The sequence below is a fragment of the Saccostrea cucullata genome, unplaced genomic scaffold (genome assembly GCF_032062105.1).
Source record: "Saccostrea cucullata isolate Sc308-1 unplaced genomic scaffold, CSIRO_AGI_Scuc_v1 ctg734, whole genome shotgun sequence".
Taxonomy (NCBI): domain Eukaryota; kingdom Metazoa; phylum Mollusca; class Bivalvia; order Ostreida; family Ostreidae; genus Saccostrea; species Saccostrea cuccullata.
In genome coordinates, this window is record NW_026928122.1 from 117501 (window position 1) to 169352 (window position 51852).

Sequence of the window (51852 nt, forward strand, 5' to 3'; positions counted from 1 at the left end):
TAGCGTTTTAAAGGAATTTCACAGAAAATTCTATTTTTAGTAACCATGGCAACATCGTTCATTGAAATCAAAAACTGATGCACTATTCTATGTATCTTACTGTAGTCTACTTGTGTGCCAAGTTAAATTGAAATCAGACCAAAACTGTAGAAGGAGTAGCGTTTTAAAGGAATTTCACAGAAAATTCTATTTTTAGTAACCATGGCAACACCGTTCACCGAAATCAAAAACCGATGCACTATTCTATGTATCTTACTGTAGTCTACTCGTGTGCCAAGGTATATTGAAATCAGACCAAAACTGTAGAAGGAGTAGCGTTTTAAAGGAATTTCACAGAAAATTCTATTTTTAGTAACCATGGCAACACCTATCATCGAAATCAAAAACTGATGCACTATTCTATGTATCTTAGTGTAGTCTACTTGTGTGCCAAGTTATACTGAAATCAGACCAAAACTGTAGAAGGAGTAGTGTTTTAAAGGAATTTCACAGAAAATTCTATTTTTAGTAACTATGGCAACACCATTCATCGAAATCAAAAACCGATGCACTATTCTATGTATCTTAGTGTAGTCTACTTGTGTGCCAAGTTATATTGAAATCAGACCAAAACTGTAGAAGGAGTAGCGTTTTAAAGGAATTTCACAGAAAATTCTATTTTTAGTAACCATGGCAACACCGTTCATCGAAATCAAAAATCGATGCACTATTCTATGTATCTTAGTGTAGTCTACTTGTGTGCCAAGTAATATTGAAATCAGACTAAAATTGTAGGAGGAGTAGCGTTTTGAAATATTGTTTACAGACAGACGGACAGACAGACAGACGGACCGACAGACAGACAGACAGACAGACGGACGCCGGATGCATTACTATCGCATAAGCTCTTCTGGTCTCTGACCAGTAGAGCTAAAAATTATATGATTTTTCTGAGTTTTAATATTTTTTTTTCTTTTTTAAAATACATCTTTTGATTTCTCTAAGTGGTCATTATTGTAAAATATACTTTTTCATGTGATATTAAGAAAACCAATCAGTTTAACGAGTCACATAGTAAGAAAAATATACAAATAAAGCCTTTTTTAGGAGGTCGATTACGATTAATATTGAGCTAGATAATCACTTTTAACTGTTGTTTAAAATCACACATAAAGAATGTGCAGTTGTATATCTATACTAGGGAGTACAATTGTTTGCTGTAGGTACACATGTACTGTAGAGTTGATTCACGAAGCGTTGAGGATGATATTAATCATCTTCGAACGAATGACAAAGTTGTTAAAAGAAGTTGAATGTCCCCAAAGGAGTTGATGAAATTACGATTTAGTCGTGTAGAGATCTGCGGTAAGGCTCGGGCACTGCCTCCAATAAACCTAAAAGATATTATCAAATTTAAATGAAGAAAACAGTACAACCCACACAAAAAACCCATCACATTACACACCAATATTTCACTTGTCAAATGAATATGCCATTGCAAGCCAGTATACAATAGCATGACAAGCATTGTTAATAGCACATACATCGCAACACATACTACTCATAAATAAAATTATGCTAATAATTCAACCCTCGTTTACGGATTCTCAGTGAGATTTTTTCCCCTATAATCGTGTTTAATTTTTACTTTCCTGTCCTTCAGTTTAAGTTAATGTGAGTAAAGACAGAGTTTATAATTATTATATAATACGTAAAGGTACTCAGAAAAAAAACAAAACATTAAGTACACATGGACTGCAGGAGAAAAAAATTATTATACATCCCGCTTTAACAAAGCAAGGTTATGTAGTGATTGGGGAGAAAAATAATGAGTAGTACTCATGGACTGCAAGAGAAAAAAAAATATCATACATCCCGCTTTAAAAAGCAAGGTTATACAGTGATTGGGGTGTTCTTCCATCCATCTGTCCATCCGTCCGTTACGTCTATAGGTCCATTCCTTCTCAATAACTACTTATACAATAAAATTTTAACAGAATCTTTACAACAGAATGCTATTGTGACCTCCTAATTTAATTTGATGAAACATATATGTAAAACCCCAAATACAAGTCCAAAAAGAAAAGAAAGGCGTTCTATTGCACTATGTAATAAAGAATGAATGAAAGTTTCATAGATATAGGTGAAATTGCAGGTGAGAGATGGGTACCCTTTATTGCATAAGACTAACAGTGTCCATGTTTTGCTACGTTAAACCCAAATATCGGCCCAATCAGAACCTTAATAAGATGTTACAATGGCATTTTATTTGTTTAACCAATTTTGGAAAGTCTCATTTTTTCACTGGTACAAAAGAAATTGCAAATAAGGCATGGGTACCGCAAATATTATAAAAAGAATGACAGAGCCCATGCAGGTTTTGCTATGGGACAAACCAAGTATCCGTCCGATCAAATCAAAAAAAAAACCAAACAAACAAACTAACTAACAAACAATCAAAGTACTCAGAAGTACAGAGAGCCGGGCTCATTTACAGAGTAGAATGAATTTCTTACATGAATCACGTTTATATTCTGATGAAAAAATTATTTTAAAACTATCAATATAAATGATAAGACACTGACAGTGAGTTTTTCAATCCTAATACCACGGTCCGATTTTGTCAGAATCAGAATTAATCTGGTACCGCAGCTGAATGTAAACAAACAGGCCAGTCTGGTTCCCTCTCCTGCTTTACCTCGTATGTGTAGAGAACTACGGTAACACTGATTATCAAAAATCCTTACGCTAATGAACTATGTTCTTTGACTTATGAAGTTTTCAAAGTCATTACTACTGTTTATTTTATATAGATAAAACTTTGTTTTATTTTTGTTGCTTTATTTAGCGTTTGTATTATCTCAAAAGCGGTTGAGAGTAAGAACTATATTTTTGCACGTAACTTTAAAATGGCGACTATGGGGTCAACATCCTGCCTTGAACAGGATCACATAAGCCGGCAATTGCTCTTTGAGCAATAAGCCCGGCTAAAAAAACAACAAACAAACAAAAAAAATAGGAGTTGCACAATGACACTTTGTGATAATGATTCTGTGACAGTTTCATTAAATTCACCGAGTTGTATGGAAGGTGTTGCGCATTAGAAATACAGATTCCTAACGTAATAGAAATAATAGAAAGAGAGCAGTGTCCATATTTTGCTATGACAAACTCTCAAGAACATGAAATACACCATGCACAATGGTTATATGTAAAAAAGGAATCTATGTAAGGATTCTATGCAGGTCTCAATTAATGTTATTCAGTAGTATAGAAGCATTTCTGAATTCAGATAAGAGATGGACCCCCCCACCCCCCTTGTTAAGAAAGAATGACAGTGCTATGGCAAACCCCAATTACTTATCCAATCAGATGAAGGAGGTGCACAATGATATTTTGCAACACGTTTTTAGTGAAAGTCTCCTTAAATTTTATTCATTGATACAGCGAGAGTATCGATAAGAGATGGGTACCTCAATAAAATAAAAAGAAAAGCAGTGTCCAGGTTTTGCTTGCTATGGGAAACTTAAATATCTTTTCATCAAATGTAGTTGACAGGTTTGTCATATTGAATCCGTAGGTTTAAAATCATTTTCTCTCTAATGAAATGTAAATCTTCAGGTGAAATGAATTAATAAGGTGGGGATGTACTGCAGTTCTAACAAGAGCACAGCTAAGTGGTTTTCAACCTTTTCTTGTAATGTTAAGGAACTACAGAATTATTGTGCTATGTATGAAATCTAAAAAAAATCCCATTGTCTTCTCTTTACAATACTGAGTATTTGAAATTGTATTTTATACGAAAGACATTTTATCAAGGCTTATTAATTTTTAAGAGATTTGCTTGTGCAAGAGATTTTGAAAAGCATAAACTTTTCAAGTATACGAAATCCTTTAAACATGTATATGCAAGGGATATATCATCTTGTAAATTTTGAATTTACTGGGGGGAGGTAAATGCAAGTAAATTTTGATTTACCTCCCCTAGTAAATTCAGAATTTACCACATGAGGTCTCTTATGTACAAAATTCCTGATTTAATCCAATTTTCAAGATAAATTGGTTTGTTTTTATGTGTAAAAAGTTTATTTTTCCATATTGGTAAAGCTAGAAATTCATCTGACGCAGATGGGATATTCCATGATATTAGGTATTTCTATGATAAAATTTTATACAAAAATAATATCTTGTGTGAATACCTCATTATGAAGACTATTTTTAATAAATTTTCAAAAACATATGAGTGTGAAAAGGCAAAGTATATTAATATAAGACACAGTACTACTGTACTATTAAAAGGAAACAGGTATACACAAATAGATAAAATAAAATCATCTGTTTTTTATAAAATTTTCATCGAAAAAAAATTTTTGAGACCAATAACGGAAAATTACTGGAGTGAATTGTTTGATACTCCCAGGTATCTATGGGCTTCCATATATCATGTGAAAATCTCGAAAATGTCTGATAAGCATATAGCAGAATTTAATTATAAATTATTTCATAAACTATTAAACAATAACCTGAGTGTGAGCAAGTGGAATCCAAATGTGCAAAAATTTTGTGCTTACTGTGGAGATATTGAAAATATAATACACCTTTTATTTAACTGTAATGACTCAAATTTTATATGGCATAGAATAAGTACCATTTTAGGTTTCAAAATAAGTTGGAAGCATATTGTAATAGGTTTTTATGAAAACACAGATTTTACCAACGGCATGAATACATTGATATCTTACATTGCCTTAAAAATTTTTAAATATAAGATGAAGTGTAGATTGACAGATACAACTTGTAACAAAGATTCCCTGTTTAATATTGTTAAATCATCTTTAAATACATATCAGTATATTGCAGAATTTTCATATAACAATGTACAGATTCACAAATTGCTGAAAAAAGTTTCTATTAATTTGTAAATGTAAATATATGTTACCAGCAGGTCCACAAAACCAGTTGTGGAGTCTGCGTGTTAGCATGAGGGCATTATGGACTCTTGAAAGTGTAGAAGGTGGCCTATCATGCTAACATAGGAGCATACTGTATTCTTTATAATTCCATTATACAAGCTAGCGTCTCCTATCTATTATTATCATCATTATTAGTATAATTATCATTTTTATTATTGTCTTAAATTTATTATATCTTTTTTTTTTCTTCTTTCTATGTGAAAAGAATCATCAAATATCAATGTATGAAGTTTATCTGTGTGTTATTTATAGCTTTTCTTTTTTCTTTATTAAATATGAAAAGAATCATCAAATGTCAATGTGTAATGTAGTTTATCTGTGTTATTTATAACTTTTCTTTTTTCTTTATTCTATGAATGTCAATGTGTAATGTAGTTTATCTGTGTGTTATTTATATCATTGTTTGTTATCAATAAAAGAGAAAAAAAAAAAAGAATTTACCACATGATAGATATCAATACAACCCGTTGACCTGTACTATATCTTTCTCCATAATTACATGATGCAAAATGTGAGCGATAATATTTTGATATAGACCATACTTTAGGAAATGTACAAAAATTTTTTAAAGAAAACACTATTTACGAATGCCACGGGTGTAGATATATTTGATATGCAAGTTACGCGGCCAACCTTATGTTAAACAAGTTATGTGATAGCCTAAGTTTTGAATTTTTATCATATATTCGTGGCACAAGTTTTTTTTTTTACCAATGCCACACTGCTACATGTCATTGTTTATAATAATATTTATAAATAGACAATAATTGAGTCTGTGGTTTAAAATTCAAAACAACATACAACAATTCACGAGCGTCATCAATTTGACCATTTCGTATAGATGTACACAGGCTGCAAAGTTCAGTCCGACACTTCGTTAGATTCATTTTGACGTCATGAATAAGGATATCCTATTTTCATCAAATACCAATTGTTTTCAACTCCTTGTAGTGTCTCTATTATTGCATATATCGATGAAAATCGCATAAAAATGGACCGGTACTTCTTTTAAATCAATTTAAATTGATAATTGATAAATAATAAATAAATTTCAATTGTTAGCTAGAACATTTCATGCATATTTGACGTCATTTCAAACTTAATGCTCCAAGAAAACCACTTTGTTTAAAAAAAACCGTTAATTTAAATCAAGTTTTGGTTTGTTTTGAGATTAAAATAATCATTTTAATCCGAAAACTCTACTTGAATGTTTCAAAGCTACTACAGGTTGTATGCAATACCTTCGACCTTTAAAGACCGCAATATTTACAAAATGTTCCAAAAACAAAAATCAAACTATTCAGACATTGATTTTAATGAGAAGTATTTCATTAATTAAGTACATGTATATCTAGGACCAATTACTTTGAAAAACATCCTTGTTCATGAACTTCTTGGTTTAATATACATTTGGAGAGAGACGGAGAGAGAGATAGAAATTTTCACTGGGGAAACTTTCTGTTGAGCATACCACCTTAATATAATAACCAAAATCCTCTGCTTGCACAGCCACTAGTCAATGTATACTAGCATGCATGCATATTTTGTTAACAAGATACACTCATGAAAGTACATCCTTACTTAAGTGTTGAATAATGTAATTCTAAAGTGTTTTAATTTGTGCAATCAAGACTGGCATACAAGTTGTCTCAAGGAGCAGTTATGGAAATTCCTGGTTTTAAATTCGAAACATGTACATTTCACTTTTCATCCAAAAGTTAAAATATCAAAAACATTTTCTTTTCTAACAATGAAATCCATTTACAATACATGTATACTGATAGATTTAACAGAAATAAAAAACAAACAAACGCAATCTTGTAATTAATTAAGTTTTATATAAGTATATATATATATACTTTTATTTGTGCTTTTTACAATTTTTTTAATAAAATATTTAGAATGTATTTGGAGAATAGCAATAAGTACAAATATAAGTACATATTTGATTATTTGAAATCCCATTGCAAAGAGCGATATACTAGTCAGGGGCATGAAACTCACAACTACAATGTATCATTTCCTTCACAAAGTAAAGACTACAGACTATCGTAAAGAGTACTTGTATATGTATTACATTATCAATCTTTTTCAGGAATTTCCATTTCCTTAAAAGTCTTATTCAAATAGTATCACTGTCTCTTAGAGAGTTAAGGAAATAGTTGATTTTGTTCAGATACACATATAGATGGTCCATAGATTAGTGGTCGATTTTCTCCCTAGATTGTGTCACTAGTAGAGCTCCCAAATACAGCTAAATATGACTACACGCTGTATATGACGAGAGTATATATCAAAACTGGAGATTATTTTAATTTGTTGTAGAAACCTATAGAATGGATACTAAAAATTTGCTAGGGTTCGAGTACAATATTAGCTTTCAAAAATTCAAGAGCCCAGCGCAAATTATATATAAATATATTATTTTCTCTCCATAACATGAAAAAACAAATTTGCAGCTAGAGTCTTTCAATTAATTATGAATCTTGCTGCAAAAAAAATTACCAAAAATGTCACATTAATATACATTAACATGCTAAGCCGACAAGTGCTCTCTGTTTTGAATTTCGAAATTTGCACAGCAAAAAATCTGGCATTTTTAAAAAGCTTTTATATTGGAGAATGTCTTCAGTTATATTCAAATAAAATCCACAACCTTGGTTTATACTTATATCAACAGTCTTGACATAATATTTGACTTAAATTTGAAACTTTTAAGCAATTTTCTACTTTTGTTGTAATTATGAATCAACAGAGTGAATATTTATTTGAAGAGTAAATTGTGCCATTGGAAAACAAAATTACTAAATATATGTTTATGAACCTCTCATAAAATATGTACCTGCTATGTTAAACTCACAAGTTGGTTGTATTTTATTTATCATTTAGGACACTGCCATTGATCCATGCACTTAAAGTCTGTATATCTGTTGTCAATTTCAGATATATTACATTGTTAAACCGTATTAGAATACCTGATCTTTTGTTTACACTTTTTTGACATATATCATTAAAAATTCAACTAGTGCTAATTGTAACGGGGACCGTTACAGATGTTCCCCAAACGCTCCCCAAATCCCTTTTATAGTCATATTCCCTGAAAGCGTAATTAAATAAGACAAACTTTATGCATTTGAGACTTTAACACCGTTTACCAGAAGTGTGCCATGTTCATTAAAATTTTATCACTGCACACTTGCGCATTGAATGTATGTGCGTAATGACCATATCATATTGTCTAAACAATCTATATATTTTAATATGCTAAATATTAAAGTATTTAATCCAAAAGTATAAAAAAAACGCTCATTCAAGTGCATTTTTGATTTTACCCAATTCACGTGCACGCACGTGCATACATGAGCATGGTGACCATACCTTCTTGTAGAAGTCCATTACATCTATCTATGTTCTAAATCCCACCCCGTTTGGTTGAAAACCAAGGGAGTTATAGCTGTTTAAAGTTTCAGCCAATCAGATTGCAGCGTTTGTACACGCACGTGTATGCATGTGCATGGTGACCATATCTTCTTGTAGAAGTCCATTATATATATCTATGTTCCAAATCCCATCCTGTTTGGTTGAAAACCAAGGGAGTTATAGCTATTTAAATTTTCAGCCAATCAGATTGCAGCGCACGTGCATGCACGTGATTTCATGATAATTCCTATATATCATTTTGTAGGATATCCTAATGCATGGCTATGTTCAAAGTTTCAAAGGATTTCGTCAAAAAACAAGAAAGATATTGAGACTTAAGTTCAGTGGTTTCAATAAGATTTTCAATAGAAGGAAAAATAGATGGAATAGCAGGAAACCAGTCTCGGCGAGGGGTCTGGGGGGCCGCTTTAGGCCCCCAGCAGGTCCAGGGCAGAGCCCTGGTAGGGGGCCCAGGGGGGCGAAGCCCCCCGGCCGAAAACGAAAATCAGCATTTTGGACTCATTTTTCTTACCTCTAAGGCCATTAAAAAAGTACCATTTTTTCACATTCCTGTCACTATCAATTATCAAATTTTACCTAAAAAGCCAACTAGAAAACAAATTTTTACCTTTTCACAGATTTGTTTGACAGATTTATGAAAGACTAAATTTTTTTCTTCTGAAACTAAGTGTCTATAAAAACATATAGACAACATGTATGAAATTCTAGGTAAAACATTATACTGGAAATTCTACATATTTAGTCCTTTTCACATAAATTGGTCAGGACTTTTATTCAAAATTCAAAAAAAAGATTATTAAGTTAAAAATTTAAGATTTTTAAAACACTTTGGTGATGAACAGTACCCCCCAAAAATGGAAAAATTCTGCAATATTGAGACTTTTCATAAAATAATCTTGACGATTTTGTACAGATTGTCAGAACAAAAATATTAAGAAAATGGAATTTGATACAAAATACTAGTACATTAAAACCTTTCCAAATGTGAAAATAATATACTTTTCCTGTATTTCAAGAGATCTTGCACGAATAAATGAGAATGAAATTTCACGTTTTCAGTTTGAGGAAATTTTGTAAGAATTTCTACGTCTGAGTCAAGATTAAAATATTAAGACTTTTATTCGTAATGATTACGTCTTGGCTTAACATTTGAGATTTTGTGGAAATCCTGTAAGAATTCATACATTTTTTCGTAAGGTCTTAATCACCGGGGAACCCCTCACTTAATATTGAGGCTGCCGCACAATCAATTTTCAATAGAAAATTATAAAACACAAACAAATCTTTTCGGAAGGGACCATTTTTTATGCCTCTTAACGTATGTGATCTCAAACGCATGTGTTACAGCAGCAGCACGTTTCTCCACGACTTCGCTCAAATATTCGTTGTCCGCGATGCCATTACATGACACTATCGATCTAATCAAACTTCCTTGAAAAAAGAGCGCACTCAAGGGAAGCTACTCTAAATCATGGAAATAGTTGCGGTAATGATTTCACGTATCAGCACCGGCAAAATTCTTATGACGGAAATTTCATAGCCGGCAAAATTTCTCGTACAGGAGGTTAATTTTGCCGGTTGCCGGCTCTTATTGAAAACACTGAAGTTTCAGCCAATCAGAGCGTAGCGCACGTGCATGCGCGTGAGATCTTCCCATATTGACCACGTCATCTTGTTTATACTACTAATACATCCTTACATTATGAATTTCAAAACATTTCATCAAAAAATAGAAAAGTTACGGCACTATACATTATATTTGTTATTCACATGTTGCACGTGCGCGCTCTTGCAAGCACGTGCGCGCAAAATGACCTTCGTTCCGCAAATCTACATAACATGTCTACTGACCCTAAAAACATTTCACCTTAGTTGGATGTGTAGTTTACGAGATCATTCGCGGACAAAAAAGTGCCCAGGAAGAAGAAAAATAATAATAATAAGAAACAGAGTAAAAATTACAGATGTTCCCCAAACGCTCCCCAACTCCCTTTTGGTGCCATATTCCCTGTTATCTCTATTAAATAAGAAATATTTTATGGAATTTAGACTTAATCAAGGTCTTCCAAGAAATATACAAAATATATTAAAACTAGTGCTAATTGTAACGGGGACCGTTACAGATGTTCCCCAAACACTCCCCAACTCCCTTTTGGTGCCATATTCCCTGGAAGCTTCATTAAATAAAACAAACTCGATGCATTTGAAACTTAAAAACGTTTACCCAGAAGTGTACAAAGTTCATTCAAATTTTAGCATTGTACGCGTGCGCATGTGAATGCATGTGCGTAATGACCATATCATCTTGTCTACACAATCTATATATTTTAATATACTTAATATTAAAGTATTTAATCCAAAAGTATTAAAAAGATACGCTCATTCAAGTGTTTTTTTTTTGATTTTGCTCATTTCACGTGCACGCACGTGCAGACATGAGCATGGTGACCATACCTTCTTGTTACATCTATCTATGTTCTAAATCCCACCCCGTTTGGTTGAAAACCAAGGGAGTTATAGCTGTTTAAAGTTTCAGCCAATCAGAATGCAGCGCACGTACATGCACGTGTATGCATGTGCATGGTGACCATATTTTCTTGTAGTAGTCCAGTATATCTATCTATGTTCCAAATACCATCCTGTTTGGTTGAAAATCAAGGGAGTTATAGCTATTTAAAGTTTAAGCCAATCAGATTGCCGCGCACGTGCATGCACGTGTTTTCATGATAATTGCTATATATCATGTTGTAGGATATCCTAATGCATGGCTATTTTCAAAATTTCAAAGGATTTCGTCAAAAAACGAGAAAGATATTGAGACTTTAGTTTTAGCCAATCAGAGCAAAGCGCACGTGCATGCGCGTGAGATTTTGCTATTTTGACCATGTCATATTGTCTATGCTACTAATATATCCTTATATTATAAGTTTCAAAGCATTTCATCAAAAATTTAAAAAGTTACGCCTATATCAAGTAAATCAGTCATTCCACATGTTGCACGTGCACGCTCTTGCAAGCACGTGCGCGCAAAATGACCTTCATTCCGCAAATCTACATAACATGTGTACTGACCCTAAAAACATTTCACCTTAGTCAGATGTATAGTTTACGAGATCATTCCCGGACAAAAAAGTACCCAGGAAGAAGAAGAAAAATAAAAATAATAATAATAATAAGAAACAGAGTAAAAACAATATGTTCCCCAACTTCGTTTGGGGAACATAAAAATAGGCATTGCACGCGTGTTCATGTGCGTAACGACCATATTATCTTGTCTACACTATCTAAAATTTTAATAATATCAAAGCATTTAATCCAAAAGTATTAAAAAATGCACTCATTCGAGTGTATTTTTTATTTTACTCATTTCACGTGCACGCACGTGCAAGCACGTGCATAATGACTACACCTTCTTGTAGGAGTCCCTTATATTTATCCAAGTTCTAAATCCCATCCTGTTTGGTTGAAAAACAAGAGATTTATAGCCATTTGAAGTTTCAGCCAATCAGATTGCAGCACACGTGCATGCGCGTAATTTCTTGAAATTTTTCTATATCATATTTTAGGATATCGTAATGCATGACTATGTTTTAAATTTCAAAGCATTTCGTCAAAAAACAAAGGAGATATAGCCATTTAAAGTTTTAGCCAATCAGATTACAGCACGCGCGCATGCGCATGCTTTTATTAAAATTTTAATATATCATGCTGTAGATCTTCATAATGTAGGACCATGTTCAAAATTTCAAAAGATTATGACAAGAAACAAGAAAGATATTGAGACTTTAGTTTCAGCCAATCAGAGCAAAGCGCACGTGCATGCGCGTGAGATCTTGCTATTTTGACCATGCCATCTTGTTTATACTACTAATGTATCCTTACATTATGAGTTTCAAAGCATTTTATCAAAAAATAGAAAAGTTCCGACTATATCTATTATATTGGTTATTTCAAGTGTTGCACGTGCGCGCTCTTGCAAGCACGTGCGCGCAAAATGACCTTGATTCCGCAAATCTGCATAACATGTCTACTTACCCTAAAAAGGTTTTACCTACCTCGGACGAACAGTTTACAAGATCATTCCCGGACAAAAAAGTACCCAGGAAGAAGAAGAAAAATAATAATAATAATAATAACTAGTGCTAATTGTAACGGGAACCGTTACAGATGTTCCCCAAACGCTCCCCAAATCCCTTTTGATGCCATATTCCCTGTAAACTTCATTAATAAGACAACATCTGTGCATTTTTTACTTTTACAACGTTTTCCCAAAAGGATACCAATTATATTCAAATTTTAACATTGCACGCGTGCCCATGTGAATGCACGTGCGTAATGATCATATAATCTTGTCTACACTTTCTATATATTTAAATATACTTTATATCAAGCATTTAGTCCAAAAGTATTTAAAAAATCACTCATTTAAGTGTATATTTAATTTCACTCATTCCAAATGCACGCACGTGCGTGTACGTGCATGATGACCATACCCTCTTGTAGGAGGCCTTTATATCTATCTATGTTCTAAATCCCATCTTGTTTGGTTGAAAACCAAGGGAATTATAGCCATTTCAAGTTTCGGCCAATCAAATTGCAGCACACGTGCATCCACGTGATTTCAAGAATCTTTTTCTAAATCATATTGTAGAATGTCCTAATGCATGACTATGTTTTAAATTTCAAAGCATTTCGTCAAAAAACAAAGGAGATATAGCCATTTAAAGTTTCAGCCAATCAGATTGCAGCACACGTGCATGCGCGTGATTTCTTGAAATTTTTGTATTTCATATTGCAGGATATCCTAATGCGTGACTATGTTTTAAATTTCAAAGCATTTCGTCAAAAAACAAAGGAGATATAGCCATTTAAAGTTTCAGCCAATCGGATTGCATTGCACGTGCATGCGCGTGATTTCATGAAATTGTTCCATACCATATTGTAGGGTATCCTAATTCATGACAATTTCTTAAATTTCAAAGCATTTCGTCAAAAGACAAAAGAGTTATTGAGTTTTTTGTTTCAGCCAATCAGAGCAAAGCGCACGTGCATGCGCGTGAGTTCGTGCTAATTTGACAGTGTCATTATATTAACACTATTAATATATCCTCATGTAATGAGTTTCAAAGCATTTCATCAAAAAATGTAAAAGTTATAGCTATATTAAGTATATCAGTCAATTCACTCATTTCACGCGCACGCACGTGCAGGCGTATGCGCGCAAAATGACCTTCGTTCCGCACACCTACACTACACACCTATTAACCCTAAAAAGGTTTTAGCTCAGTTGGGTGAACAGTTTCTGAGAACACTCGCGGACAAAAAAGTACCGGAGAACAAATAAGAAAAAAAATAATAATAATAATAATAATAAGAAACAGAGTAAAAACAATATGTTCCCAAACTCCGTTTGGGGAACATAATAATAATAATAAGAAACAGAGTAAAAACAATATGTTCCCCAACTTCGTTTGGGGAACATAAATATAAGATTTTGGGCTTTATGCATATACACTGTAGTGGCCTTGATCATTTTTCCTACATTATAATAAGTTTGTACCTTTATGAACAATTATTTCTGGAATCATTAAAAATAATACTGTTTTTCATCTTACAGGAAAATAACTTTTTAATTAAACTCCTTATAATCAATTTATAGGCAAATATATGTGGTAATAAATATAATTGTTGCTGACTCATGCAAAAATTTATGTTGGTTAATTTATCTTATACCAGCATTTTAATGAACTGTTGTAAAGATTTTCATTAAAAAAATGAAATTCTTCAAATAATAACTCCTTTAATGATCAAATCAATTATTTCCGACAAATAAACAAGACTTTTGACCACTAACTAAGAGAATTCTTCCTGTTACCATCCCTCATTCAATGAAGTCTGCAGATTGATGAGTGGCTGTTATTGCATCAGATAATTTGCTAACAGACAGCAAAATGATCTCTGATTTCTTGAGGGTTTTACTTTTTCTTTCCTGAGGAATGGAAAGATATATCCTATAATGGGTGTAGGGTATACATTTTCATTTCCTCATAACTATATATAGAGGGCAGCATTTTATTTCTAGAAATTTGCTTTACAATTCTTACATTATATGTATTTATTTCCATTTCCATATTTTACACATCATTTTCGATATTTATTTTTGTACATTTCTAATATTTTTGTAGGGTACCTTTCTTGAAATTTAATTTTAATCAAGTAAATAAACATAAATTTCTTCATAGGATATAAATATTATATTTAATTCAAACCACATTTTTTAATAAAAATATTACAATACACTGTACATAAATGCATCAAGTCAAGTTTAAAAATTTTGCATAATTTAAATGATCATGCAATGTTTACCAAATTCAATGTTCCCCTGAACATTGTTGGTGACTGCACCAAATTTATGTAAGACATTAATTATTTATTCTTTCATTTTTTATGTGGGGAAAAAGTTAACAGTCTGTTTTCATTTTCAGAAAAGTACTTTATGCAAAATATTGGAGAACTTTTAGGTGTTGGAAATCAAAAGTTGAATATTTTTATACAAAATTCCAGATGTGATATGCAGCCATAAAGAGAACAGGCCTTATATTAATGAAAGCATTTATAACAATTATTCTAAGAAAATGTGATAGAAATTTTCAGAAGGTGTTGAGGACAAATTTTATAAAAGAAGCTAATTGGGGGAGGGGGGGGGGGCTTTTACTTTAACATGATCTTATGCTGAAAATTTGATTTCCATCTCTTTTGCAGACGATTTTGTTTCCATCTCTACTCTAAAATGGTTATTTATGTCAACTTATTATTGCCTAAATAAAATCACTGCAAGAATCACATATACATGTCTATTCTCTTCTTTTGCGTCTAGACTTTTACAGTACATACATGTAGGTAATTTTTATGCCAGTTCAAGGGAAGCTAAAGCAATAATATAAAGGTTTTTACGTCCAACTGTTTGCTTAATGTGCGAAATATTCAATAAACACCTAATGACCTCTATTATAGATTGCACCGATATAAAAGTACTAAAAGATAAAATTCCATATCAAATCAACTCCTAAAACAGTCATGAATGAAAGAGATTGTCTGAACATTTCACCAAAGATTCTTAATTTATTTGAAAGTATTAACAGTACATACATATCTATTTTATTTTGCTGTGGCTGTCCTCAAGGCAAACACCCTCTGCTTTCTGTACCCATTTTAAGCAATTAGTGTATACGCTAATCACTTTAATTATGTTTTATATCCAGTTTATAACATTAAGTAATGCTAAATGTAAGATACATTTGTCCTTGCTTAATTAAATAGAATAAGTAACAATACAACCTAGAGTCTAGCACCTTCTACAAACTTAAGTGCAAAACAATCTTGTTTTCATCAATTAGTACATTTATCAAAACATCCACCTCCAACTGATTTGGAGAGGAATCTCCAATAGGAGATCAAGGATTCAATCTCAAGTGTGGGAGCAAATTTGAAAATATTTTACAGATGCAAAAAAAAAAAGATCCCCACCTGACTTAAACAGTGGTATTTTGGTATCTAAAGTATTCATTCAAAATGTTTTCTTTTCGGTAATTCGTAAATTACTTGAAAAATAATTTTTGCCCTTTTAGACAGATGATACATGCCTGGATTGGTATATATTGTTTGACCAATTTTGGTTGTAAATGTTGTGACAAATAAATACATGTAACTAAAATATTAAGAATTTGTTAACTTTTTATGACATTTTGCGACCAACCTTATTTTATTTATATAATTTTTTGTCACTTAAAATCCCATTTTTATGAAATTTTGAATTAAAATACTGTATACAGGGTTATTTTCGCCCCGTCTTAATTTCACCCTTTCACACTTGAAAACAATTTTGTCCCATTTTAAATTCACCCTGTCATAGTTTTGTTTAAAAAATTATACTGTATTCTTTGAATTTGCCCTGTTTTAAATTCGCCCAATTGGAAGTAGGGCAAAAGGGGCGAAATTAAAATGGGGCGAAAATTTCCCTGTATACAGTAAATTCTATACTATGAAGCTTATTATTTTTTCTCACATTGATGTAATTCAGGATATTATTTTCAGGACTTTTGATAAAAAATTGGTTTGTATTATCTGTCCTTCTGTACTAAATGCATGTATCTCTGTGCAATTCTCCCCTTTTTTTGGTGTGTGTGTGTGTGAGGGTGGGTGTGTGTGTGTGTGGTGGTAGGGAGGAGGAGACTTTTTCACCCCACCCCATTTTAAATCTGTTTATGATCTTACCTCTGTCTTGAAGCACCTTCCTACTGAACAACTTTCCATAGTATCTCTAGAAAAGAGAATAACACTGTAAGGGAGAAAACTCCAATAAAATATATTGAGTATGTCATATGTAAAATACTGTATCAATTCATCATTTTTGTTTACTTTATTTAATTCTAAATTAAAGCTGTTCACGATTTGAAAAAGGAATGTGTCCGCCATTTCTATTCAAATTCTCGCTATATCTGAAGACCCCTATATATAGGCCTTGCCTACAAATGTACATATGTATATATACCTCAAAACTTTTATTACTACAGTATATAAAACATGCTTGTACTGAAATTCAAAGGGCTTTGTTTAAATATAAACATCATTCATTATATCTGATCCCACTACACTGTATATTTTAAAGCCATAAGGAATGGGAATCACTTTGCTGCAATTCATTATATATGTGTGTTCATTAGAAACATGTTTTACTGCAAAGAAATGATTCATGAAAACTCAGTTGTGTCAACAATAGCAATCTGAACTACCCTGCTTGTCTTAACATTTAAACATCTTATGGAAATTATCAAGTGTTATGTTTGTGGACATGTCAACTTCTTGACACAGGCCTAAACATTATGCTTCATTTAATAAGAGAATCATTTTGACTTTGACCAAATGTTTGCAAAACTGTCTTTCTCTTACCATTTACCACCTATATAAACCTAAGTGGTTTAAATATGAAGATTATAGAAAGAAAGATACCCAAGTTAACACTATATGTATATAAACAGACAGACACACAAGGGATTCAGTGATTACTGTAAAATCACTCATTTTGTTAGGGGGTTAATTTTTATAGTTGTTTTTTTTTTTTGTGGTATGAAGAAACCCAAGAATTTAATGTATTTTTGAATGTAATTTTTCACAGATATTACTACTTAAAATTCTTCATCCTTGAAATTTTAATCCCCGAGAACCCATATTTTTTCATCGGACCACAAAATATTTGATCCCAAGAAAATATGTGATTTTACAGTACTTATTTTAGGTTTTTTTATGTTCTTGGCTTCTAAAATTAGGACAGCCAATTCCTGAACCCCAAACCACCTTTTTGCAATGAGATGCCTGACTTAAGATGTGGGTTATCAACTCATGACTAATACCAAATTAGAATTTTATCAACAAATAATTGTCAAATATTGTGATTTCAAATTTCAATATTACTGTTAAATATCTGCAATTGTTTCAATTACTTTTGGCACTATAGGTGGAAAGGTACCCATGTATTAAAGAACTGCGCATAAATCTACTTCAACACACTTATAAGCCTAAATATTTGAAGTCAATGCACTTCTTAGAAAACTAAACCTTGAATCAATAGCATAGGTCTAAAATAATCATAATGGTGAATATTTTCATCTTGGACTTATTTTATATCAACATTTAATTGATCATGATAATGACAGAAACTTTTGGCTACTTTACCTATGAAAAACTGAATGTTTATTATTGATTCCAAGAGTTATTAACAAAAACCATCCTATGAAAAGTAAGTAAATAAAAAGATAAATTTTTAATATCCTTGTTTTCCAAATATTCTTCTTTATATAAGAGAGATCAATTATTACTTAATAAGAGTATATTACATGAAGTGCATAATGAAAAGCAGCTGGGATTGGCATATGTGTGAGTATCAATATTTTCAAAAACCCCGCCCCCATGTATGCAACATAATGGCATTTGCAGCCCTCCATGTTTTGCTCTGGAAAATCCAAAATATATGTCAAATCAAAAAGTAAAATAGAAGGTGCACAATGGCAATACGTAATTAAGATTCTGTGAAAGTTTCATTAAATTTCCTTCAGTGGTATGAGAGGAGTTGCAGATAAGAGATGGGTACCCCAAAGCATAACAGACAGACGAACGGACATACCAATCACTATATACCCACTTTTCAAGCGGGGGGTATAATAAAGATAAATTTTTAATATCTTTGTTTTCCAAATATTCCTTTTAATATAAGAGAGATCAATTATTACTTAATAAGAGTATATTACATGAAGTGCATAATAAAAAGCAGCTGGGCTTGGCATTTGTGTGAATAGCAATATTTTCAAAAACAAAATTTATCCCCCATGTGGTGTAATGGTTAGAGTGGTTGATCTACAGACATGAAGTAAGAAGTTGATCCATACATCAGGTATGAATCCCACTGGGAGACATGCAGACCTGTCCTTGGGATGAGACAGTATAAACTGATGTCCTGTGTTTTGATAGTTGCTGGCAAGAAAAAATCTTCCTCTGCTTAATGGCCCTGAGTATCAGGTACATATACTAAGGTCTAAATTTGCAGCCCTCCACTGGCAAGAGGTGGAATCCTAATATGAGGGAAAAAATCTCAAAAGGGTCTTAAAACAAACAAATAAAATCAAAATTACCTGGCCTGTGTCACACAGACAGGTAACAATAGTGTGTCCTGGACCCATGATCTCAGCTACCTGCTTTGCAGCTGCTATGTTTAGTCCCGTGGAAGCACCTACAAAAAAGCCCTCCTCATGGAGAAGTCTGAAGGTCTGAAACAAAAAGCATTCTGAAAGCATTAAGAAAATTGCACAATTTTTTTTTCAGACTTTTAAAGTTTATGTCTTGGAATCTTATGGTTGAGCTTTGACTACCTCTTGTGGCTTTAAATCTGATTCTAGGATACATTATTTGATTTGTAACTACTCTATGGTCAGAAGCCTGAAATATCATGTTAAATTTATCTTTCCATTTACCCATTCCACTGCATGGACATCTTTGATTGCTAATGCGTCATCAATAGGAGCATCCTTCAAATTTTGAGTGACCCGGCCTTGACCTATGCCCTCTGTAATGGAATCACCAGGGGTTCTTTCTAACTTTCCATTTTTTATATAGTTGTACAGAACACTTCCCTGAAAGAGAAATTATCACATAACTATCACTCAATGTTACATCACAATAATGTTTGTTTTTATGAAAACAAATTCTAACTAAATATCCAGGTTCCTATTGGGCTATACACTGCAGGGAGATCTCCCTGCTATTTGACCTGTTTTCCCCCTTTCTTTCATCTGCATCCACTGTGGGATAACAACTAAACAAGAAATTAAATTTCACTCTAGGACAATTCAGAAACAAAATACATGTACTTATGTAAGCTTTAAAGACATTTTAGTTAAATTATGTACATCATTGAAGTTTCCTTGGGAGGCTGCTAATTCATTGTACAGTAAAGGTTATGCATGTTTACAATGATTTACATGCTAATAATGGATTTCTCGTGATATTAAGAATTAATTATTAAAACAGAAGCAGACCAAAGAATACAGCTACATTTTTATTGTAGGTGACAATCATTAAATAGTACGAACTTATTTCAATCATATCTCTTACTGCTTTCAGATAGAACTTCACCATACTTCAATAACTCTTTGAAAGCACTGAGATAATTGAATTTCACAGGACAAATGTGAATTAAAAAAAAATTCAAATGAAAAAGAACATACGGTAATCTTTTAAAAGTTCCTTATCTGATGTTTGGTCCAATGTCCAAAAAAATCTAATTTATGGAAAGTCAGATACAGATGAACTTATTTTTTTTATTTGTTGGATTTTACTCAATCAGAAAGCTTGGGAATCATTCAATTATTATATAAAAGCATTTACTACATTGATATTTAATGTTAATATTTCTAACTTTACTATATAAAGTAAAGGTCAGCTTTCAATCAAATATATGGGATTATGACACATTTTAAAGCTCAATATCACAAAATTGAACTCACAAACACAAGTTTGAATCATGTTCATAATGAAGATAACATTTACAGAAACAAGCTACGCATTAAATAAGAAAAGAATTTGTGATTTTTAAAAAAATGTCTTTAGAATAACTCATGATGCCATCATGAATAACTAATAACTAATTATTTTATCCACCAGCAAGTAGTGGGGTATCCACATATGAGTGAAAAATTCTTGATAGGGACATTATAAACAACAAACAAACAAATAAAATTAATTGTTTATTATTGATTAAAATGGTTTTCAAAAACCATCCTTTCATTTTTAAGTATATAAAAAGATAATTCATAATATTCCTTCTTTTGAAAATCGTCTTCATTATATAAAAGATATTCAGCATAATTCTAATAAAATCACTTGGGATTGGCTTTACATGCAAATACAATACAGTTGAAATTCTGTGTCTCAAGCACTGGTACATGTATGTTTACATCGTATTCAATCAGATGAATAGACATGTTTGGTTGTGTTAAATGCTTTTTTTCCCTTCAAAAACATTATTATTCTCTTTTATCTTCTAATCGTTTTTTAAAAGAAATAGCAAATGAACCCTATACAGTGCTATTTTAATTCAGAATACATGTATATTATTGTACAAAATTGTTCTCTTTTGGTAATAACTTAACACTGGTGGATATTTCTTATTCTAAATCATTGTTAATATCAACAGCATGGATTTTGAAGAACTAGGGATTTAAAATGCCTACAGATACCCCAAATCTGGAAAAGTTCTGCTGAATCTATCTGAGTGTCATCTATTTAGGTCAGTTATTTTGAGTTGTATAATATTATGACTTCCAATACTAGTACAATTGCCTTACAATATGTATGTTAAAAATGACATATTATGTAAGTTTGCACTACATTAAGCTGATAGTTAACAATTAGGCTTTCAAATGAATGCCCATCCTCAATTTACTAAAGAAACTCAAAAATGTTGGCTGACTCCTACCACATTGCATGGGGCTTTGCTCTTTGTATATACATGAATTTCAGCACTAAAATTTTTTTTAATCTTGTGGTTAAGATATCATTTGATGATGTGAGATGAAAAAAAATTATGCTTTGTTTGAATCAATTTTTTCCAGGGTCCATAAGTGCAGTTGTCCTTTCTTGAGCTGCTCTACATTTTCTTACTGAAATTCTTTAATATTGGCAATTTTATGCACTATAACTGATATTAATTAGCAATGTGAGTTTATATGCATGCATTTACAATAGTAAAGTACATCATCGTTAGCAAATTTATTGTCTTCTTGTAGTCAACCATTCACAGGCTTTGGGTTGACATTAACAGCTCAGAATGAAAAAAAAATAATTAAAATGGCATTTCATTGCAATTAAGTTCACTTTCAAAGTTTTGATTGGTCAAGGATGCTTATACTCAGACAATAGAAAATATACCTCGGAAAATACAGTATTTCATATTTATCATAAAAATTTTTGATACTTTACAAAACTGTTCCAGTGTAATTAAATTCTAACAAAATATCAGATTATTCCTTGGCTATGAAATATTTGTAATAAATATTTGGAGAAAGAGAGAGTTGTATGCCCCTTTTATTCCATTTAAATCTGTTATCCTTAGACTACAAAAGAAAATGCCCCATATGAGCTACACATCTTACCTACATAATCTTATAGTGTGGTTTCGTTAAAAAATTTGATCCCATATTGTAGCCCCATTCTAACTCTAACAGATCTTTCAACCCACACTAACTGTGAATGTTTAAGTATCTCAGTATGACTGAAATCCTCTTGATGCATTTCAAAACTCCCCCATACACATAAATTATGTAAAACTGGATCCATGACTTTAGCCCTATGACTTTAGCCCTACCCTAACCCCTAAGGTCCATAATCTGAAGAAAAAAATGAATTCACAAACTTTGGAAATAATTGCATATTAATAATTCTATTATATTAAAAACACACACATAAGTTTTATCTTTTCTTTTTTTTGTCCATTGACTCTTGAAAAGAAGATTTTAAAAGACACTGACCCTGCCCTGCCCCTGGAAGTTGATTTGAACAACAATGGAGATTGCTTGCAAAGTTTAATAATAATTTAACTTTGCTATTCTTGAAATAAAGATTTCTTTCCTGATACCAAAGTCAATCTAAAAGTTATAACACAAATGCTATTGCACAAATGTATAATAACAAATGTAGCAATAATGCATACTATTTTGCAGCAGTAATGAGTATGTAGCAGTATACATAAAGACTGCTTTGAAGATGTAGCAGTAATGTTATATGCTTCCTTATTATCTTGAATTTATTTTCTTAACGTCAGAGAATGTAAAATTACCTGAGGATCAGCCAGAAACACCTGGACATTTTTGTTTTTATCTTTGAGGTAGGTGCCCACTCCTGCTAAAGTCCCACCTGTTCCAGTTCCAAATACAACAGCATTCACTTTCCCATCTGAGGGTTATAATCAAAAACATATGACTTAACAATTTCCACCATCAATGTCCAGTTTTCTTCATACATAGGAATTGCTGTGAAATTATTAATTTTTGTTGGAGGTTTAAGTTTTATTGTTTTTGTGGTAAATGAAGAGACCCAAAGAATTCAAGTCCTTAGCAGCATGTAAAATTTTCAAATTAAATATCAACAACTTTGCTCTTCTTTATCCATGTTATCAAATCCCATACACCATGTAGCTGACCCCCCCCCCCCTTTTCAATAGGACTTGTCAGGTAATTTTAAAACTGTTGTAAAAAATTCTATCTTTGTAAGTGCTGGATCTTCCTTTTTTTGCAGACACTATAGTGTTTGATTACAAAATTACAAGTTTCCTACTAAATCTCTGGCCTAGTGATTTCTGATGATAAACTTACTGGTTTCCTGCCAAATCTCTGGCCCTGTGGTTTCAATGTGTGCCCTTTTATTAGCTGTGTTGTCAAACTGGTTTGTCCATACTGCATTTTCTAAACTCTGTGCATACCTAGCTGCCTGAAAACAAATATAGTAAAACCTCATTATCTTGAACTCAATCGGACCAAGAAAAAAAAACATGATACATTATATCCAAAGGTTCAAGATTTTCAGGGTATAAAATTATAGAATTTTACTTATGGATATAAGGGCTCTCATTCATTTTCAACAAAAAATACTTGTAATAATGTTCAAAGACAAAAAGTATTGAGTAGAAATTGCTCTAAAATTACTCAGTGGAGAAAATACATGCAAACATGTAAAGTGTTCAATTAATTTACATTGTATTTTAATAGGTCTACCAATGTGTTAAGAATACTTAAATTAATCTAAGTTGTTCTACAGCATATACTTATGTAGCATCTTCTTGTAAATTTATTTAAATTATACAAATTAAACCTTTCCAAAAGTAAATCCTTATTTAAGCAGGCCTGCCCTGGAGGACATTACAAAAAAAAACCTGAATATAATTTCATAAAAGCCTTATAAATTTTTACAAAAACCCAGCTCCATTGCTGTACTTATCATTTAACTGAATAGAAATAAACCTTCAGAAGTAAGACAGATTAACAAACTCTCTAACCTTGGACAGTACAACAATGGACTTGTAAGAAATTTTTATAATTTCCAACATGATTTTTATGCCATTTTTGTTCTCTCCAATGCCAATATCATATGAATTTTGTAATTTCCAAAGCTAATTTTCTAGGATATTCCCTCAAGACATCCTATTAGTTGCAGTTAGAAATACGAAATAAATAAAAATTAATGTAGAAGGTACTTTTTTTCCCAAGAATATAGATAACAGATGAAGTCATTTAGTGCAAATTAGATTTTGAAATTATATTTTCAAGCTTTAAACATTATGACAAACAATATCTATTTTGAAAACACAATTAGAAAATTGATTTTGAAAATGTTTTGCTGTTTTGCAGCATGTGATAATGACATCCCACTACTAATTTGTTTTATTAACGTATCACACCATCTTCACGTGAATTGTTGGGTATTCCAACAATGACTACATGTAGTTTTATCTGTAATTTTTATTTTATTTCAAATAAAAATAGAGCTTATTTGGGTCAAATTGAGAAAATAAAAGTAAACAATCTAACTTGTCATGGCTGTCACCAGTTAAGCCAAAGAACATATGTTATGTATTGTATCACCTTACGGCGCACGGATGATAACGTCAAAGTGTCTAAAACAGCGTCATGTTCAATCTTTGCGCTAAAAATAAAGTTGGATAAGTCACTTAAATTAAGTAATTTCATTGTTGCACATACTTTTGTCTCCATAATCAGTTGAAGAACCAATCTGGCACAAACGTGTGATCTTCTACAGATTTATTAGTAAGTTACGGACAATTATATTCCTACCATCATTCTACTAATAGACAATCTTATATTGACGGTCAACAATGACAGCGTCTTTTGCTATTGCAATGGCAGTTTGACCATATGTTTTGTACTACATGGGGACTCGATCAAGAACAACTTCACTAATAAAACTCCTATTTCATTTCTATACTAAAGATCTGGTAATTTTTTTAAAAAAATTTTCCTTCTTTATTCATTTAAAGTCTCTAAAGGTGTTATTACACCATCTAAATCAAATTGAACTGCTCTCAGGTGCACCGTAACATCATCAAATGTCACTATTTTTCGTGTATTGTGTTTACCACTTTCCAATTTCGAATGCTCAGGAAACTGCCAAAAATTAACCAAATGCCTTGATATTTTTAAAAAGATGACAAAATAAATTGTGGAATCAAATAACCAATAATTTTTACCCCAATCTTATCTATTAAAATCTTTTATTTCGGATCAATACTCATGTATTCTTTAAAACCTTCATTTTTTGACCGTGCGCCGTGAGACCGTACCCTGTGCACATTCAAACATTATAAAATCTTTATTTTTGTCTATCTTTTATCAAAAAAATTATGATGCACTTCAATATGATAAATAAACATTTACTGAAAATTTCAGCTTAGTGCACCCATTATTTTTTGAGAAAAAGGCTTTGTCCATGATTTTACCAGACAACCCTCATATATGTACAAAAATATCATTTCTAAGAAAATAGAAAGAAGTATTTTTAATAACTGCTTATTTTTACAATTTTTGGTATTTATTTAGACAAAGAAAAGACAAGTTGCTCCAATACAAAAAGTTCAGCATAGTGAAACTGAGCACATATGAGTTAAGTACACTGATGATACAAAAATAATTAGTCTTAATAAAATAAATAATGAAGTACTGTAAGTAAAATACAGAACACACATATGTCCTAGAATAGAATTTATTTGAGTCAAACATCATCGGAAAACCAATGGAGATGAGTAAAAGACAAGATCACCAATGAGTACTATACAGGGTTATTTTCGCCCCATTTTATTTTCGCCCTTTCACCCTTGCAAACAATTTTGCCCTGCTTTAAATTTGCCCAGTCACAGTTTTGTTCAAGGAATTATACTGTATTCTTTGAATTCGCCTCTTTTTAAATTTGCCCAAGCGAGGTTAGGGGGGAAGGGGTAAAAATAAAATGGGGGAGGGGGGGATTTCCCTGTATACAGTATCTGATAATCTGTATTAGGTTTGAATGTAAAACTTAGTTCTGATGATAGAATATGTACAGACCTACGATTCTACTGCTCATGAAGCACATCACAAAAGCAAAGGTGAAAAATCAACTGAATGTTTTATTTTTATGTTTTCTGTGGACATGCATTCAAAATAATTGTTTTGCATGGAAAATATTCTGTCTATCGAAAAATTGTTTGTGATTACAGAATACTGAGTATATTCTTCTTTATTTTACAGTCATCCAGGGCACTTGTTGCAGTGACCATAATAAGCACTACCATAACAACATTAAGCAGGAGACAAAAGAGACTTTTACATTCAACAAAATATTCAGAATGCATTTTAAGGCCTTTTAGGCATAGCAAAAGTACTATTCAAATGAATGTCTAAAGATGATATGGTTTTATAACATTTTTTTAAAAAGAATGTTGTAAGATACTTTTAAGCATTTTTAAACAGAACCATTTTTTGTGTTTGCAAAACTTTACAATTAACAAAATTTTCGTCTTAGCTATAAGTTCTTTTGTAAAATGGGCCCCAAAATTATCAGGATTTATCCAAGGTTTTACTATCCCTGTCCTGGTACCATTGTTTTACTAATCTGGTGATTGTAATTATCAGGATCTATCCAAGGTTTTACTATCCCTGTCCAAAGACCACTGTTTTACTAACCTGGTGATTTTAATTATCAGGATCTGTCCAAGGTTTGACTATCCCTGTCTTAGGACCATTGTTTTACTAACCTGGTGATTTTAATTATCAGGATCATTCCAAGGTTTGACTATCCCTGTCTTAGGACCATTGTTTTACTACCCTGGTTATTATCATTATCAGGATCAGTCCAAGGTTTTACTATCCCTGTCTTAGGACCATTGTTTTAATTGGGTCAGAACACTAACTTGGTGATTGTAATCATAAGGATCTGTCCACAATATTACTATCCCTGTCCTGGAACCATTGTTTTAGTGTGGTCAGAACACTAACCTGGTGATTGTAATTATCAGCATCTATCCAAGGTTTTACTATCCCTGTCCTAGGATCATTGTATTACTAACCTGGTGATTGTAATTATCAGGATCTATCCAAGGTTTTACTATCCCTGTCCTAGGATCATTGTATTACTAACCTGGTGATTGTAATTATCAGGATCTATCCAAGGTTTTACTATCCCTGTCCTAGGATCATTGTATTACTAACCTGGTGATTGTAATTATCAGCATCTATCCAAGGTTTTACTATCCCTGTCCTAGGATCATTGTATTACTAACCTGGTGATTATAATTATCAGGATATATCCAAGGTTTTACTATCCCTGTCCTAGGATCATTGTATTACTAACCTGGTGATTGTAATTATCAGCATCTATCCAAGGTTTTACTATCCCTGTCCTAGGATCATTGTATTACTAACCTGGTGATTGTAATTATCAGGATCTATCCAAGGTTTTACTATCCCTGTCCTAGGATCATTGTATTACTAACCTGGTGATTGTAATTATCAGCATCTATCCAAGGTTTTACTATCCCTGTCCTAGGATCATTGTATTACTAACCTGGTGATTGTAATTATCAGGATCTATCCAAGGTTTTACTATCCCTGTCCTAGGATCATTGTATTACTAACCTGGTGATTGTAATTATCAGGATATATCCAAGGTTTTACTATCCCTGTCCTAGGATCATTGTATTACTAACCTGGTGATTGTAATTATCAGGATCTATCCAAGGTTTTACTATCCCTGTCCTAGGATCATTGTATTACTAACCTGGTGATTGTAATTATCAGCATCTATCCAAGGTTTTACTATCCCTGTCCTAGGATCATTGTATTACTAACCTGGTGATTGTAATTATCAGCATCTATCCAAGGTTTTACTATCCCTGTCCTAGGATCATTGTATTACTAACCTGGTGATTGTAATTATCAGGATCTATCCAAGGTTTTACTATCCCTGTCCTAGGATCATTGTATTACTAACCTGGTTATTGTAATTATCAGGATCTATCCAAGGTTTTACTATCCCTGTCTTAGGACCATTGTTTTACTAACCTGGTGATTGTAATTATCAGGATCAGTCCAAGGTTTTACAGGACAGGGATGAACCTCAGCTCCTAGTGTCTGAAGACATTCAATCTTTTCCTGTGTAATGAAAAAGAAAATCTATAAAAATACAGTAAAATTCACTTGTAACGAAGTCACTGGGACCTTTGAAATTACTTCACTATTTCAAATTTATATAGCTGGGAATCCAAGATAACTTCACTTTATCCATGAATTCACAATATATGTGTTTGTACTAAATGAGTTTTACTGTTACAGTAATACCTCTGTTTTAACTTGCAAGTCATTACAGGCTTTTTGAATTGAGGAACAGGTCATTTGACTGGCAGAGTTACTGGCCAGTGTGTGTTATACATCTATGTACAATAAAATAGTCATATTCATTAAGAAATTGCAATTCATCACAAAATTGCAAAATAATACTGAAATACTGTATAAGCAGAATTTTTAGCGTGGTGCTGAGATCCCTAAAATGGAATATCGCTAAAAATTGATTGCGTTTTAATTGTAAATCCTTCTATAGTGAGCTTTTTAAAAATGTGTTAATTACTTCAAAATAAAAATAAAATACCCATTCTTGAGTTTGTGCCTCGCTAAAATTTCCACTTATACAGTACCATTGATATTTGTTGAGGTGATTTGAAAATCCCCACCTTTTATTCTCTATGTACTTTACCCTGGATATCTCAAATCCTTAGATATCTCTCAGTTTTTTTCTTGGGTCCATTGAGTTTTAGATAAGGTTTGATTGTATTTACAATTCCAATTGTTTTCTCTTTGTTTCCTCCTTGCAACTGCAAGTTTGAAATGAATTGACTTCTTGATATTTACAACTGAATGTAAATTTTGGTGAGTGAAAGGTCAAAACAAAATATATACGTGTAGGGCTGCACAATAATATCAATATTCCAGTATACTGAAATTCATTGACATGGAAATATAGTATTCTAATACATGTATGTATACTGTTATGTCGGCAAAATGCTTGGGATTTCTTGAGTAATTATTTCATTGAAAATTTAAGATTAATCAACATGAACTTTTTTTTTATGTGGCATATTTATAACAGTTTTTACATGCAGTTTGCTGATAAATGGAGATTAATTAAATATATAATGAAAAATCATTTTAATTGTCATTGAAAATATTGCAATACATTTAGAATGATTGCAGTATACATGTATTTCAGTACAAAATTCACGGTCAAACCCAGATCTACTTATATGCACTTGTCAATCCCCAAAGATCTCATTTGTATCTGTCAGTAGGGGGGCACTATGAAAATTAATAGAATGTCTTGTGTATTTCAGTTTATTAGACAGAATGTTTGTCATATTTATTAAAATTTTCATTCCAAATATAAATGAAGATATCTGCATTAGGAATCACCTGTTGTGCGTAAATTATATGCCACATTTCCAGTTGTCATTAATACTGTCCCTGGCATACCCAACAAACTACACAGTGATTCCTTAATTACAACTCATCAAAACCTTAATTAGATGTTATTCTACACTTGAAAAGAACTCCGGGAACTGCAGCTACATCAATATCTTATTATACCAAGTTTAATAAACCATACATGTTCTTTACTAAGTTGATCTACTTGTTGATAAAAGGACTTTCTATGTCTGTCTTATATATGAGTTTAAGTATACAATATAACTTAGATTACACGATTTTATGGTTTGAAAATGAACCATATATAACTTGGTATATATATCATTTCCAACACGATTTATCACTGGGGGTATAGTACATGTCCTTTAATATCTTTCATTGTATAAATTATACATTACATTTAGTACATGTGTATCATCGTATTCAACAAATTCGTACTGAGGAATCATCAAATTTCAAAAATTGTACTTCATTTCACTTAGTCAATCACTTAATCGATCGACTTGTTGATATTAAAAATGAATTTCAATCTGTCTTATAAGCACAGGTACAGTACTATATAATTATAAGTTTCCATGATTATCTGGGTATATCCCTCTGATTATTTTTAGATTGGTAGGAGAAGAAAGTAGAGCAGAAAAAAATTACAAGTTCCTTAATTTGCAGACTTGAATAAAATAATAATGTGAAGATGTACTAAATTGAGCCTCAAACTTGTTAAGGAGTATGTTCCCTTGCAAATATCACCATTAGAAGTCTTGAATTCCCCTACTTTCACTTTCATAGGTTATTGCAGACAGACGCATTTTGCCGGAAAACAAATCTGACATGCCACCTCAAGATTTTAACCAAGGAAAGATAACTTGATGTGCTTTACTTTGAGGGGTCACTCACTGCCTTACTTCGCGTCTGCTCTAGAGTCGCAAAATAAGGAGTCAATCTTTACGCTGTGGGTTCGAATCCCACTGTGGGACATGGAGACCATTCCTTCAGATGAGACCGTATAAACCGAGGTCCCGTGTTGCCCTGCTCATTGGCCCTGAGTGCCGAGTATTGGACAAAATTTGCAGCTCTCCACTGGCAAGTAGTGGCATCTCCATACAAGTGCAAAATTCTCGAGAGGGACGTTAAACAAAATATAATATCAATCAATCACTGCTAAATGAAAATTAGGGACATCACTATGAAAAGAAACATCAAAATTTTCACCTATGGGGAAAAAACAATTAGTGGACTGTACCCATCTGCTTTGGAATTGAACCATGTATAAACCTGGGGTATATCATTTCTGACAAATTCATAACTGTGCGTATACATGTACATTAATATCTTTATATGTAAAATACTTTTTCTTTACTTTGCATTGGTTGTTGGGCAAGAAGATTTACTGTGTAATATACTTTTTCTTCCCTTTGATTGGTTGTTGTGCACGAATATTAACTGTGTAAGGATCACTTCTAGGTATATATATGCTTTGACCTATAGGGCCGATATTGGTTTTAGTCTTTAGAAAAAGCTTATCGATATCCGTTCCGGTCAATGACTTTAGGCCACATGCGTGTAGTTTTTTGTTTCTCATGAATCGCTTTAGTTCTAGTCAATACCTTTAACGTGTAGAGATGAACGAAACAGTTTTACAGTCATTATCTTAGCAGCTTGATTTATGGATGCATTTTTAGTTTATTTGTGTAAAAAAATGCAAATTATGAAAATGGTTGATTGTTTGTTGTTACTTGTTTGACGTCCCTCTTAAGAATTTTTCACTCATATGAAGACTCCACGACTCTCCGGTGGAGAGCCGCAAATTTTGATCTATACTCGACACTCAGGGCCATTGAGCCGTGAGGACTTTTTTTCGTGCCAGCATCTAAGTACTGCATCACAGGACCTTAGTTTAAACGGTCTCATCCAAATGACCGGTCTCCACGTCGCACAGTGGGATTCGAATCCGCGACGTAAGGATCAACTCCTTACTCCGCGATTCTAGAGCAGACGCTCTAATCACTGCGCCATGTGGGCGACTAATTATGAAAATAAAATTACTATGAAAATGAAATCCAAGAATTTGAAATTAGTTGTTACTCCTGAAAAAAAAAACCTTATCAGGGTATAGATCAATTGACTTCAAGGTATTCAGCACGCCCCTGTCGTACCTAGAGGGAACCTTGTTCTGTTTTATGTGTGTAGTGTTAAAAGATTTTGTATAAACGAACACTGAAAAAGTTTGGGATCCTGCTGTCAGGTTCCACGACGCAACATGAGCACAGCACCCAACAGTCCTAGCACCTACTTTACAATCGCAATACCAGCCAGATATAGGGTTTCCCTCTGTTTGCCTTTTTTCAATCCAACAATTGTGTTTTTTGGAAGATACATGGCAAGACTGTATTTTAACATGTACAAGATTTGAAAGGTTTTCATTTTGATTCACAGAAATTTCGTAATTACCTTGTACGCTTACATGTTCATTTACGTAATTGATTGCCTGTTTCAACTGGTATATACCAAAAGTGATGTCTCTTAAGTTTTGTTCTGATAGGACAGGAAAGTCTATTTTGACATCTGAATCTTCTGCATCAAGCTTAACCCACTTTTCTTTCTTTGTAATACGAATATTTGATACTTTTTCCATTACATGATTGGGTTTAGATTTCAGTGAGAGCATTTGTTGTGCAAGCTTTTCGTCTTGTGGTTTATCAGAAACAAGAGGTGGTCTATAGGCATTTGTTAAAGCTGCGACAATTCTGACATAGTCTCCGATGAATGGTATTTGTGTATTTGTTACTACATTGGAGAGAAACTTCCAACGTTTCAATCTACCGTTGGCAGACTCTACCACCCAACAAAGTTTTGTTACAAGTCTTGAACTATTTGCCTCTTCTGTTGTATGTTGTTTGATAGATTTGTTAAGAAATGCTGGCATTTCACATTGATAACCGAAATCTGTAATTGTTTTCCACAGCATCACGAAAACCACGGTCAAGAATAAATATGTCTTCTTCATTTAGCCAATCGACGATGCCCTCTGCATTGGATTTTAACATACTTGTCAAAATATATGGGCACGCTATTTTTGCCATCTGCAAAGAATGGCCCAAAAACACTTACAATATAACCATCTGTACTTGTGATCATCATAGGTTTTATAAGTGGGCGACCTTTATGTACTGAGAAACATCTTCGTTGTTGGGTATAAGAACTACTTTTTTCAATATAAATGTAGGTGCCGTCCATTACAAGAATAGCTGTATCGTCTACCCAGTCAGAAAACAGCTCTTTTGCAAAAACTGTAGTATGATTTTCTATAATCTCGGAACGTGAAATATGAGAAAAACCTAAAAATGAAGGTACGAAGTCCTGAAGAAATGCTTTTCTTGCAGAAGCAACAATGTGAGAAACTTGCATTTCAGTAAAACCAAACAAAGTTGCAAGAATAGAATGAGACATGCCTGTACGCAATTTTGTACGTATAAGAGACCAGTAGCCTCTCGAGTAGAACGAACTGTAGATGGCGAGAAAGACAAAAGACAACTAACAAGATCTTCAAACTGATCATACGTAAGACCAGTTAGATTAAAATAATCATCATTACATAGATTTAGGCTCTTCCTAAAATCAAGCTTTTTTGAGAAACCTTGCAATATTCTTTCCCTCATATCACTCAGTAATTCTGTAATTTCATTTTGGTTGATTTCTGAGGAAACCTTTCTGAGTTTAGCGGTATCAAGCACATGCCAAACACGCAAGTGGTCATCTTTTAAATGAGATATACAGCATTTGACCCTAGCTGGTACCAATACACCTTGCTGAATGAAAATGTCTGCGCGTGCTGAATGTGGGATAATTCGCAAACCCTTTGATTCTTTGCGACAAATGATGCACATCGCCTTAGTTTTACCAAAGAAATAACGGGAAGAGTGAAGCTAGCAGAGGTAGATGGATTTTTACCAAAGATTTTATCAGTTTTATTAACTGTGTGGTCATCTGGCCCTCCTTCAGTATTAACAGACACATCCTTTGTATCAGTATCCTTACCTGATGCTTGGGTAATGGCAACGGGGCATACTACCTTAAATGACCCTACCCCACTCTTTTCTAATCGGTAAACCTTCCTTCTGCATTTTTGGCATAAAATATCGCCAACGCTCACATTTTTCCTGAGTAATGAACTACATCTACTCTGCAGTATCTCTCCCACAACAGTACCATTTCCCAGAGAAGTTCTACAAAGGCAAACGCAGCAATTTTTGCTCGGCATGACTTTTCCTTCGTTACACCTGTATCGAGTAACACAAAGTGAATGATTCGTGTCCTCGAACAAAGTGTGCTTACACTGAGGTATAGTTCCGGTTGACTGCGTTAAGTTAAGGAGAATTTATGATTTGCAGTTCCAGAAAAGTCTTTATTTCAACAACAAACATGCATTTAAGGAAGAGAATAGAAGAAAAATACAAAAACCTGTATAAAAAAAGAAATAAAATGGTGTTTATACAAGTGAATAATTTAAAAAAAATAAGTGTTCCAACTGGTGGATTCGAACCAGGACACAAAAAAGGTTTATTGCGACTGTCCACGGTCTAACTTACTGAGCTATACTAACTATACAGGAATGGGTCATAAATATTAACCAGTATGAACGATATGAGTTTTCGCATTTTTTGTAGGTTTTTTGTCAATTTCAACCCTAGGGCAGGGGTGCCCCTAAAAAAATCTTGTTTTAAATCATAGATTAGATCAATATCTTTCAAAATTACATGATTTAATTTAGGGGCAGGCCTGCCCTGAAGGACTTCTACGTCAAAATTCACCCAAAATTTAGTGCTTTAACGGACAAAATGCTGTTTTGGCCAACTTTGGAGGTTTATTTTAAAGTTGCAATTAAATTATAAATTTTAGATTCGAAATGCAGATTTTAAAAATTTAGACAAATATACGGTAGAAAAGAACTAAAGAAGATTGATTTTTAAATGTGATTTTTTCCGGAAAATCATTCTCTCCTATAGGTCAAATCTTTTGTTATCCCGAATACATCCTTTCTTAGCTTTGAGTGGTTGTTGGGCATGAATATTAACTGTGTAATACATTTTCTTTACTTTTGATCGGTTGTTGGCCATGAAGATGACACATTTGTAACTGTAGGTAATGATATAGAACTTAAATATCTTTAACTGTGCAATACTGGTACTTTTCCTTGCCTTTGATTGGTTATTTGGCATGAAGATGACACATTTGTAATGTGGGTATAAAACTTCAAAATCTTTATAACTATGTAATATTTTTCCTTGCCTTTGATTGGTTATTGGGCATGAAGATGACACACTTGTAGCCTTTCGCCAGACACATGTGAGCCAGTCCTATCCCAGTATTCCCTGCTGTTCCCTCCACAACGGTCCCTCCTGGTCTCAATAAGCCTTCAACACAAAATAGAGACCTATGCATTCATTATACAGTGAAATACAGGGAAATTTGTCTAATCCGGTCACCATCGGTTCCCAAAAAATTGGCCTGATTATAGACAATATTCCAGATTTAAGACAATATTGTAAACATCTGAATTTAATTTTACTGAAAAGGACTTATAATTTCCATTGCATTAGACAAGTTTTTTTGAATATACAACATTCAGATTAGACAAGTTTCATTGCAAAACATTAATTACGTTTAATTCTGTAGATTATTCATTAGCAATGGAAAATTTGAAACGACGCATTAGGTGAGTACTAATATTGTGTACTGGCTCTTAGGCATCAAATTGCGAGAAATATAATTTACAAGTGGACTGTCGATCGAAATATTTTTCATGAATTTATAGGCACCATAAAAATAACATTAAGTAATTTTGTTTTGTGAATGGTGCTTCTCACAAAATTATGCGTTCATTAATTCTTCATCATTTGACTAAAAAAATGTAGGGCTTTTATATTTGACATGTGCATTACCTGAGACAAGATGCTTTATAAGATTGCTATGATTTTTGAACCCTTGACCTTGATCTTCATTTTTGCCCTGATTTTCAAAAAAACTGCCTGTGGTTATTACTTTGGAATGACATATGATAAGGCATTCAATTACACACCAATTACTCCCAAAAATCTTTTTTAAAATTCCTTAAATTTATATTTTTTATGTTTCAAAACATGAAATGTACACCCCATTGTTTAAATTTTTCACAGCCATATTATTTTTTTTCATTAACCTATCTATAGGCCTCTTTTTGATTTCACTTTAGCTCAAGCTGCTTGATGTTCTACCCAAGAAAACACACAAAAAATGCAAATCAAATAATTTTCAAAGTTGATTAGAAAAAAAAAAGGAAAACAGCAAATGTAAATATCATTGCAAAAATTAGACTTGTCATATTTGAATGCATAAGCATGAAATGCACTTGCTAACATGTTACAACCAACCTTTTTCTTCTGCATCCTTGATGAGAAAGTACGCAGCTCTATCTTTAACTGATCCCCCTCCATTACAAAACTCGGCTTTTGCTAAAATCTCACAACCTGAAAATTAATTTAAAGAATATAAAGTAAAACTTGTCTAATCCAAACATTACTAGAAAATTGCCAGAATAGAAAACATTACTGATATGACATTTTAAAATTTTTTTTACTAAAGTGGACTTTAAGTTAAAATTGTATTACATGCGTACCAAGTAAGCAAGATTTCAGATAAACAAAATCCTGAATAAAAAAGTTTCACTGTATATATTCAAAATGTTGCATTACATTTTTTAAGTTCTAAGAATCTCATTGATATATGTGAACATTATTTGTTGGACTTTGAAAATGGTTGAATTAATCAATGCAAAATTAAAAAATATTCTATTACAGTTTTGCATTTGGTACAATGCAAATAATACTGATTGAAGTATCAGTACATTTCTTATCAGCTGGTTTACATAAGTGCATCATATGCAGAAGTAGTACTAGTGCTTACTTTCAGAGATTCTTTGCATTTGGGTTTGGAAATACATGTCAGGGCTCTCACACCACTTTTTGGTACTGGGGCCGGGGCCATTCAAATTGGGAAAATTATCGTCATTTTGGGAAAAGTTGGAAAACCAAAATTAATTTTAAAAATCCTCAAATTTTGCTTTTCTAGCATTTTGTCATCATGTTAACTCTGGTTTTGAATAAACAGTTTAACAGAGCAAACATGGGTACGTAGGCTATTTATGAAAGTACATTTAATTAGCTTTGTCCTTACTATCTTTGAGTGTTGATATTGTGGTTATATGTCTTTCCAAGTGACAGTCGCTAGTCACATATTCCCGAATTTCCTCGATCACACAGACAACTTTGCTTACAATACAGCGCAAGACTGAACATCCCGAAGCGTGGGTATTTTTCTAGGTGCAGCTTACCAATGTCTAAATGAAATGTCTATTTTTGAAACCTCAATGATGTTTTTTGTCGAAACTACATGACAAGATACTCTGCACTCATAATTAGTACACATTTTTGTAAAAACAATAACCTGGTTCCACAAACCAGTTTACGAATGCATTTGGCGCAAACTAATAAATATTAGTACAGTTTCACTTTCATTTGCAAGTGTGCTTTGTTTGGTTTCATTTTTTGCGATTAAGATTCATGGACTTTTATTTTTTAATTAATATTTTGCTATGGAAATTGGGAAATTTACACCTTTCTTTTGGGAAAAAGGTACCTTTTTTGCATTGGGAACGGGGCCGAATATCAGCCCCAGATTTAGAGAATCGAGAGCCCTGCATGTATTTGTTAAAGTCAAATTGTTCATTGTTTTGTATGATGACAAGGAAATAAAATTACAAACCAGTTTCATCACTAAGTTTGTTAATTCTCACTAGAGGTGTTCTGAAAAAGAAAAGATACACATATATTAAACACTGCCATGATACAATTAATGAAAAAAAAAATCTGTTATCTAGCTGTTACCTAGCTACTATCAACTCTCACCTTCCCACCATTCCAAGTAAACCATTTCTAATGGTGTCCTATAAAAATAAAAAGGCAAACAACTGATTGAAAAAAAAAGCTAAAGGAGAAAAAAATCAAATACATTTAATTGATTTGCGAGAGTATAGAGTAGGCCTAATTTAATGTTTGAATCTTGTTTATTTCTGGACAAATAATGTTTGTTAGGACAGACAAACAGACATTTCCCATCACACAAAGAGGGGGATATATAAGATTTATCATCCTCACAATGTCAAGGTTTTGTGATTTCGAAACTTCACACATGTCAAGGGTTTGTGTGGAGTTCGGAAATCACTAAACTTTGACATTGTGAGGGTATTGGAGATATAAATAAACTTGCCATGTATTTACAGGTAACAAGACTATTGACTGCAATATGAGGGATATATATGTCATTTCCCTCCAGAATCCTTCTCATTTCTATTTTTTTTTTAAAATGAGACTAATCTCAAGTTGTCACCTTTTCAAAGTTAAACTCATCTCAAAGAATATTTTCATTGCAAAATCCAACTAGTCTGATCTAGGTTTAGTTTACACTCAATCTATCCAAATAGGCTATGCTGAGCAAATATTTAACAAGAGAGATAACATATGATTAGGTCACAGAAGTTTTCGATCAGGTTATGCAGTCCTTTAAGTTTAAGTATCATGTCTTCTAGTTATGACTGTTAATGACAGTTAAGTTACCTTCCCCAGGGAATGTTCTGGAAAAATTCTGTTTGCTAGATTTATGAAAAACAGGCTTAATAGCTTTTGAAATTTTTTTATGAATTGCACGCTTCAGTTTTGTCAGAAAATATTCAGTTTAACATTTCATCAGATTTGTTTCCTTTCTAAACAAAATATGATCAAAAGGAGTGAAAAATAAATAAATAAATAAATATATATGTATTTTAAAAAATGCAAGCAAGATAAGGCGTTGGGTACCTCAAATTGCAAGCCAGGGGTGTTCACACTGTACAAAATGGTATCAAGGACTGCAGGAGCGGATCCAAATACCTGTACAAGTGACTCACGATTTAGGCTTGCTTATGTTATGTTGTCATTAAAAACATATATATCTTATGTGGATATTTTTCTCCATAAAAATGCTTGCCTTACAAATACATTTCATTATTTTAAGTAAATGCGTAGACCTACAAGCAGCTGACAAGTAAACAAAACTGAAAACTGGGTCAAAGCACGTTAAAAACTTTTGCATACCGTCGAATACTGTGCAAAATTATTTCGTCTCCTTGCCCATCGCACAGGAAAAGATAAGATTAGTGATCGCTTTCCGACCGACATTCCATCAAAAAACTAAATAATGGAAATGATACGGTTACTTGACAAGTCAAATGTGCCCACCTGTGACCTGAGAACGACGATATATTTATGGTTTTTGTATTCCGATCCCGATCATTTTTTATGATTTCTCATATTTGTTAAACTTCTGTAAACGCATCATATTTTTAATATTTATTATGTTATATTACCAATATTTATAGATAACTATTTAACATATTTAATACAGTGCAGTCACAAAGTTTTTGAAAGAGGGGGTGCTTGGGAGGGAGTATGCGCCCTTCCCCCGAGCTAGTCTAGTGATAGCTGCAATAATGTAGCCCTCTCCTCTTTTTTTTTTGGGGGGGGGGGAGGGGAGAAAACATCAGATAAAAAAAAATCGGAGAGGGCTACATTATTGCAGCTAGTCTAGTGAGGTCTTGAATTGATTTCTCCAAGCAACAAATAGACAAAATAAGACGACAGTAATTCTCACATATAAAACAAGATGTGTTTGTGAAACACTGATGCCCCCGTATGACAGCTTATAGAAAGGAATTACGTGTTTCAAATGCAAGTCAAACTCTAAGTTCAAGGTCGAAAGGTCAAAATTGTTGGTATTCAAAGGTAGGTTTTGTCATAATAAATCAATGAAATATTAACGCCATAGTACTAACTGCTCAAAAGTTATGCCCAAGTTTAAAAGTTTTTTTTTCATTTAAAAAAAATTAAAGTTGGTCAAACTCTAAGGTCAAGGTCAAAAGGTAAAAAAAAATATATCCACTGAAAGGTCATGCCACAATGAATAAACAAGCTAAGTATGAAAACTCTAGAACTTACTGTTCAAAAGTTACGATCAAGGTTACAGTTTGGATTTTTTTTTTTTTTTTGTAAAAGAGGGTCAAACTTCACCTTCGGCTGGGGCTGCACTAGGCGCGTCTCCCGGGTGGCTGATAGTGGATCCCTCACTTAGTAATAGGTGTACCGGATAGACTGAAGAAGGTGCTGTAGACCAAGAATGCAGCATAAGGGAAAGACACACTGACAGAAAACCACTGGCCCTTCAAGAATGGGGTTGGGCAGGAGTCCGACTACCTCTTCCCGAAAAAAAATTACAGTTACAGAAACAATTAATGGACATAAAAGAGCAACAAAGAAGACCGGATTAAGCAAGATGAAGAACTGGATAAGGGAGGAGTAGCCATAATGATCAACCAGCTGGCAATGAAATAACCCATGGAATGAGCACCCTTCAACAAGAGAATAATAACAGCAAGATTCTATACAAGATACCGTAGAGTGCCGGTGATCCAAAGATAAATTATGTTAAGAAAATAATATGAAAAAGAAAGAGGAAAAGGAGGAGAAGAACCAATTGTATCTGGAGCTACGGGAGACCTTGGATGGATGCAACACGAACGACATCATCATTATCATGGGAGACCTCAATGCCAAAGTAGGAAGTAATAATAACGAATTTGAAAGAAACAATGGGTATACATGGACTGGGAACACAAAACGAGAACGCAGAAAGGCTGTGTAAAATTTGTCAGACCATCGGGGTAAGAATCACAAGAATATTTTTCCCCCTTAAAGACATACACAAAGCAACATGATGTCTGGTACTGGAACAGCGAAAAACCAGATTGATCACCTTTTCAATAGATTGATTTGATTGATTGTTGTTTAACGTCCCTCTCGAGAATTTTCCCACTCATATGGAGACGCCACCACTTGCCGGCGGAGAGATGCAAATTTTGTCCTATAATCGGCACTCAGGGTTATTGAACAGGGAGGGATCTTTTTCGTGCCAGCATCTACTGCGACTCGGGACCTCGGTTTATACGGTCTCATCCGAAGGACGGTCTCCACGTCCCACAGTGGGATTCGAACCCGCGACGTAAGGATTACAAGTCCTTACTCAACGACTCTAGAGCAGACGCTCTTACCACTGCGCTACGCGAGGACCCTTCTCAATAAATGGAGATCAGTTCTGTACAAGATATAGGAGGTCCAGAGGAGAGCGGATGCCAACAGCGACTACTACATGTACCTGGTGAAAACCCGAATCAGGCTACTCCTCGGCACACATAAGGATGAGAGCAACTTGAAACTAAGACTTGATGTAGAGCGCCTAAAAAAGTAAAAACAAAGTTCAATAACAGCTTGAGGAAGAAAGTCACCATTACAAGATATACAGGATGAGGTAGAAGAGCTAGACATCTCAGTTGAGCCACCTATAACACAGGAAACAAGGGCTGCACTAAAGACGCTTCGGAATGGGAAGGTCCCTTGTACAGATCAAATAACAGTAGAAATGCTAAAGGCAGACCTGAATCATACTAGTCAGGACCTGCAGTTTACCTTTGACCAAATATAGAAGGAGGAGAAGGTGCCCAAAGATTGAACCAAAGGACTAATCTGCAAAAATCCCAAGAGAGACAGCTTACAGGACTACAATTGGAGGGGGTGACATTGCTGCCCCCTAGCCAGCAAAGCACTAAGCAGAATCCTCATTAACAGAACACAGGCTGGAGTTGACCAAACTCTTAGGAAAGAGCAGGCAGGGTTCTAGAAAGGGAGAGGGACTGGTAATCAGATATTTATCCTCAGGAACATCTTGGAGCAAGTCAACGAGTGAAATGCTACCGCGTACATCTATTTTGTGGACTTTCGACTCGGTGCAATGAGACAGTCTTTAGGTCATCATAGAGAAATACATGCATGTATGTAATAACAAAAAAAAAATGAATAGGATGGTCAAGCCCTTTATGATGATTTTAGTGCTACTAGTAAGTTACTGATGACAACAAGACAATAAACCATGGGACTTCACCACTATGCTTGAAGACACTGACTTCGCGGAAGACATTGCCCTACTGTCATCAGCAATGATCCATTTTTACATGTAGTCCAAGAAAACAAAACTAGAAGAAAACTCAGCAAAAGTTGGGACCAAGAAGTGCAAAGTGATGAAGATAAACAGCAAAAGTGAAGCCAGCTTGAAAGTCGGAGACAGTGAAGTCAGCGAGGTGGACACCTCTACTTACATCGGGGCTAATGTTACCAAGGATGGAGGAGGTACTGCTGACATCAAAAAGAGGATAGCACTGACCGGTGCATCCTTCAGGAGGATAGCCAACATCTGGAACACAACAGACAACAGACATTAGTAGAAAGATAAGTTTCCTTCTTCAAGAGCTTGGTCGTCTATGTATTGTTATACTGATGTGAGACTTGGAAGCTTACCAAGACAGAGGAAAAGAAGGATGAAATCTTTCAGACCAAGTGCCTCGGAAGGATTCTTATGATCAGATGGCAACAGCATGTCTCTAACAAGACAGTTCTGGAGATGGCAGAAGTAGAAAGCATCAGTGGCAACTTGAGGAGGAGGAGTTGAGAAAGGATCCAACAGATGTGTTGTGACCCTCGGGTGGACACCTAAGGGGAGAAGGAAGCGAAGCCACCCCAAGACAACACGATGACGGAGAGTTGAGGTAGAGCGAAATAATGTAGGCTGGAACTCTTGGAACAAGACACGCCATACAGCCTTAGACTTCTCCAATGGAAGAAAGATGTGCAGGCCTTGTGTGCCTACTGGTACGGAGAGAATTAAAGGTTAAGGTAAAGGTTAAACTCTAAGGTCAATGTCAAGAGGTCAAATTTGTGGTATTCTTAGAAAGGTCGTCAAGAATACACTTGTGGAATATGAAATTCATAGTCCCAACCACTAAAAAATTTCGGACAAGGTAAAAGTTCTGCGGACAGAAAGAAAGAAAGACGGTCGGGTCAAAAACTATATACCCCCAAACCTTCGATTACAGGAGCTAAAATATGAATATTTTTCTTCCAAATATTTTATATTTTCGGTTTCTGTTTGTTTATTATTATTTTTTTTTTTTTTGGGGGGGGGGGTCCTTAGTGTTTGAATGATATTATCAATGTCAATGTAAAAATCTGTGATATGTGAACCCTCCTTGCCCACGCAAAGTTTGCACTTGTGTTTGGTTTAATTTATTTTGATTTTTTAAAAGTATTTTTGTCATTGTTTATCATGTGTGAATAAGGAGGCCATTTTAACCAAACTTTCACACATTATAGCATCTTAGTCAGATGTGGCCTTACCATACTTGCGTTTTTGTCCCCCGCTTGAAAAGTGGGGGATATTAATTTGGGTTTGTCCGTCCGTCCGTCCGTCCGTCCGTCCGTCCGTCTGTCCGTCCGTCCGTCCGTCCGTCTTTCTGTCTGTCTGTAACGCTTTCGTTTCCACACGATATCTCGAGAACCCTTTGAACTTTTGCAATGATATTTAGCATAGCAACTCCCTATGGACTAAAGAAGACCCCTATTGATTTTGAGGTCAAAAGGTCAAAGGTCAAGGTCATAAATAAGCAAATTCTGTCTGTTAAAACACTTTTGTTTCCACGCGATATCTGTAGAACCATTTGAGCTATTGCAATGAAATTTTATATAACAACTCCCTGTGGCCTAATGAAGACCCCTATTGATTTTGAGGTCAAAAGGTCAAAGTTCAAGGTCGTAAATTTACACATTCTGTCTGTGTGTAATACTATCATTTCCGGGCGATATTTCAAGAAGATTTTGAGCTTATGCAATGTAATTTTATACCAAAACTCCCTAGGACGTCTCTCGCCCCTCTCAAAGTGCCCCGCCCCGTTTGTTTTATTAGTATTTAGGCTGTTTAAGATTAATTCTATGTTTAACGTCACCCGCGCGCGTAGGTTTTGGGGAAAATCGTCTTTGAAAAAAACAAACAATTCGGAATTCCGTATTTCCGTTCCGGTTTGGTTCTACAATTAGCGACTCAATTCTGCATCCCGTAGTGACAGAAAATGTGCTTTGATACCTCAGTAGATGGTGTTTGTGTTTATTAAATGAAAAGGAGTGAATTAAACAGTATGGGATCATAAATGTAAGTAAAAAAATTGATGTTTTTATGATTGAAGTTAATGACAAAGTCTAGTTTGTTGATTTTTTTTGTCAGTCTTCGAATCATATGTACCATGTGTACAGACTGTGACAATGACAGACTCAGTTCGTGATTATTTTGGCTGAACTTTTCATCGTATTTTGGAGAGAATAGCAGAGCTTTTAACTGAGTGCAAGATGTGTAAAAAAAAATTATATACAGTGAGATGCATCATTTAAATTTTATCAAATACTTTCATATTAAATATTTGTAAAAATTTAAAGGAACAGTAATGAGTAAGATTGATTTCTTCATAATTCAAGTACGTACCTAGTATAAATACCTACATGTTTTTGGAAAGATAATACTAGTTTTTGCCATTTGAGCAGGGAGAAGCTTACAGAAGATAAGCCTTTCAAGTGAAGGAGAGTAAGGAAAGTGGTTGGGTATTTTAAGAAGTGAAGAACCATGTACTGTGTGTGGAATTGAAGGTATTTAGAATAAACTACATGTAATACACTTTCAAATCTAAATTCTAATAGATCTAGTACTGTGAGAAAAAAATACAACATAATTCAATTTCAAGATATTTCAATATAAGAATGTATTAAATATTGTCATCATAATCTTTATTGTAGATATTGATCAACTATTCCCACAAGAAGAAGCATTTCCTTACAGGGTACCATGGATGTGAGGCAATATAAATCCAAAGGACAAGCAACTTTCCTGCACATTCAGTCTACATTGTTTGCTCACAACAGGACTCAAACCAATTAACATTCTAAGGAAAAACTCTGCTAGGGAAATTAAACTTAGGTGTCACATCCAATACTCTTATTACTCAATTCTAGTTAATGTACTGAAATGATTTATTTGAATAAATTCACAATTGTTTGAAATTTTTGTTTGTTTATTTTTTTCCTCCCTCCCTCGTAGGTTTTGAACTATGGATGTGACGTTAAACGTAGAATTAACTTTGAACAGCCTTATAGTATTACATGTCGCTATTTTTAGCGCAGGGGCATGAGGAGAGTTATTGCGTATAAAACAGGTTCTCGGCGGACTTTATGTTTTTATTACATCTATTAGAACTGTTTAATAAAGGCTAAATAAATCAAACACCATGGATTGTGTAAAATTTTGAGAATACCGAACATGAAAACATGAATGTGACTTCAGTTCTGCATATACTTCTCTACGCATATAGCGATTCCGTGGTCTAGTGGTTATGTCTCTCGCTTCATATGCGAGAGGTCCCGGGATCGAATCTCGGTCGATTCTTTCTTTTTTTTGTCCCCCGCTTGAAAAGTGGGGGATATTAATTTGGGTTTGTCCGTCCGTCCGTCCGTCCGTCTTTCTGTCTGTCTGTAACGCTTTCGTTTCCACACGATATCTCGAGAACCCTTTGAGCTTTTGCAATGATATTTAGCATAGCAACTCCCTATGGACTAAAGAAGACCCCTATTGATTTTGAGGTCAAAAGGTCAAAGGTCAAGGTCATAAATAAGCAAATTCTGTCTGTTAAAACACTTTCGTTTCCACACGATATCTCTAGAACCATTTGAGCTATTGCAATGAAATTTTACATAACAACTCCTTGTGGCCTAAAGAAGACCCCTATTGATTTTGAGGTCAAAAGGTCAAAGTTCAAGGTCGTAAATTTATACATTCTGTCTGTGTGTAACACTATCATTTCCGGGCGATATTTCAAGAAGATTTTGAGCTGATGCAATGTAATTTTATACCAAAACTCCCTAGGACGTCTCTCGCCCCTCTCAAAGTGCCCCGCCCCGTTTGTTTTATTAGTATTTATAGTATTACATGTCGCTATTTTTAGCGCAGGGGCATGAGGAGAGTTATTGCGTATAAAACAGGTTCTCGGCGGACTTTATGTTCTTATTACATCTATTAGAACTGTTTAATAAAGGCTAAATAAATCAAACACCATGGATTGTGTAAAATTTTGAGAATACCGAACATGAATATATACATGTATGTGACTTCAGTTCTGCATATACTTCACAGCGTGTAAAGCGACTCCGTGGTCTAGTGGTTATGTCTCTCGCTTCAAATGTGAGAGGTCCCGGGATCGAGTCTCGGTCGGACCGTTCTTTTTTTTTTCTTTTTTTTTCTTTTTTAAATACTTCTTTTTTTTTTTTACTAAATGATAGTATTCAGCATGTGAAATGAAAAATTTATGAGGTTATAAAATCATCATTACAGTGTGATAAATATTCCATATGAAAAAATCTTCTATACACATAATAAAGAATAAGCAATCAAATCTTTATATGCATATTGACATACATGTATTTTATTTCCTTCAGTATACATGTATACATTTAATAATTCTACAAATTCAGTCAGGGGGAGCCGACTTTTTCCCTAAGCGGGGGACACGAATTCTCTGAATTAGCTTTTGTCCGTCCGTCCGTCCGTCCGTCCGTCCGTCTGTCCGTCCGTCCGTCCGTCTGTCTGTCTGTAACGCTTTCGTTTCCACACGATATCTCGAGAACCCTTTTAGCTTTTGCAATGAAATTTAGCATAGCAACTCCCTATGGACTAAAGAAGACCCCTATTGATTTTGAGGTCAAAAGATCAAAGGTCAAGGTCATAAATAAGCAAATTCTGTCTGTTAAAACACTTTCGTTTCCACACGATATCTCTAGAACCATTTGAGCTATTGCAATGAAATTTTACATAACAACTCCCTGTGGCCTAAAGAAGACCCCTATTGATTTTGAGGTCAAAAGGTCAAAGTTCAAGGTCGTAAATTTATACATTCTCTCTGTGTGTAACACTATCATTTCCGGGCGATATTTCAAGAAGATTTTGAGCTGATGCAATGTAATTTTATACCAAAACTCCCTAGGACGTCTCTCGCCCCTCTCAAAGTGCCTCGCCCCGTTTGTTTTACTAGTATTTATAGTATTACATGTCGCTATTTTTAGCGCAGGGGCATGAGGAGAGTTATTGCGTATAAAACAGGTTCTCGGCGGACTTTATGTTCTTATTACATCTATTAGAACTGTTTAATAAAGGCTAAATAAATCAAACACCATGGATTGTGTAAAATTTTGAGAATACCGAACATGAAAACATGAATATATACATGTATGTGACTTCAGTTCTGCATATACTTCACTCTGTGTTAAGCGACTCCGTGGTCTAGTGGTTATGTCTCTCGCTTCAAACTTGAGAGGTCCAGGGATCGAACCTCGGTCGGACCGTTATTTTCTTTCTATTTTTTTTTACTACTTTTTTTTTTTACTAAATGATAGTATTCAGCATGTGAAATGAAAAATTTATGAGGTTATAAAATCATCATTACAGTGTGATAAATATTCCATATGAAAAAATCTTCTATACACATAATAAAGAATAAGCAATCAAATCTTTATATGCATATTGACATACATGTATTTTATTTCCTTCAGTATACATGTATACATTTAATAATTCTACAAATTCAGTCAGGGGGAGCCGACTTTTTCCCTAAGCGGGGGACACGAATTCTCTGAATTAGCTTGTTTTTACTAAATGATAGTATTCAGCATGTGAAATGAAAAATTTATGAGGTTATAAAATCATCATTACAGTGTGATAAACATTCCATATAAAAAAATCTTCTATACACATAATAAAGAATAAGCAATCAAATCTTTATATGCATATTGACATACATGTATTTTATTTGCTTCAGTATACATGTATACATTTAATAATTCTACAAATTCAGTCAGGGGGAGCCGACTTTTTCCCTAAGCGGGGGACACGAATTCTCTGAATTAGCTTGTTTAAAATGTTAAACGGGATGTCTGGTGGAAGAACACATAAAAATTAATCAAAAGGTTACATTGTAAAAAGATTAATAGAATCATTCATTACTACGAGTGTGGGATAGTGAAATTCCACCGAGGGGACAAGATTCACAGTCTAGGACGAGGCTTTGCCGAGTCCTAGACCGTGAATCTTGGCCCCGAGGTGGAATTTCACTATTCCCACACGAGTATGTAATGAATGATTATTTTTCTCGCATTATTTTATCCAAAATAACGGCCTGTCAATGACGACGCCATGATGGGGCTAAAAAAATATTTTTAATTTTCCATCTAATTAAAAATCTGAATACACCATCGGAGAGAACGTACCTGAAAATGGTTTACACATAGTGTAAACTGATAAAATAATTTTCAGTCCGTGTAAATTAATCAGAAAGATAAAAACTGGGAATAAAAAACTTATCTATCCGACAGCGTAAAAGAAGAATCATTCCGCGATCTAAAAATAGTGCCATTAAAAAAGTGAAAATACGACAATATTTTGAATGAAAATAAGTTTATATTAATAAGGTAAATGACAACTGTTTAATTATGTGATATTTATTTTTTACATTGTTACAATTTCTTTATATAATGACGGAATGTTTACGTTCTCGTTCTTGGCGTAGTAATACACAGTGTGAGACAGAAAAATCTCACACTGCTGTCTCACACCGGACAAGTCAATCTTACACTGGTGATTATGCGAGAAAACGTTGCATTTGTGCATTATTTTACGTTTTTGTGACGTTATAAGCGTAACGTTAAGTATCACCAGTATCGTGCGTAACATTAATAACTTATAATGTCTAACTTGAAAATTTTCAAAATAAAAGGTTTAGTGATCTTTTTCGCATAGTTAATAAAAGAGTTCAAGAACGAACGTCACAATTAGTACATATTTATTGTCCCCCGCTTGAAAAGTGGGGGATATTAATTTGGGTCTGTCCGTCCGTCTGTCCGTCCGTCTTTCTGTCTGTCTGTAACGCTTTCGTTTCCACACGATATCTCGAGAACCCTTTGAGCTTTTGCAATGAAATTTAGCATAGCAACTCCCTATGGACTAAAGAAGACCCCTATTGATTTTGAGGTCAAAAGGTCAAAGGTCAAGGTCATAAATAAGCAAATTCTGTCTGTTAAAACACTTTCGTTTCCACACGATATCTCTAGAACTATTTGAGCTTTTGCAATGAAATTTTATATAACAACTCCCTGTGGCCTAATGAAGACCCCTATTGATTTTGAGGTCAAAAGGTCAAAGTTCAAGGTCGTAAATTTATACATTCTGTCTGTTTGTAACACTATCATTTCCGGGCGATATTTCAAGAAGATTTTGAATTTATGCAATGTAATTTTATATCAAAACTCCCTAGGACGTCTCTCGCCCCTCTCAAAGTGCTCCGCCTTGTTTGTTTTATTAGTATTTATAGTATTACATGTCGCTATTTTTAGCGCAAGGGCATGAGGAGAGTTATTGCGTATAAAACAGGTTCTCGGCGGACTTTATGTTCTTATTACATCTATTAGAACTGTTTAAGAAAGGCTGAATAAATCAAACACCATGGATTGTGTAAAATTTTGAGAATACCGAACATGAAAACATGAATATATGCATGTATGTGACTTCACTACTGCATATACTTCATGCCACTTATAGCGATTCCGTGGTGTAGTGGTTATGTCTCTCGCTTCAAATGTGAGGGGTCCCGGGATTGAGTCTCGGTCGAACCTTTCTTTCTTTTTTTTTTTAATTATTTTTTTTTTGACTAAATGATAGTATTCAGCATGTGAAATGAAAAATTTATGAGGTTATAAAATCATCATTACAGTGTGATAAAAATTCCATATAAAAAATCTTCTATACACATAATGAAGAATAAACAATCAAATCTTTATATGCATATTGACATACATGTATTTTATTTGCTTCAGTATACATGTATACATTTAATAATTCTACAAATTCAGTCAGGGGGAGCCGACTTTTTCCCTAAGCGGGGGACACGAATTCTCTGAATTAGCTTGTTCTTTTTTAGCTTTGAAGATTTAATTACCAATTCTGTAATTGACATGTTTTTACAATACTGCATGGGATAAAGTGCATATTTTTTAATATAGGCATATTTAACATTATAATATGACACTAGAGCGGAAATTAAAAATCATTTGTTTGAAAAGAAATTTGATCTTCATTATTTCTCTGTCTACAATACTGAAATATAATTTTATTTAAAAAAAACATTGAAAACTTTGAGACAAAATACGCCTCAAAAGAACCTCCCCCATGTTGGATCATGAAGACTTTAAATAAGAGCCGAAAAACTACTTCTTAAAACTTAATTGTGGACTCCGTTTGCAATACACAGGTATGAATTTCATGCTTTTAAAAAATTCTCTTTAAATTTTTTTTTCAGACTATCAATTGCGTTTATATCAGACAGTAGATTTTTCACAGGATTTTAGTAGAGTTAGGCAATACCTATACATTTAAGCCGCTTTGTATTCGAGTGTTGAAAATTTTCAAATTGGTCATTATATAACTGTTTTGAATATAAGAAGTTGAAAAACCTAATTGAAACTTAACTTTCTACTGAAATTCTTTTACATTTTCATTAACTATAAAAATTACCCCAACTTTTTCGGAACATTGAAATAAAAAGCTGACCTAATTGTCTCTCTCATGGGTTTCATAAGCGGAAAACAGCTTCATTGGGATATCATTCATTGTCAAGCAAACATTACACATCTAATTAATAAAAATACATATTTAAATTTAACTAACTGAATGTAAACAACTTTTAAAAGGATAGATGATGCCAAGGTCATTTTTTTTTTAATTTGATCTCTTACGGGCTTCAGTAGCTCTTCAGAAGTATGTATGATGTGCAGGAAATTAAGAAGTTTGAAAAAAATTAAGCAATGATTTACATGCATATTATTTAGTAACTGTTAAAAACTGTGTAATCCGACACCTTTGTAATCTGTTTCACTGTGTATTCCATCTGTAATTTTCATTCCCATTTTACTGTGTCATTTTTATACACCGTGCAATCCGAGATTCTGTCTATTCCGTACAAAACTTATCTCCTAATGCATGTCGGATTAGACAGGTTTCACTGTATTTACAAATTTGTTTCGAAACAACAGCAATGAAATTAAATTATGTAAAATATTACTTGCTTGATTTTAAGAATGTTGCCAACGACCATTAAAAGAATCCACTTTAACGATTCCCTTCTTTGGCTTTTCTGGATACCCTGTATCACGTTGTTTGCTACTGGATACGCTAAGAACTTAAACAAGACAACCGTATCCAGAAGAAACGACATGCTACCTTCTGCTTCTAGTGCCATTTGGGGAATTCAAAATATCCCAGTAGAGAAAAATGACGACACCAATAACACCGAAAATCATCAAAGCAATGACCTTGTAGAGGAAAATCATTATACTGATGAAATTTTAAAGGAAAATGTCGAAACCACAAGTACTTTAGAGGAATCTCAGTCCATGAGAAGCAGTTTAGAGGAACATCAAGATACCAACATTACTGTAGGGGAAAATCAAGTCATCAACACTACTCTACAGGAAAATCAAGAGATCAACAATATTGTAGATGAATATCAATTCATCAACACTACTGTAGAGGAAAATCAAGTCACCAACACTACTGTAGAGAAAAATAAAGTCATCAATACTACTGTAGAGGACAATCAAGTCATCAACACTACTGTAGAGGAAAATCAAGTCATCAACACTACTCTAGAGGAAAATCAAATTATCAACACTACTGTAGTGGTCAATCAAGACATCAACACTATTGTAGAGGAAAATCAAGACAACACTACTGTAGAGGAAAATCAAGACATCAACACTACTGTACAGGGCAATCAAGTCATCAAAACTACTGTAGAGGAAAATCAAGACAACACTACTGTAGAGGAAAATCAAGACAACACTACTGTAGAGGAAAGTCAATTCATTAATGCTACTGTAGAGGAAAATCAAGTCATCAACACTACTATAGAGGAAAATCAATTCATCAACACTACTGTAGAGGAAAATCAATTCATCAACACTACTGCAGAGGACAATCAAGTCATCAACACTACTGTAGAGGAAAATCAAATCATCAACACTACTGTAGTGGTCAATCAAGACATCAACACTACTGTACAGGACAATCAAGTCATCAACACTACTGTAGAGGAAAATCAAGACAACACTACTGTAGAGGACAATCAAGACATCAACACTACTGTAGAGGAAAATCAAAACATCAACACTACTGTAGAGGACAATCAAGTCATCAAAACTACTGTACAGGACAATCAAGTCATCAACACTACTGTAGAGGAAAATCAAGACACCAACACTACTGTAGAGGAAAATCAAGACATCAGTGACAATGTAGCC

At 33.6% G+C, this 51852-nt stretch overlaps 1 protein-coding gene across 1 annotated transcript; it reads right to left on the reverse strand.

Annotated features, from left to right (window-relative positions):
• Positions 1-1099: 1099 nt before the first annotated feature.
• Positions 1100-38766, reverse strand: LOC134276493 (uncharacterized). Its single transcript, XM_062758743.1, has 12 exons — positions 38626-38766; positions 37402-37439; positions 37259-37299; positions 35869-35964; positions 34748-34872; positions 28049-28138; positions 23315-23429; positions 22780-22895; positions 19418-19576; positions 19079-19213; positions 16668-16713; positions 1100-1373 (listed from the first exon to the last, which is right to left on the reverse strand). The coding sequence occupies exons 1-12, from the start codon at positions 38707-38709 to the stop codon at positions 1324-1326; spliced, it is 1095 nt and encodes a 364-aa protein (XP_062614727.1). The 5' UTR covers positions 38710-38766; the 3' UTR covers positions 1100-1323.
• Between the last annotated feature and the right edge of the window lie 13086 nt (positions 38767-51852).

What these genes read in the sequence shown, in the direction of transcription:
- LOC134276493 (XM_062758743.1), bottom strand. Translation starts at nt 38,709, where the DNA reads ATGTCGGTCGGAAAGCGATCACTAATCTTATCTTTTCCTGTGCGATGG. An exon ending in CTGATAATTACAATCACCAG is followed by an intron (nt 23,430 to 28,048) that starts GTTAGTAAAACA and finishes ATTTGTTTTCAG; the next exon opens with GCAGCTAGGTATGCACAGAG. An exon ending in ATGTCCATGCAGTGGAATGG is followed by an intron (nt 19,214 to 19,417) that starts GTAAATGGAAAG and finishes TTTTTGTTTCAG; the next exon opens with ACCTTCAGACTTCTCCATGA.